Raw genomic sequence first — 71,662 nt, 5'->3', positions numbered from 1 at the left:
CCCCAAATTCCCAAAGCAATTTTGAGGGAGAAGAATGAAACTGCAGGAATCAACCTTCTTGACTCAGATTATACTACAAAGCCAGAGTCATCAAGATGGTATGGTACTGGCACAAAGACAGAAATCTAGATCAATGAAACAAAACAGAAAGTTCAATGATAAATCCCTGCACCTATGAACACCTTATCTTTGACAAAGGAGGCACAAATATACAATAGACAAAACACAGTCTCTTCAACCCGTGGTGCTGGGAAAAGTGCTCAACTACGTATAACAGAATGAAACTGGAACACTTTCCAACACCATATGCAAAAATAAACTCAAAATGGATTTAAGACCTAAGTGTAAGACCAGAAACCACAAAACTTTTAAGAGGAAAATAGGCAGAACACCCTGTGACATAAATCACAGCAAAATCCTCTAGGATCCAGCTCCCAGAGTAATGAAAATAAAAACAAAAATAAACAAATGGGACCTAATTAAACTTAAAAGCTTTTGAACAACGAAGGAAACTATACACAAGGTGAAAAGACAGTGCTCAGAACAGGAGAAAATAAGAGCAAATGAAACAACTGACAAAGAATGAATCTCCAAAATTTACAAGCAGCTCATGTGGCTCAATACCAAAAAAAATGAACAACACAATAAAAAGTAGGCAAGTGACCTAAGCAGACATTTCTCCAAAGACATACAGATGGCTAATAAACACATGAAAAGATGCTCAGTATCACAGATTATTAGAAAAATGCAAATCAAAACCACAATGAGGTATCATCTCACACAGGTCAGAATGGCCATCATCAAAATGTCTACAAACCATAATGCTGGAGAGGGTAGGGAGAAAAGGGAACCTTCTTCCATGGTTGGTGGGAATGCAAACTGGTATAGCCACTATGGAGAACCGTGTGCAGATTCCTTAAAAAACTGGCTATAGAACTGCTATACGACCCACTGCTGGGCATACACCTCGAGGAAACCAGATTTGAAGACACACATGTACCCCTATGTTCACCGCAGCACTATTTACAGTAGTTAGGACATTGAAGCAACCTAGATGTCTATGAGCAGATGAATAGATAAGGACGTAGTGGTATATATACACAATGGAATATTACTCTGCTATTAAAAAGGAATACATTTGAATCAGTGCAAATGAGGTGGATGAACCTGGATCCTGTTATACAGAGAGAAGTAAGTCAGAAACAGAAAGACAAATATATATGGAATGCATACATATGGAATTTAGAAAGGCGGTAGCAACAATTCTACATGCAGCGTAGCAAAGAAGACAGAGACCTATACAACAGACTTTTCAACTCGGTGGGGAAAGAGGAGGGTGGGGTGATTTGAGTGAATAGCATTGAAACATATACATTACCATATGTAAAACATGACCAGCACAAGTTCAATGCATGAAGAAGGGCACCCAAAGCTGGTGCTCTGGGACAACCCAGAGAGATAGAGTAGGGAGGGAGGTGGGACCCCCAGTTCAGGAATGGGGGGACACATATATAACTGTGGCCAATTCATGTTGATATATGGTAAAAAAAAAAACCCATCAGAATATTGTAAAGAATTATTCTCCAATTAAAATAAATTAATGATTAAAAAAAAAAGAAGAATCCACCTGCCAATGAAATGGGCAGGTGTTCAGTCCCTGGTCCAGGCAGTTTCCACGTGCCACAGAGCAGCTAAGACTGTGTGTCACAACTCCTGAACCTGCCTTCTCCAACTACTGGAGCCACGAGCCTAGAGCTCATGCTCTGCAACAAGAGCAGTCTCTGCAATGAGAAGCCCGCGCACCACCACTAGAGAGTAGTGCTCCTTCTCCACAGCTAGAGAAAGCCCTCGTGCAGCAACAAAGACTCAGTGCAGCCACAATAAAGAAATAAATAAGAAAACCAGGCCAATCTTACGGTATGTTAATTTGAAAAACCCAGTGGTACATACTGAAGTAGGTGCATCTCTATAGTCTTTGAATAATCATATCTTGGGTGAAGCTAACAAAATTTACATCTATGTTATGTTAAAACTAGGCTATGTTAAAGCTTCATATGAAGTTGCATTGCTTCAGTCGTGTCCGACTCTGTGTGACCCCATAGACGGCAGCCCACCAGGCTCCCCCATCCCTGGGATTCTCCAGCCAGGAATACTGGAGTGGGTTGCCATTTCCTCCTCCAATGCATGAAAGTGAAAAGTGAAAATGAAGTCGCTCAGTCTAGGCTATGTTAAAACTTTAGATCGGCTTCCCAGGCACTGCTCTTTTCTAGAGAGCTACTTTTCTCAGAGAACTTACTTCGAAACTTTAGTAACCAGAACTGCGGCCTCCAGCGCATTGAAGGGCAGGAAACAAATGACATTAGGAAGACGGTTCAAATCCTGTGACAGCAGGCTAGGATTAACACACATCCCAGAAAGAGTCTCTTCACATTTCAGTAACTGATCCTGTATTTCAACCACTTAGTTCAGTTCTTTAGGGCCACTGCTGTCCCCTTAAACAAACAGTGTGAAACATTTGGAAAATGACCTTAACCCAATTCACTCCCAACCACTTTTCACATGTCACAAGGAGTCTCTCACAATGATATTTCTTCAGAGAGAAAGCCAATTCTCAGATAAAGAAAAGAATTCACACACACACCTTGTGAAGAAGTACTGAGATTTTAGAAACTGACTCACAACTAACCTGTGGTTCATCATTCTTGACTCTTCTTTTCCCTCCATCCACTCTGAGAACTGAATATTTGGCCATGCTATCTGATTTGCCCACCAAGTTTCTCGTACCACACACGTGGTGTTAATAGTGAGCCTACACACAAAGGCATTAATACCAGTCAGACCTATTGAAGTCGGCTACCTGGGGGCAAGGAGGTGGCTGGGGCAATACATTCAACATCTCCTTTCCTTCACCACCCCACCCCATTTCATCCCCTGCTGTCACTTGGCCCAAATGAATAAAGATTTTGCACCAAATCTCTCCTTAAATCACCACTGCCTCAAGTTTTCTACGTTATTTCACGTGGCTTCTGAAGCCAGGAAACAGATTTTACTTGAAATGAGTAAAGCTAGAGAGACAGTCCATTGGCCAGAGATTCTGTTTGGGAGGTGATGTCTCTCAGTGTACTGCCTGCCCAATGTGATGAATGAAGTAAAAGTCATCTTGGCTTGGCTGTGGTGCCCGGTTTTTCAGATGGTAGCCACTAGATGGCGGGCTAGAAAGGTACTTGGATACTTGACTCACTTTGTAATCAGTAGACTTTAAGTTCAGTTCAGTTGCGCAGTCGTGTCCAACTCTTTGTGACCCCATGGACTGCAGCACGCCAGGCCGCCCTGTGCATCACCACTTCCCGGAGGTTACTCAAACTCATGTCCATTGAGTCGGTGATGCCAGCCAACCATCTCAACCTCTGTTGTCCCCTTCTCCTCCCACCTTCAATCTTTCCCAGCAAGGGGTCTTTTCCAATGAGTCAGTTCTTCACATCAGACGTTCAAAGTATTGCAGTTTCAGTTTCAGCATCAGTCCTTCCAATGAATATTCAGGGCTGAATTCCTTTAGGATGGACTGGTTCGATCTCCATACTGTCCAAGGGACTCTCAAGAGTCTTCTCCAACACCACAGTCCTAAAGTATCAATACTTCGGCGCTCAGCTTTCATTATCATGTCCGTACATGACTACTGGAAAAAACATAGCTTTGACTTCACATGCCTTTGTTGGCAAAGTAGTGTCTCTGCTTTTTAATATGCTGTCTAGGTTGGTCGTAACTTTTCTCCCAGTAGACTTTAAGGGAATTGTATTACCTGGCATAACGGAGGTGGGGGTGGGGCAGTTTCTTCATCCAATCAGTTGAAAAGGCTTAAGAGCAGGGACTGAGCCTTCCTGAGCATGAAACAGTTTAGCCTCAAGACTACAGCCTGAGAAACCTTGCATGAGACTCAAAGTTGCTGGGCTGCTCTGCACATTTGGGCCTCTGGATTGCAACCTGGATTTCCATCCAGCTGACCTGCCCTAAGAATACCAGAACTGTCAGCACCCATGAGCCCATGATTCAATTCCCTAACGTAAGTCTCTCTATTGGCTGTGTTTCTCCAGAGAAGCCTGACTAATACACCCCCAGTATGTCACATCTTTCTCAATCCAATCCAAAGACATTAACTGAGTCACAGTATTATCCCACACCAGATGCTGTGCATTACAGGAGCTGATAGATAGAGGACACAGCCATTTATTTAGTGCCTTCCACCTGCCAGGACATGGGCGCTAGGTGTTTTACATCTGTTATCCCCACTAGGTCTCCCAATCAACCTCACCAACAGGTAGAGTTATTGCCACTTTACAGATAAGGAATTTGAGGCTGAAGCAGAGTGCCTGGGCTGGTAGGGCCTGCACTGGAACCCAGCTTGAGTGTAGACTGTGAACTGTGGGATGGAGGGAGATGACATGGGGAGACGAGTTTGGGCACACGTCCCAGAGACTTTCCGTGCCATGGGGGCGCCAGGAAACATCACACCCTTGTTATCAGTCCTGGGTATCCCCTTGCAATAGGAGCAGCCCCAATCCATCTGAAGCCAAAATTACCAGGAACAGAATGATGCACGTAACAGAGATGAAGTCTATGAGTGGTGCCCAGGTAGGAGAGGTGTAACAGAAAAGCCAGCCTCCTGGTGAGTGTTCGTCTAGCTGTGAGGGAAAAGCTCGAGGACTGTGGCTGAGAAGGAAGGAGCCTCTAGGGCTGGACACAGATGTCTAATGTGACCTTGAAGTGCTTCATGAAGCTTGAGGGTAAGGCCTGACCTGAAACCTGCCCCGCTGCAGCTCAGTATTTGTTACAACAGGGAACGTGCCAACACATTTCTACGAACCTCATTCAATACTCACAAAAACAACCTGCTCAGTTCATCTCGTTATTAAGAATAATTCACCCATTTTCAGGTGGGCTGCTATGGCACAGTGAGCCAATTTAATTTCTCAAGATGTGATGATAACAAGTGGGAGAACTGGGTGCAAGGAAGTTGTCTAGAATCAGAGCTAGTGTCCGTACCCACACACTGTATTGTTTCCTCATAAAATGGGAAAAAGGAAGAAAAAAAGGAGAAAATGAAGGAAAAAGAATAAAAGGAGACCCATGATGCTTACTGTATTGCGGCATCTACCTTGGACTGTGAGTAAAGAGAAAACTGCTCAAAGAACCTAATCAGAAAGGTAACTGACAATCACACAACATGAAATCAGGGGAATGGATGGGCTCAAGCACAGTGTACATGTACACGGAGAGCAGTGAGAGAAGAATGGAGGGCACGGGGGAGGGTAAGAGTAGAAGGAGCTATGGGAGCAAGAGGAAGCTGAGGAGAGCAGAGTGACAGGGCTCCTGTGGACTTGCCCAGGACACTGATCAGCAGGTTCAAACCTTCCATCCTGCTGATGGCAGTCTGCGTGGAACTTACAACTCTCATCCCTGAAATAAAGTAGCCTGGCTCTCCGAGCTGTATTCATCCAACAAGTATCCCCCCAGCACCCACCTGGTCATCGATGCCCTCAGCACAGTGCCGAAAGCAGCCATAGCCTAGGACAGAACTCAGTCTCAGGAGGTAACGGATTGTCCAAGATATAGAATAAATGGGAAGCCAAGTGGGAAGGGACGAACACTAGACACTCCTGTCTGAGTGGGGATCGAAGACAGGATGCCCATCACCCGCTCAAAGGAACAGAAATGTGAGCCTAGAATTTTCAGGGTTCACTCACTGGCAATTCAGTTGAGAAACAGCTGCTATAATGGTGATGCAGTAGGAAGAAGAAAGGCGAGTGTTACTCTGGTACAATAAGGTTCTGGACAATGTGGGAATAAAAGACAGACACAGCCCTGGACCTATAAAAACTGAGCCAAGAGGTTTGCTCTAGCCACTTTTTTCGCGTATGTGGTTTGCAGCGAACAAATTGACAATGTATCAACAGCTGCACTGCTCTGTGTACCTCACTTTAACATCATTCATAAGACGGTGAACGTGTTCTGAGCACCTGTGGGGCACCAGACTCCCAGACCGGTGCTTTCCAGATTTTGTGGGCACAAGAGCGTTGCAGGCAGCAAGAGGGTCCTCAAGGAGCTCACCATGGGGTGGGCAGGGAGCCAGACTGAAGACAATGGTGAAACAAGTGTGATGAGAGCCTTGGCCTCAGGAGCCAGCAGAGGCTGGGATCAGAGGGTCAGGAATGGGCTTCTCCTGGGGGTGGGATAACATAGAATATTATTGTCCCCACTTGCAGACCTGGGAACTGAGGATCAGAGAGGGTGAGCATCTTACTCAAGGTCACACTGCTTGGTAGTGGTCCTGACCATTTTTCATCTGTGTGGGTTCAAATGTGAAGGTTTCTGCACTGTTGATAATGCCACCCTCTCAATGTTGTCACCTATTTTAGCTCACAATCACCACGTTACACATTCCCTTGGCTCTAGGTCCTCCTTTATTAGATAAATAATCTGCTGAACAAAGTATAGATTTCCTGTTAGCACATCCAGTCTGTCCACTTTATAAACAAAATGTCCGTGCAGGGCATGTTGGCTCTACCCAAACTGATGGTTTACACTGAGTTTCTACTGCACCCACATGCAGGGTAAAGAAAATGGATCACTGGGATCTGCAGTTTTACTTACCTATTTCACACAATCTCAAGCATAATTTTAAATGTAGCCAATATTCAATTAAAAACAGCAGAACCACTTCCTTCCTAAAATGACCACTCATGAAAAGAGTTCATTCAATGTCAGTACGTTCTAGGCAGGAGACTAAGCCCCTTTCACAGGGAGTTGTGGAAATTCATTTCCTTAAGACACGGAAATACTTTTTTTTTTTTAATATTTTTACTGTTGCTGGTTCCCTAAGAGACTTAAGCAAGCAATGCCACTTCACTTTTCTGTTTCTGACAATACAAACAAGCAAAGCAACCCTAACACACAGGCGCACAGACATATGTAATACACCCAATAGAGGTATGTCAAATATAAGGCAATGGTATTGGAAATACAAGGGCTTCCCTGGTGGCTCAGTGGTAAAGAATCCACCTGCTAATGCAGGAGACTGGGGTTTGATCCCTGGGTCATGAAGAGCCCATGGAAAAGGAAATGGCAACCCACTCCAGTATTCTGGCCTTGGAAATCCCATGGACAGAGAAACCTGGTGGGTACAGTCCATGGGATCACAAAAGAATGGGACACGACTTAGGGACTAATCAACAACAATCGAAATACAAATGGAAACCCCTAACTAATCATATATCCAAATTTCTGAGCACAGCAGAGGTCTACTGCCCAGGATCAGCTGTACCCCAGGACACCAGACAACCAAAGATGGCTTCCTTTTTAAATTACTATACACTGCTACTGGTCGATTCAGGAGATAAAAGTTTTCAAAAGCATTGCACACCAAGGCAGGACTCAAGGAGCCTATTACAAGTATGTACTTATTCCTATGTCACATCAAGGTCTAACTCACGCACTCTGGAGAAAGAACACCTGTGATGATTTCAATATGGGAAATGCATTCCCCCTGAAATTTTGTCTCATTTTGTGACGTGGGACAGGAGATGTGGAGGAATCTGATGCCAAGGAAAGAGCCTACTTCTGAACCTGGTGAACATTGATTTGAGCCCAGTTATCATGGTCATTAACTGATGTCCATAGCATGTTACCATATCGGTTTAAAAATGGCAGTCTGCAAACAGAGAAAGAAATAAGTCACATACAGACTGTCCATACTGTTCACGGGGTTCTCAAGTACGTCAAGGCTGTATACTGTCACCCTGCTTATTTAACTTATATGCAGAGTACATCATGTGAAATGCCAGGCCGGATGAAGCACAAGCTGGGATCAAGATTGCTGGGAGAAATATCAATAACCCCTGATATGCAGATGACACCACCCTTTTGGCTGAAAGCGAAGAAGAACTAAAGAGACTCTTGATGAAAGTGAAAGAGGAGAGTGAAAAAGTTGGGTTAAATCTCAACATTCAGAAAACTAGGATCATGGCATCCGGTCCCATCACTTCATGGGAAATAGATAGGGAAACAATGGAAACAGTGAGAGACTTTATTGTTTGGACTTCAAAATCACTGCAGATGGTGACTGCAGCCACGAAATTAAAAGACGGCTTCTCCTCGGAAGAAAAGCTATGACCAACTTAGACCACATATTAAAAAGCAGAGACATTACTTTACCAACAGAGTCATGCATGGATGTGAGAGGTGGACTATAAAGAAAGCTGAGTGCTGAAGAATTGATGCTTGTGAACTGTGATGTTGGAGAAGACTCTTGAGAGTCCCTTGGACTGCAGAGAGATCAAACCATCCATTCTAGAGCAAATCAGTCCTGAATATTCATTGGAAGGACTGACGCTGAAGCTGAAACTGCAATACTTTGGCCACCTGATGAGAAGAACTGGCTCATTGGAAAAGACCCTGATTCTGGGAAAGATTGAAGGCGGAAGGAGAAGGGGACAACAGAGGATGAGATGGTTGGATGGCAGCACCTACTCAATGGACATGAGTTTGAGTAGGATCCTCGAGGTGGTGATGGACAGGGAAGCCTGGCATGCTGCAGTCCATGGGGTTGCAAAGAGTCGGATACGACTGAGCGACTGAACTGAACTGAAGACTGTCCAACCGCCATCTGATACTGAAGAGGTGGGGCATCTGCGGAATATAACTGTTCTGAAAGAACACGGATCCCACTTGGCTAAAGAGGATTCTGGTCCTGTGACACTACGGCACACGTGGTTGGCCTAAGAGAGAGAGATGTCTCTCTCTGCGTGTCTGTCCCTCTCTCTACCCCTGGCTCTCACAAGTTCTTTCTCAGGATCAGGTTCTCAGCAGCAGGACGCCAATGCAGTGCCTTCCATCCTCAGCCCGTGCGAGAAGCCGGGAGTGGGCGGCGGTCGGCCTCCCATCCTTAGTGTGTGTGGAATAGAAGGGTAAAGACCACCGAGAGGAGTCCTCCAGCGTCCTATAGAGCCAACCCGCCCTTGAGCGGGGAGGAGTCTTCGGGCATGATTAAACGTCACAAAGATGGGACATTTACCCCTCCCCTCCTTATAGAAGGACCTTCCTGCGTATTCCCTGCGTTCTAGTGGGTTGAGAGGGAGCCTGGAGTGGCCTGAAGAAAAGTAGGTTCCTCCCCGAGCACGGCGGCAGTAGGGCGATGGGGATTCAGAGAAGGGGAGTTAGTGCCTGGCCCTCTCGACCGCGTGCCCGGAGGTCCTTCCCAGGAGCTTGGAGGCTAGGAGGGACCATCGCTGCCAGAGTCGCAGGAAGTTTCCTTCCACACAGATGACAGTTGGTGATGGTCGGCTCTTGGGGTTGGAAGGTGGCGGCTTCTCCCCGATTGCCTGGTAATTTGTGTTGTCGCCTGTCAACGTGAGGAGCAGCTCCTGTTACTTGAATGTTTTTCTACCAATTGTTCCTAGTAACACACTGCTGCTGCTGCTGCTAAGTCGCTTCAGTCGTGTCCGACTCTGTGCGACCCCAGAGACGGCAGCCCACCAGGCTCCCCCGTCCCTGGGATTCTCCAGGCAAGAACACTGGAGTGGGTTGCCATTTCCTTCTTCAATGCATAAAAGTGAAAAGTGAAAGTGAAGTCGCGCAGTAGTGTCCGACTCTTCGCGACCCCATGGACTGCAGCCTACCAGGCTCCTACATCCATGGGATTTTTCAGGCAAGAGTACTGGAGTGGGGTGCCATTGCCTTCTCCGAGTAACACACTAGGAAAGAGTAAAAGCAAACTAATAGAGACACTGGCTGTATTTCTACCGATTGCAATTGGGAGAGCACCACAGACCTGATGATCAGACTGCCAGCAAGGTGGTTTGCACTGTACTTCATTCCACAGAGAGTAGTAGAGAAGTGACAGTGGGGACCTTTGCAGGGGGGAAAACATTTAGGGGGAAATCTCGTCGACAAAAGAGGAAACAATTATCTTTGTGACTAGCTAGTTTCAGTTGAACTGACTTTTAGTCACCGTTCCTAGTCATGAGACAGAAAACAAGGAGTTGGATGGTCTGTGTCTGCCCTTTAATGACAAGGAGGAAGGTCTGTACTTGACCTTGTAGTAGGTAAACCCAGGAGTCACTGGATACTTTGGATGAGTCTTACCGAAGTCCGACGGGGAAGGGTGGTGCTTTGCATTAAGTCATTTTGGGGACATGAAAGTCTGCAGAGATTTCTTTACTGTGGCTTTTCTTAACAGCTCAGGTGAAGTTGAACTTTGTTAGCATGGTAAATATGTGCATCTTTCATGCCGGTCCCAGTAGATAAGTATAAAGGCAGAGAGGTTCGAACACCCCCCACCTTTTAAAATTGGATTATGATTGCTTTAAATGTTGTGCTAATTTTTGCTGTAGGACAAGGGTGAATCAGCTATAAGTATATACATATATCCCCTCCCTCTTGAACCTCTCTTCCACCCCCCGACCCCACCCCTCTAGGTCATTACAGAGCACCAAGCTAAGCTTCCTGTGCTATATAGAAGCTTGCCCCTAGCTATCTGTTTTACACATGGTAATCTGTATATTTCAGTGCTGCTGCTGCTGCTAAGTCACTTCAGTCGTGTCCGACTCAGTGCTACTCTCTCAATTCAATCCATCCTCTCCTTGCCTGCTGTGTCCATAATTCTCTTGTCCATGTCTGAGACTCTAATTTTGCCCTGCAAATAGGTTCATCAGTACCTTTTTCTAAATTTCACATATATCTGTTGATGTAGGATGTTTGTTTTTCTCTTTCTGATTTATTTCACTCTATAACAGGCTCTAGCTTCATCCAATTCACTAGAAATGACTGAAATTCGTTCCCTTTTATAACTGATTAATATTCCACTGTATACATGTACCATAACATCTTTATCCATTCATTGACAAACATCTATGTTTCTTCCATATCATGGATATTGTAGATACTGGTGCAAGGAACATTTCGGTACATCTGTCTGAATAATAGTTTTCTCAGGGTGTATGCCCAATAGTGTGATTTCTGGGTCATATGGTAGTTTTATGGGCTTCCCTGGTAGCTCAGCTGGTAGAGAATCCATGTGCAGTGTGGGAGAACCCAGTTCAAATCCTGGGTTGGGAGGACCCCCTGGAGAAGGGATAGGCTAGCCACTCTAGTATTTACGGGCTTCCCTGGCAGCTCAGACAATAACAGATCTGCCTGCACAGCGGGAGACCGGCTTTGGTCCCTGGGTTGGGAAGATCCCCTGGAGGAGGGCATGACAACCCACCTCGGTATTCTTGCCTGGGGAATCCCCATGGGCAGAGTAGCCTGGTGGGCTACAGTCCATGGGGGTGCAAAGAGACGGACACAGCTGAGCAACTAAGCACAGCACAGCACGTGGTAGTTTTATTCCCAGTTTTAAAGGAAATCTCCATACTGTTCTCCATAGTGGCTGTATCAGCTTTCATTCTCGCAAACAGTAAAGGAGGATTCCCTTTTCTCCACGTCCACTCCCACGTTTATTGTGTGTAGATTTCTGATGACCATTCTGACTGCTGTGACAAGATAGCTAATTGTCGTTCTGATTTGCATTTCTCTCATGATGAACAAGGTTCAGCATCTTTTCATGTCTTTGTTGACAGGTTCCGTTTTTACTCTGGAAGTAATCAACACTTGAACATCACTGTATAGTTAGTTCTCAAGAAGTTTGGGTTTTTTTGGTAATCTAAATGAAGGCAGCAAAAAGGAGTCATTATCACAGAATAGAATCATAATCCTCTTCAATTCAGGAAACTAGGTCCCAGAGAGTGTAAGTAACTTGCCCACGGTCACAGAAGAAGTAAGTGGTGGGACCTTGATTCAAATCTAGGTGTCTGTGGCTTCATCACCTCCCAGCTCGGCATCACAGAGTAATGGTTTCCAGATCCACACATCAGGCTCAGCACTCTCTTCCTGACTACAGACTTCCCTAGTCAACTGACAGGGCTGCAGGGAGACTGCACTCAACAAGTGCTAGGCAACTTCTGGGACACTGGAGATGCCTTCACAGGGAAGAGAAGTGAAAGACACGCTGGGTCCCACAGGCCTCTACCCACCCCCTGGAGGGAGTGAGGAGCTACAGGAGGTTCTAAAGGGGGCTGTTTCTCTGAGAGACAGGCTGATGGACTGCCGTTCTGCATGCATGTGACAAGAAACACTTGTTCCTTTGAGTTTATTTTTCTTTACGGTTGAGAATACATAGCACATGGTGAAAATACACAAAGCAGATATGTAAAACCAAGCGGATATATGGATAAGCAGATACATTCCCATTATACCAACAGAATACCTGACAGTAAGACAGCACTTCTTTGTAAAAGAAGAACATTCTCCTAGACTAAAGCAATGAAACAGGAAATTAGTCTTTTTCTTAATTCTTAGCCTCATTCCACCATCACAGATGAGGCATCATGGGCACAGAGAAGTTAGGTCAGCTCCCCCAAGTCGTTCTAATAGTTTGTGTTTGAGTCCTCCAGGCAAGGAATATGCAACATGTCCAAACTGTATCCATCCCCCTCCCCCTGCTCCCCACACAACTGCACCTCCTTTACTGTTACCAGATAAAATGTTATTGTTGAATCACGCAAAGACGCTGGGATTCTTGGCCTCTGGAGGAGAAGAATTCAATCTGGGGCCAGAGACGAGGCTTGATCACTCAGAGCTTTTGTGTAATAAAGTTTTATTGAAGTATCAAGGAGATAGAGAAAGCTTCTGACATAGGCATCAGAAGGGGGCAGAAGAGTACCCCCCTCCCCCCGCCTGCTAGTCTTCAGCTGGATGTTATATAGTCACTAGCAGTCTGTTAATGAAAGAAAGGAATGTCTTGAAAACTCAGAATGGCAACAGGCCCCTCACCCATAAGATGCATTTTGGGATAATCTTGGCACCAAATGGTTCATCCTGGGCCATAAAATGATTAACTTGAATCTTGAAGAAGGGCAGGTCACCATACAAATATTTTCGTTTGCATAGATTAGGGGAACAATATCTGAGTATAACATGTTGATTTGTCAAGTAGGTTCTGAGCAAAGAGGCGGAACCCTGACTTGAAGACAGAGTCTGGGGTAAATGCATAGTACATTAGCATAGCTTAAGATAAACATTTTCATAAGAGAAATGCATTGGTTATCTCTAGGTTTGAGAATAGTTAACTTCAGGTGAAACCAGGTGTCATTGTGGCAACACAATATTTTAAGAGAAACCGCTTTTTAAATTTGTATAGAGAAGGAAAAAAATATCGCTAGTTTGTTTCCTCTTGCCCCTTAAGAGAGATAAAAATGTCTGTCACATGCAGGCTATTTCTTCTGTTTGGAGACCTCTGGCCTTCCTGCCTGTTACTCTCTCACTGACTCAGTGCAGCGCAGCCTTCTCCCCAGCTGCTTAGGCCAGAGATGCTTAAAGCCATCCTTGCCTGCTGCCTCTCTCTCACCACACTCTCAATCATCAAGCCTCACCTCTCTGCCTCCTAAGTCTAAGTAAGATTCTCTTCCTTCTCTCCCTCAGCACAGTGAATTCCCTAGGCCAGGTCACCCTCGTCTCTCTCCTTGACAAGCACCAGCAATCCTGATGCTTTCCAACACATGGTCTGTCCTGCTGCCTGAGGAAGGGAAGCTTTCTTCAGTGCAATCTGGGCATGACACCCCTGCTCAAAACTCTGCACAGGCTGCCTGCTGCTCTTAGGATACTGTCCAGCCTCCTGGACTAGGCGCAGGAGGTCTTGTCTGCCCCCAAATGCCCGATCTTCACCAGACACCCTCCTTCCTCTCCAAGCCCCACTTGATATTCCAGCCACCCAGACCTCTCTCTGTTCATCAGATGGCTGGTGTGCTCACACTCGTACTCCCTAGCTGCCCCCCTCCCCCTCTCACCCCCTCCCCACCCACCAATTTCACAATCTCACTCCTGCCTTTGCCTCCATCTTACATGCCCTTCTTCCCTCCTCATCTGCCTGATTCCTTCTTAGGTTCAGCGGTCAGGCTGGGTAGGGCAATTTCCATTTTTCCTGGGGAGTACCTGGGTGAAAAGTCACAGTTAATGATTTGATATTATTACCAAATGCAAGGTGGTGGAGATTTCACTATGAATCCCCGCTGCTCGATGAGCTGATGAGAAATGCAATCTGATGGCAGAGTTTGTCTGGGAAAGGCTTCCTTGCTAAGAATAGGATACAGACAGAAAAGCTCTCCTTGTGCTTTATATGGGCCCGTTGTTGTCTTTGAATATGGCCTTTTGAATTTGGTCACAGCGTTGGAAGCATAAAGGGATCCAGGGTGACCACCTGCTTCACAGTGAGCAGGGATAAGCCGAAGCATGGAAGTTTCACAATGTCACTTTACGGTGTCTGTGACCCAGTACACAGAACAGGACTTGAGCTTCCCCACCCATGCAGTGTGTGTTGATGAGATTTTCACTATTTTTCACTTTATAGTGTTGAGTTCCTGTTAGGACGAGATGAAGTATATTGATACGTCCTCCCTATGCGGGGTGTGATTTACTAGTCCCTGTGGTCATCAGGGAGGCAATGACGAGCTGCCAGCTCAGTATGGGGACCCTCCTAGGGAATGTCACAGCACCTTCTTGCAACTCCTCAGGTGTCTCCACCTGGTGCCATCAAACCATGGAGGGAACTGCCAGTTCCTGTGATGGCCAGTGGAGGGAGCGACCCCACTGCTGCTTCTACCTCCTACAGATTCAACTGTGACGACTGACTCCCTTCACTATAACTCCTCTGAGCAGAACACACCTAAATATGAAATGAAGTGTGTGCCTGTGGTATGTAAAGCCAATTAAATAGTTGGACATGGCACCAGTTCCACCACCACACCCCAAGCCCCACCCCAGCCAGAGAATGGAGTAGACTCTGAAGGGGCTCAGGCATGCCTCCCTTTCCACTGATGTGTCCATAACGGGTGGTGGGGGGCAGGGTAAATGGCTAACCTGGAGCATAATTATGGAGCTTGTGGGAGCCAGGTATATGGGGTTTTATTCCCCACAGACCAGAGGGGTAAGGATGAACCCCAGCCTTCTCACAGACAAGGAAGCAAGCTGAAAGAGCTTAGGTGGCTGATGCAGTAAAAGCTGGATCTTGGAGTCATGCCCTAGTTTCAAGCCAGTCTTCTCTGCAGTCACAACAACACGCGTGGCTTGTGTTTCAGTTACTGAGATGCAGATGTTGTTCCATGAGAGGAGAGCCATCAGTGTCCCAATCTCCTGTCCGCTTGTGAAACACGGGTATCCAATAGGGCAAAGCCAACCTGAAAGGTCCTAACCCACTTTGTGTGCACCTTAGGAGGAGCTGCCTTGCAGCCAAGAAACTGGAGTCCGCTGTTAGGAAAGGGTTGCTCCAGAGACAACAGCAAGCAGGAGTTTAACTTCCCCTGCGGGGAGGCACTCTGCCATATCAGAGAGGCTTTGCAACCAGCCCCCACCCCAGTTATGTCTCCACCAGTCTCACTCTGTTTATCAGATATAAGGAATCGGGAGGCACGCCAAAGCACAGCAAGTGTTTTTAGTGGCTGTAAGACAGCACTGGAGACGACCCAGCTGCCATGGTGGTCTGGAGACAACTGGGAATGAAATCTGTCTGGCTCCACCTGTGTCCAGGTCTGTGCTCTTCTGCTCGTGTGTGTGTAAACTGTGGAAGGTCAAAGTGCCACCTCAAGAACCCCCCACCCTGGTCCCCACCACGAGAATGTGTCCTGACTAGGGATCCACACCTCATCCCACCCCCGGACATATGGCAGGGGTCAGATGCTCTCTTCTGTGTTCCCTGAGTTCTATAATTTAAATCCTGCCATCGCTTTTCTCACACAGCACGTGGCAGTCATCTGCTTGTAGGTGACAGTCCTCATCATGCCTAACAAATTCAGCTGCAGTAGGAGGAGACATAGCGTCTGGTCCTGCTTAGAACTACTTCCTGAATGAATGAAGGACCGGGACTCAAGGTAAATTCTCAGTCAATAAAGCGTAGCTCTTCGTGGACCAGTTACTTGTGTGTTAATAACAACACAGGAGAATGGAGTAAGCAGGACATCTGTGGAATCAGATTCTCTTCCCTTTGGGGGCGGGGATTGGAGTGCATGTTTCATATGACCCCTAATTCTGGAAACTCCTGATCAAAGAGGCTGCAAGGTTCATTACACACGTGTGGGTCACTCTGTTGCCCCATCAGCCACAGTTGTAGCCTCACAGTGGAACTGGGGTCAAGATCCTGAGAGCACCATTCAGGTCACTGAACATTTCCCAAGGACCAAGTGGCAATGTAGGCCCCGCAACTATGTGTCCAGACGATGGACTGTTGAATGAACTCAGGCTGCTAGTGGAGTCTCTGACACTGTGCTTGGAGCACAGGCGTCTATGGAGTCGGGGACACCAGCACAGGTAGGAAAGGCGTGTCAAGTCCAGGGGAGGCTGTCAGCCTCACTCGGAGCTGCCCCTCGTGCATCCTCCTCACTCCTTGCTTGCCCCACCTCAGCTGTCTCTGCTCTTTCCCCCTGTCCTGCCTCTGCCTCCCTCACAGGCCTGGCACAGGCATGTCCATCAGCACCTATGACCCCTGCTTGTCCCTGTTGGTTCACTGACAGAGCAGACGCTTACCCAGTGCCGCTGTATCTAGTCCCCGCTTTCTGTTCAACTCTGCTCCCAGCTGCCCTGGCCACCTGGCTATGTCTGCCCCCCGCATTTATCCCCACTGTTCCCTCTTCTGCAATATCCTGACCCCAGATGTCTGCTGTGCTGACTCCTTTCCCCCTTCAAGTCTTTGTTAAAATATCAGCTCCTCAATGAAGCCCGCCCTGGTTGCTCTGTTCAATACTGTGACTTGCAGCTTTCCCCCTTGCTGCCCACAGTACCAGTCCCTTACAGGACTCACATGTATCTGATCACAGCACCACCCCCTTCTAACACACTGTAGAATGTCCTGGGTTGTTATGAGGTAGGGGGCCTCCTATCCCCACCCCTTGCCCTTTGGGGAGAGTAAGTCCAGCACAGGGATTTCTGTGGGCTGGCCACTTGTATCCAGTACAGAGAGCCAAGAAAAGCCTCGATGAATATGTGCTGCCTGAAGCAATGTGCCTGCCTCCCTGCTAGACTGTGAGACCCCTGGGGGTCCTGTTCTTCTTGTCCTTGGGGCAGGCCCTCCCTCCACGCAGGGAGAGGGCCTCAAGTTGTCGTGCCTCAGTTTCAGCCACACCTCCAGGCCAGCAGCTCTGTGACCTGGGACTCAGGAGTCACCTGGCTTCACTTCAAACTGTAAACACCTGTCCTTAAAGGAATGTAGGTATTTTCAATGTTTAGACTTTACTTTGGGCCTCAAGTTTTTGGCACCCACACTGAGTACGAATTGTGAGTAAACTCTTCCAAGCTGGGCTTCAACAGTACGTGAACTGAGAACTTCCAGATATAGTTAGGTTTTGCGGAGGCGGACCAACCAAAGATCAAATTGCCAATATCTGTTAGGTCATGGGGAAAGCAAGGGAATTCCAGAAAAACATCTACTTCTGTGTCATTGACTATGCTAAGACCTCTGACTGCGTGGATCACAACAAATAGAGAAAATTCTTAAACAGAGGGCAGTACCAGACTACTCGAACTGTCTCCTGAGAAACCTGTATGCGGGTCAAGAAGCAACAGTTAGAACCAGAGTTGGAACAAATAACTGTTTCATAACTCCTTCATGGGGAAGGAGCATGACAAGGCTGTATGTTGTCATGCTGCTTATTTAACTTAGATGCAGAGTACATCATGCGAAATGCCAGGCTGGAATCAAAGATTGCTGGGAGGAATATCGACAAGCTCAAGTACACAGACGATAGCACTCTAATGGCAGAAAGGAAAGAGCAAATAACCTTTTGATAAAGGTGAAAGAGGAGAGTGAAAAAACTGCCTTAACCTCAACATTTAGAAAACTAAGATCATGGCATCTGGTCCTATGACTTCATGGCAAATAGAAGGGGGGAAGTGGAAGCAGTTAGATTTCATTTTCTTGGGCTCCAAAATCACTGCAGATGGTGATTGCAGCCATGAAATTAAAAGACACTTGCTCCTTGGAAGGAAAGCTATGACAAACCTAGCTTACACACATTCTCAGGCACTTCAGTAGTGTCCGGCTCTTTACGACCCCATGGACCGAGGCTCAACAGGCTCCTCTGTCCAGGGGATTCTCCAGATGAGAATCCTGGAGTGGGTTGCCATGCCCTCCTCCAGGGGATCTTTCTGACTCAGGTATTGAATCCATATCTCCTAAGTGTGCTGCCTTACAGACAGATACTTTACCACTGAGCCCCCGGAAAAGCACATGACAAACCTAGACAACATTAAAAAGCAGAGACATCACTTTGCTGATAAAGGTCTGTAGAGTCAAAACTACGGTTTTTCCAGTAGTGATGTACAGATGTGCGAGTTGGATCATTAAGAAGGCTGAGTGCCAAAGAATTGATGCTTTCGAATTGTGGTGCTAGAGATGAGCCCTGAGAATCCCTTGGACAGCAAGGAGAACAAACCTGCCAATCCTAAAGGAAATGAACTCTGATATTCACTGGAAGGACTGATGCTGAAGGTGCAATACTTTGGCCACCTGATGCGAATAGCTGACTCACTGGAAAGGACCCTGATGCAAAAAGATGGAAGGCAGGAGGAGAAGGGGGCGACAGAGGGTGAGATCGTTAGATAGCATCACCAACCCAACGGACATTAATTTGATCAAACTCAGGGAGATAGTGTAGGACAGAGGAGCCTGGCATGCTGCAGGCCATGGGTAGTAAATGGTTGGACACGACTCAGCAACTGAACAACCACCACCACCTCCCCCTTACCTTTGAGCTTGCCTAAGCTGCCAGAGCCCCACTCTCAGCAGGGTGAAGAAGCTTTCTGTGTCTCTCAGTGGTAAAGGCTGAGACTTCTGTCTTCACACACTCAGTGCCCCCTGCTTAGGTGATGATGGGTCCTTAGAATGCTCATCACTCCCTCCCAGAGCTCAGACAAGGAAGCCTTCTCACAACAGTAATGGAGCACCTACCCTGGTACATAAATGGGAGTGGGAGCTGTTTATCCCTTCTCCATGTGTTTTCTCCCTTTGCATTCAATTGCACATTTCTTCTTGAGTCACCGAATCCAACTCCGCTCATCCCCACCTGGTAACTGTAACAAGCTGCACCTGCATCTCTATCAGGGCGGGTGCACGTACCCCCTGCACTATGTATTTTCCTTCTCTCCCTTCAGAATCTCTAGACTCCCAGACACCACCCTCAAAAGGGGCAGTGATGCAGGGGAGGTTGTGACTCTCATCCACAGCCTGGGTCAAAGCACGGCTGTGTTATATATAACCTCTTTCACTCTTAGAATGAACCTTATCTTCTAGCTTTCCTCCTGCTTCTTGGCCACCCTGCTCACCGTTTTGCTTTGCTTTCCCCTTAGGTCCATTCCCTGTGTTTCTCCTTTGCACTTCTTTTCTGTTTATGTGTCTGTCTGGTCCACCAGTGTGATATTCCCATCATCCACCTCACATCACTGGTCTTGTTATTTCAAGCGTTGCAGATACGACCTGAAACACTCTAGTAATCAATGTGTGTGTACTCAATGAAGGAATATTTTTAATGACTGCCAGGAAAAGCATCTCCTCCATGTAGGTGTCATATATAGGTGTCATATTTGTAGTACCATACCTAGTCTTGTGTCTTGTTCCAGACACTGTAGGGGTGTGGCTCTGTCTTCATGCCCTGGTGCCCTTGCATGTCCCCACTTAGGCTACGTAGACAAGGCTAAACTGCAGGCTGACTTGAATCTTGGCAGAGAACCTCTGATTGCTCTTGCAGCAAGGGGAGATAAGCAGCCTGATGAAGAGCTGCTATGAGGCCGTTTCTCACCTGCCTCCTCATCCAGCTGGAGGTGACACAAAGATGGTACTCATCCACCTCTGGTTTCAGTTGAACATAGGATGGTCTCCCTAGCCCCACCTGAGAGTACAGCTCTGGACTGCAGAGCTGCTCAGTGCCATAGGGCACAACTGTGGGCTCCTTCCTGGCACAGACCCACCACCTGTAGTGACTGTTACTGAGGCCTTCCAATTCAGTGTCAAACCACGGGACTAGGGACAAGGCAACTGACACCAGGGTCATATTGCTTCTGCACTGTCTGTAAGGTAGAATCTGAATCCATTCGGGTTCATTGTCTCCTTACTGGCCAAGCCCGTAGAAGGTGACAAGCCAGACTAACAACTGCAGTGGTGCCCTGAGGCCCTGTAGCTCCTGCGCTGTGACTTAGGGACTGGCTGCCTGACTACGTGACACAGTCTGGTGTTGAGTTGTGTGATGTTGCGTGACCAGAATACTGGCTTATTTTCTTTGTCACCACACACAGCAAGGAGCACAGCTTTCACTACATATTATGACTTAGGGTAGCCTTGTCAGTCCTCATTAACAAACCAACCTTAGAAAGGATGCCGTGTCTGACACCAGCTACACTGCTATTGAGTCAATATATTTATTTAGACAAAATATGTTTCTGAAGTCCAATTCATTTTAAAAGTTAGCCTTATAGTCTACTTGAAATTCAAAATCTGTATCACTTGAGAAAATTCTAATTGTAAAGGTAAATGAAATTAAAAATTTTGAAAGTTTAAATGAAAAATTGGAGAATAAGCCAAATCCATTTGCAATGTAATGCCTACTTCACATGTTATCTTGTTTATTCTTCATAACAAATATTTAGTGTAAACTTGTAATTTCCATTTCAGAAATGGGGAAACAGATCCAAAGGATGTAAATACCTTTCTCATCTTCACACAGTATGTGTCAGAGCCAGTATTGACACTCTAAGTTATGTCACGTGCTGTGCTTAGTCGCTCAGTCGTGTCCGACTCTTTGCGACCGCCTGGACTGTAGTCCGTCAGGCACTGCTATCCATGGGGATTCTTCAGGCAAGAATACTGGAGTGGGTTGCCCTGGCCTCCTCCAGGGAATCTTCCCAACACAGGGATCGAACTCAGGTCTCCAGCACTGCAGGCGGATTCTTTACCGACTGAGCCACCAGGGAAGCCCAATTATGTCATGTCATAGCCAATAAGGAGACACAGCTGATAAGACTCAAGTCATTTTGGCTCATGAAGTTCCCCTCGCTCCTTTCCCTTTTCTTCCAGCTAGAATCTATTCTTGTCAGACAGCTCCATGACCTAGGGGCTTTTTCACACACTTTTTGGTAAGATGGGACACTCTAACTTAAGTCTCGTGGTAGATTTGAACCTCCCATTTTCAGTCCTTTTGGACCTGGGTTTTCATACCTCTGTAAGGGCACAACAGCTGCTGTTTATAATCCCCTGTTACTCCCTAAGCAGAGTGCATTCTGAATAGATCCTTTGTTGCAGAAATATAGTTTTTGGTGCATGAGGATGCAGATGGGGGCTCAGAGATGTAAGCGTTTTGTTACTATGTAATAATAAGGATATAAGGGAGGAATCAGACAGCTGGAGGACTTCCCTGTAGCTCGAACGGTAAAGAATCTGCCTGTGATGCAGGAGACCAGGGTTCGATCCTTGGGTTGGGAAGATCCTCTAGAGAAAGGAATGACAATCCACTCCAGTATTCTTGCCTGGAGAATTCCATGGACAGAGAAGCCTGGCGGGCTACAGTTTGTGGGGTCGCAAAGAGTCGGACATGACTGCGTGACTCACACACACACACACGCACAGCTGGAGGGCTTCTGAGTTCTGGTGATTATCAAGCCAATGGAGGATGTCACGGAGAAGAAAAGACGTTTGTGGCTGCTCTCTCCCTGTACCCAAAAAAAACTTGGAAGGCAAGTCAGAAGTGTGTGAAAGATACTCTGTGGTATTTGCCATGGAATTTGACAGCAGTTTTTTTTCTCTGTCTCCCTAGAACCTTTAACAATGGCTTTGGAATTTCATTTCTCTATAGGACAATACAAATATATTAAGTTTTAAAAAATGTTTCCCTGTCAATGATTTTATCAGGGACCATATGAGATTTGGGTGGCACATTTTGTAAACCCACATATTCAAGAGAAGACCAAAGGCTTTTATGAATTTTTATGTGTGGGTATATATATGTATTTGTATGTATTAACATGTAGATTACACCTAAAGAATACGTTATGACCAAATTTTTTTTAACCATAGAAGTGCAAGGGTGGTTTACATGTATAAGGTTACCAATGCAATTCACCACATTAATAGAAAAATGGAGGGAAATCAATTCTATCATCATCACAATTGATGCAATATAAGTGTTTGATGAAAATTAATCTATATTTAAGACAGCAAACTAGGAATAGAATGGAACTTACTCTGATAAAGTATATCTACAAAAAAGAAACTTAAACAGGTTGAAATGGAGTAGATTTTTCATTTCCTATCAGGAAAAAAATGCTGATTATCACCTGTTTTAGTCAAGACTGTTCTGGCTAGGTTTGTTCAATGCTGCAAAATGAGGAAAGGTTTAAGATTTAAGCCAGTAGAAACTGTTGATACTCAAATATAATAGTATATTTTGAGAAGCAAAAACAATCTAGATCTAAAGTTTTGGAATTAATATGCATATTTAGAGGAATTGTTGGACAGAAAGTCTATATATAAACATTCTATCTCTACATACATCCTCAACTAGACGATAAAAATCGCAAACCATGAATTTTCAATAACATTAAATACCCAGGGATAAATTTAACAAAACATGTGCAAGTAGAAAATGAAGCTTTATTGACAGAACATTAACAGTCAAATATACAGCATAAGAACAGCAGAGATGGCTTCAGTTTATCTTCTTTCAAGCAAATGGTTGCCCTTCACCTATAATATAAACATTAAAAAAGTTACTTAGCAGAACTTTATTTCAGTGACAGGAGAGGTATACAAAGTTCACTGCAGTTGTAGTTTTATAAAATGGACTAAAACAGGAACACTAAGGGCGACCCTTTGGCTTACCTTCAGTTAATCCTCTATAGAGACTTTATAGACTTTTCAGGCACATTACCAGTATTTTTAAAAACACACTACTCTTCCTAGTTATACAAGAAAACAAGGACACTGAGTTCAGAACAAATGAAATCAATGGAACCTATCAGAAGGTAGTTTTCAGTAGAAGGCAAAACTGTGTACACATTCAGTAAAATATCTAACAACAAAAAGCACCCTAAGAAAAAGAAAATGCACAAAAAAATGAAACAAAAAATCCCAAAAAAGTATCATTTAAATGTATCGATTTGAAATAATATTCTGAATATAGGATAGCTAAACAGTTGTTCTCTCTGTTACTGCTTAAGTGAAGTAAATAAAAAGGCCAGTATTACATTTGTTTCTTCTCTACTATGGAAAAGTATAGAAGTTTTCATTTGTTTTACTTTATCCCTGATACGGTTGTTTTAAGGTGGTTCAGCATTTGTCCCCCTTTTTACTTGTGGACCTCATGTAATTCTAAACGTTTCTTTTCACCCTGGAAAGCATTCCAGTTGGTATAATACATTATATGGTGACACTAATTTTAAGTCATTACTATCACTGGCGACATGGTGACATCAAAATGTGAAGAAGAAATAGGACTGTTTCTCACAGCCACACCAAAAAAATAAAGAAAAAAAGGAGAGAAAAGAAGAAAAGGGAGAGCAAGAGGGTGTATGAGTGAGACAGAAAAGCAAGTAGGAAGACAGAAAGAAAATCTGGAAAAGCAGATATTTTCTTTGCTTCTAAATGATAATGGCTTTTGAGAGACAACTCTGACCAATTTCAAAAGTTCATCCACGGTATCTGTGATGTTTACTTATTTAGTTACCGTGGGGTATGTTAAACAGTGTTTGTTTTTCTATCCTATTAGCCATTTCATCAATATTCTGAAAATATCTGAGTTCCAGATTATACTGTTTTAATTCTGTAATATACTAACTGTTAGTGTCTTGTTCATATTTCCTATTATGTGTACTTGGGCTTTGTCCATTTTCTTCACAATTATGTAAACTGAGAGGAATGGACTGGGAATTTGGGGTTGGCAGATACAAACTATTACACTCAGAATGGATAAACAACAAGGTCCTACTATGCCGCACAGGGCACTACGTCCAGTGTTCTGTGATAAACCACAATAGAAAAGAATATTAAAAAAATGTATATATGTGTGTTAAAAATTACGTAAACTAGCACATTGTCTGTATTTATTAGTTGAATTTATTTTCCTCTTCCTAACAATTCATACCTGTCTTTTATTAAGTATCTTTTTCTTTTTCCTGTAGGTTTATTCTGTTGCTCTTTTTCTTACCTTTTATATTGTATGTAGGATTTTATATGTATGTGCTTTGTAATTTATTTATTGTTCTTTTTAAGTACCACACATATTTATGGCTAAGAGTTTTCTATGAGAACATTTTAATCATGTTCTGTAGTTACTTGAAAGTAGACTGGAAGTGGTATTTTCATCTAAATGTTCTAATGGAATGGAACAAAAATGTAAAGTGAAAATATTTAGAAGGCTAATACACAGTAAATTCTTCCCTAACCATGAAGTTCTTCCTTTAAAATCAGAACCATGCAATTCATTGTCAGCAATTTGGAAAACACGTATGTGAAGGACACTAAGTTGATTATGCAGGAAGAACTAGAGTTACAGACTTTGAACTTCAAAACTTTTTAAACGGATGTATCAAAGAGCAAAAATAACATATTTGATATGGTTAGAGATGATTATAGCATGAGGCTCAGATTTTTATTAGTTCTTTAAGACTGACAGTTCTTTACGAGTGGGATGTATGGCAAATACCACCATCAAAAACCATCATAGCATTGCAAAGTAATTATCCTCCAATTAAAATAAGCAAAAATCCCCCCAAAACTCAGACCAAACGTGGGGGCAGGTAGTGTGCATAGCATGTGTATCTTACTCACACCTGCCTTGAACATCACTGACTACATGCACTCTCTCAACTTCATCAGCCACAGACACAGGAAACTAGACTATCTTTTGCCATTTCATTGTTCAGTCATTTCATGCTTCATTGGGGAAAGGATTTAAAATGCAACTTTTTAAGAGCTAGAGAATTCAGAATTTGAGAGAATTTCACAAACTCAAGCAGAATATTGGCTCATTTTCTTTTTTAAAAAAGTTTATATATTTATTTAAATTGGAGGCTAATTACTTTACAATACTGTGGTGGTTTTTGCCATACATCGACATGAATCAGCCACAGGTGTACATGTGTTCCCCATCAGAAAATGAAATCTCAATTCCCCTGTTATAATTTGACTCAAGATGCTATTTTATGATAAATAAATCACGAAAAACAGAGAATTCTTGTATGCATTCCATCAAAGAGAACCAGAGAATGCAAAAATTAGCATTGGAAAATTAGCATTTTAGTATACCTGTTCTGAATTCACAACTTATATGAGTAAAGTTGAGTTTAGAAGTTAAGGGATTTTGCAGAATCACACACATTATGTTAAAGCTGGTACTAGAACCAGTTGAATGCCTGAGCATATTTCATATAAACTGATATTTATTACAAATGCATTACATATTTGTTACAAGCACAAATTATAAAAGAACCTGAAAATTATTAGCTGTTGCTTAAAGTACTTCTACTCAAGAGAAGAAAATGGTTTCTATTTTCAATTCGATATGGCTTTGATCCTGTCTGTTTCTTTATTTGAAAGTCTGTAAGTCAAGCACTCAGGCATCTGGGGGTCTGAACTATCTTTCAAAAAATATGTGAACTCTGTTATTAAAATAATAGTAATGTTCCCTCTATATAATATTCTGAAAAACAGAAACCACATAAATTACTTTCTGAATGGATGACATACCTGCTTCTGGCATTTCAACAGGTTCTGTATTTGATGCAAGCTCCTCCTGGACATCAGGACCATCTCCACCTTTGCCCCCAGTCTTTGCCTCAGCCAATTCCTGGAGATCAGTTTCCAGGTCAGAATCTTTAAAAAGAAAAAAATGTATCAATTCAGCTGTAAAGCATACAGTATAAACAACGGAATGATAATATTGATTCCCTCAGTATTATGAATTAAAAGCCTTAGGCTAGTATGGTAAAAATGTGATGAATAAGAACCTCAGGAGCATTATTCCAGGAATGTTTTGCTGGAGAAAAAGGAAAGCAGAATTTTCCGAACGCTATTACCATTTTCCTTTCCCAGGGTTGTCCTAAGACACCTTAGTTGCCCCCTTCTCTTTGTCTTGAAAACAAGGGAAAATTCGAGCAACCACACTAACCTGCAAACCATACTCTCCTCAGTTTTTCAGGAACTGTCTGAAGTCCTTTTCTAATGTTTCCTTTCCTCCCCTTGCTGGTTATGTCTTAAGTCATGATGCACACATACACTTTACCTCCAGACGCATCCTTCTCCTTCTCTTCATAATGATTCATTGGATCCTCTCCATTTACTTCCTCCTTTCCAGCTGTGATATCCTGAATCTCAGTTGGCGGTTCCTCTTGTTGAGGTTGCTCAACACTGGGTTGCTGGTCCTAGTAGAGTGTGCATGCAAATAAAAACCTTTTGTTGTTAATACATCTAACAGCATAAATATACATAATACACAGATATATCTAATCATAAGTAAACCTAACTTTTCCCAGCCCAATTCTATGTACTTACTTTTAATTAAGTTACTTTTTCCCACAGAGAAGAGTTTGCTCCCATAAGAGTTACCCAGAAAGACTCCTGGAGCTATTTAAATCTATGTTGGGATGGAAGCATGCAATCTGTTGGTAATAAGCAGGAGGAGGGAGTCACTGGGCACATTTCAAGGGCATTTAACAGTATACTCATCTAGGCAACACCAGACTGTAAGACATCTGGATCAATGTTCCTTCCTAAGACAAACTGTCACCCTTTATCAGCATGGAAGACCTAACGTTATCACTGCATCTGTATTACTTAACATCATTTCTCAAAAGTAAATTTGTGCTAATAGAATACAACAAATGGTAAAGTACTCACAACCACAGGTTCATCCACCTCGGAGGAATCTTGATCTATAGGTCTCAATGTTGATGCTACTTGCTCACTCATATTTCTTCCCAAAAGTAGAATATTGTGATTTAGAAAATGTATTTAAGAGTACAGCTATATTTGTCACTTTTATGACCATATGTTGACTTACTATTTTTAAAAATGTGAAAATAATTTCAAAACAAAACTCGGGTTAAGTATGAGTGTACATGCGTTCCAATTACACCAAAGACGGTTTCTTGCAAAGCCACTTGTGTCTTGGCTAAGACGGCAGAGAAATCACCTTAAGGTACACAGGAAGACAGAATTTTTGTGAGGAAGTTTGATTTCACAACAGAATTCTCCATCATGTAGATATTTAGTGAAATGCTGCTAGGAATTTAAAAATTCAGGACTATTGCTTTTGTCACACTCTTATTCACCGGACCTATTTTCCCCAACTCCCTTGGAAATCGGTTGGAACGGGAAGAAAGGCTCAGTCTTTACAGCCTGTCTATGGCGATTTTCTCAGCGTCTGTGGCTGAGGTGAGTCTGCATACAGAGAAACCGGTCCACTTCTCTCTTGGCACCTTAACGCAAACCTCGCGATACGGTCACAACCCCACCGTGGTCCGGTTTCTAGGCCTTTCCTTAATTGCCCACCCCGCCCGCTGCCCAGGTCCCACTGCGGGCCCCAGATTCTGTGCTCTGTCGTCAGTTCCAGGGCCCCCATGAGCCAGATATCTCAAACAGCACCCCCAAGTCTCCCCCCACTGTCATCTGACCCCCTGCTCTCCTCTGCCCACCGCCCTTCCTTTCCCGCCACCAAGACAAGAAGTATGGCATCGCAACACCTGTGAGGAGAAAGATGACGACCTCAAGGGCCTTCCTCCTCAAAGGCCCCACATGGCACTGCCCGACCCGCCCAAAACTCACTGGCTCCCCCTCACACGCATGCACACTTAAACTCCAGACAGGACAGATCTGTAAACCTACCTGGCGAGTCTCAAGTAGTGAGAAAGAACCGGGACTGAATAAACACACCTGTCTCAGGCCCAACGCTCCTCACAGAATGCGCTCAGGAAGGCGGATGCGCACCAAGGCGCGTGCACAGCAAGGGGTGTGCGCACACACTGAGCATGCTCCCTGAGTTTGGCGTGTGCAGTGCAGGCTGAGGATTTCCCGCCACTAAGGTAGAGTCTTGGAACCACAGGGTCTCTGGAGGATGAGAAAAGGGGTTAAAGACTATATTTTTTTCCTTCCAGGGCAGTCTTTCTTATGCATCCACAAACTGTGGTGATAGGTAGTCCCAGGTTACCCTTAGTGGAGAATGTGTCTCGGGAAGACACTCATGACAGAAATAGATATTAAGATTTTTAACACCTATTTTTATACATGCTTTGATGAACCATTTCCTTCTCTGCTTCTGGGATTTTCATCATGCTTGCAATGGCTTTACTCACTTCCATGGAATAAATACATAAATACATACCTCTGTTTCCATTGTTTTTGCTTGGAGCACTGCACATTTAAGTCTCTGAACTGGTAACTCATTTCTCTGAATATATCTCTGGTTCCTGTACAATATTGTTCTTTTAGCATCAGACTTTACTTTCACCAGCAGACACATCCACAACTGGGTGTTGTTTCCACTTTGGCTTAGCCTTTTCGTTCCTTCTGTAGCCATTTCTTCACTCTTCTCCACTAGCACATTCTTCTTATTCTATTACAGCGGGAATTTTCGTACTTACTAGGAGTTTTAATTTTACCCAAGAGAAAGGAAAACATGTTCACACAAGGACTTTTACTCAAATATTCTACTCATGTACTTCTAATACTAGAAACAGAAACTAGAAACAGCCCAACTATTCAAAAACTGGTATATAGATGAAAGAAGAACAAAAGAGTATACTCGTACAAAAGAACACTACACAGTCATTTACAAAGGAACTACTAATGCATGTAACAGCAAGGATGCATCTCAGCTGTGCCAATGAGAGATGTCAGACACAGAAAGCTGTGTATTATATGATTTCATTTCAGTGGATTTCTGGAAAAGGCACAACTATAGGCACAGAAATGTATCTGTGGTTGCCAGTGTATAGGAGTGGAGGAAGGAGTCTGAATGCAAATAGCCCAAGGGAGCATTTTCAAACCAATGGGACGTTTTCTGCATTTTTATTGTGGTAGCATTTACATGATAGTATGCATATGTCAAAACTCAACAAACGGTAATGCTTTAAAGTGTTGACTTCTATTGTATATAAATTATATCTCAATACTCCTCACTTTTGTTAAAGGAAAAGGAACTTTTACATATTTAAATGTTGGTTATCATATCCATCTAGATCAGGAGCTCATAAACATAAAAATCTTATTTGCAATTCTTCCCAGACCTGGCCAACTTCCAGGATTCCCCATGCCACCTCTGCACTCTTATGACAGGACACAGAAACTTGGTCTTAACCATGTTTACAATTCCCTCTCCTTCAGCTCAAGTCCATATTCTTGCTGAGTTCTGTCCCTTTTACTTCGAAAATGTCTAATGCGTCTACTTTTTGCCAAGTCCCCCACATCTGTTGTAGTCCGAAGCCTCCCTCTGTTTAACTGTCAACCCCCTTCTAATGGTCTCTCACATCCACTCAGGGTGTCTCTTACAATTGCAAAACTGTTTATGACTTTCTAGATAAAGGCTACTGTCCTACACAAGAACTTGAAGGTATGGTCTAGCCCTTGCCCAGCTTGCTAACAACATGGGAAGCAGAGAATCCTCCTCTTTTCTCCCTTATCGAGCTTCATTCACACCCTTCAATTTCTTAAGCTTAGATTGTCCCATATTTCTGAAGCCTCCTGGTTAGTAAACTCCTTCAAGCTAGGCTTCAACAGTATATGGGATGAGAACTTCCAGATATACAAGTTGATTTTGAAGAGGCAGAGAAACAAGAGATCAAATTGCAACATTCCTTAGATCATGGAGAAAGCAAGGGAATTCCAGAGACACACCTACCTCTGCTTCATTGACTAGACTACCTCAAGGCCTCTGACTTCATGGATCACAACAAACTGTAAAATTCTTAGAGATGGGAGTACCAGACTAGCTGACCTGTTTCCTGAGAAACCTGTATGAGGGCTAAGACGCTACAGTTAGAATAAGACATGGAACAATACACTGGTTCAACATTGGGAAAGGAGTAGGACAAGGTTGTATATTGTCACTCTGCTTATTCAACTTACACGCAGAGCACATCATGGGAAATGCTGGGCTGGATGACTCACAAGCTGGAATCAAGATTGCTGGCAGAAATATCAACAAGCTCAGATGTGCAGATCATACCACTCTAATGGCAGAAACTGAAGAGGAACTAAAGAACCTCTTGATGCGGGTGAAAGAGGAGAGTGGAAAGGCTGACTTAAAACTCAACATTCAAAAATATAAGATTATGCCATCCAGTCTTATCATTTCACGGAAAATAGAAGGGGGGAAGTGGATGCAGTGACAGATTTAATTTGGGGGGCTCCAAAATCACTGTGGATGGTGATTGCTGCCATGAAATTAGAACACTTGATCCTTGGAAGAACAGCTATGACAAAGCTAGTATGCATGCATGCTCTTGCTTCGGTTGGGTCTGACTATGAACCCATGGACCGTAGCCTGCCAGGTGCCTCTTTCCATGGGATTCTCCAGGGGAGAATACTTTAGTGGGTTGCCATGCCCTCTGCCCATGGGGCATGGCAGGGGATCTTCCCAACCCAGGGGTGAAACCCATGTCTCCTGCATCCCGTGCATTGCAGGGTGATTCTCTTTCTTTTGCCACTTTATTTATTTTTTAATTGAAGGATAATTGCTTTACAGAATTTTGTTGTTTTCTGTCAAACATCAACAAGAATCAGTCATAGGTACACCCATGCAGGAGAATTCTTTACCGCTGAGCCACCAGGGAAGCCTATGTCAAACCTAGACAGCATAGTATAAAGCAGAGACATCCCTGTGCTGACAAACTATGGCTTTTTCAGTAGTCGTGTACAGATGTGTGAGTTCGATCATTAAGAAGGCTGAGTGACAAAGAATTGACGCTTTCGGTTTGTGGTGCTAGAGAAGACATTTGAGAATCCCTCGGACAGCAAGGATATCAAAACAGCCAATCCTAAAGGAAACCAACTGTGAATATTCACCGGAAGGACTGATGCTGAAGCCGAAGCTCCAACACTTTGGCCACCTGATGGCAAGAGCCGACTCACAGGAAAAGACCCTGATGCTGGTCGTAAAGCAGGTTACGCCATGGTGACTGCTGAACAGGTTTTAGAGGCAAAATCTCTCCCTCAGGGAACCAGTGCTCAGTTAGCAGAACCTGTGTCTCTGACCCGAGCTCTGGAGTTAAGCAAAGGGCAGCGAGCAAATATCTACACTGATTCTAAGTATGTTTATTTGACTTTATACGCTCATGCTGCAATATGGAAAGAAAGACAGTTTAAAGGGCAACAGAAGAACCTGTTAAGCATTTCAGAGAGATCCAGAGACTTTTAACTGCCATATATTGTCCTAAAGAAGTAGCTGTTATGCATTGCAAAGGGCATGGCAGGGATGGGACTAAAGCAACTGAAGGTAATCAGCTGGCTGACTGTCAAGCCAGATAAGTGGCACTTTAGGCAGCCCACCAGGCTCCACAGTCCCTGGGATTCTCCAGGCAAGAACACTGGAGTGGGTTGCCATTTCCTTCTCCAATGCGTGAAAGTGAAGTTGCTCGGTCGTGTCTGACTCCCAGCGACCCTATGGACTGCAGCCCACCAGGCTCCTCCGTCCATGGGATTTTAAACTTGCTGAGAGAAGCATAGCTAGACAGGCTGAGGATCCTGCTAGGGAACATATTCAGGGATGACAAGGTGGTGACAAAGCCATGGTCTTTATCTCACCTACGTGGTGGTGTCCTTGAGTCCCCTCGGAGTTGACCCCTTTCCTAACAGAATGGAAGGTCCTGTTGTCTCTTTCTCATATTACTCTCAGTCAACGAGAGAGGCCTTCCCCACCCCAGGCCGTCAGATCCCAGTCGGTAGGGTGGCTGGCATTCATGAGACCTATTCTTTATTAAACAAGAAAGCACAAACAAGCACAATGCCAGCATAGATAAAATGCTTTCAATGCTCTCTGTTACTACAGTGATCCCCATAGAGACGCAATCTTCAGTTTATGAAGACGTTTTTATGAGACCCAAACTGCAGCAATCTGTGGGGTTTTCACCCTAACTTTGCGCTTCCGCCCTTTGGGGATCCTCCTGGAATGGTCCACAGGCATCTATATCTGCTGTTTCCCAATCCCACCAGCAAGGGGCGCGCGAGATGAAACAGTTCTGTCCTGGGATGTACCACTGAGGGGTAGCGGTAAGATCACCCACTCTGAAAGGTACCATTGGGAGAGGGCGTGTGACAACAGAGAGGGTCCCCTTACACCGCGTCGGGGATGGACCACAGTTCCCAGCAGCGGCACTCATGGCGCCACTGGGCCCATCCCCATTCGCTCCTCTTCGTCTTCCCACTGCTTTCGAATCCAAATGGACACCGGTATTAAGCGGAAACTTTCTGCGTCTCTTTTCCAACTCCACCCCTTCCTAGCTGGGACGACTACGGAGCGAGAGACTGGCTGTCGGTTTGGGTATGGCGTCAGGGAAGCGTTCTGGGCAGTGATTGGCCACCGCGTGATTGCCCGCACTGTGGTCGCAGAACAGGAACTGAGGGCGAGAGCGCCTGTATACGCGTGCGCCTGCGTTGGCGTGCGCAGATTTTCAGGACTTAGAATTTTCCTCCGAGTTTTATTGCTTTTCACGAAGGGGTCGAGTCCTGGTTAGTGGCGACGTTTGGCGCAGTCCCTGGCTGTGCATGGTGACGGAGTTTCAGTCTTCTTCAGCTCTCGTTCAGTCTGGATCGTGTGGCAGCGCACGGTCATTCGCACAAATGCATGCAATTCATGTCCAGGGAGAGGTCTCTGAGTTTGGTGTCTCTCCCTGGAGAGTAACCTGTATCTGGCAGCTTGGGATTGTGTATTGCTACGTGTGACAACACAGGTTTTGCTGTTGGGTACATTTGATCTCCTTGAGGCTTTGGGCGATGTTGTGAGTGATGGGATATTTGATCTGAGCGGATTTTGTGAGCCACAGTACAAAGCCTCTAGGACGTGTGCCTGTATACTGGGATGTGCATCTTTGGAGCTTGCTGGCCTTTCAGTCCCTGGGTGAGAGATCTCTGTGTAGGCATCTGCACCCTAGAATGTGAGATCACTGAGCTTTTGATTCTGGGTCCGAAGTTGTGATGTCTCTGTGCTGCTTTAAGGATGGGTCAGTGTAAAGGTGTAAACTATCAGCTGCTTGTGGATCTATGCACAGGTTGCAAGTTTTTCATTTGTCTGGAAACTTTATCTTAAGGTTATATGATGTTCTTGAGTTATTAAAACTTCTGTCTTTCCGTTTAGGGGTTTTGTATTAGGTCGGTAAGTGTCCCAGTGGTTTGGGAGTGATTCTCCATGATGTGAAGTATCTGTGCAGTTCTCATTTGTTTCTGTCTGGAAGACTTTGGGCTGTTTGCAGGGTCTCTGTCACAGTGTGTATGGTTATGGTCTCTGTTGTGTTTGAACATCTGAGACTCGAGTTGTGTACCCTCTGTGCAGAGATTCAGTGAGCTCTTTTTGGTGTCTCTGGGTATCTGTGAGCTGTTTGGAGTCTTTGTGTTAGAAATAAAACCTCTTATGTTTTTGGCTGTGAGGTCTCTGTCCGGGAACTGAGGATTTGGAAGCTGGCAGATATGATTCCGAAGCCTGGAAACTGACATGCTGACTGTGTGTTGTTGAGTGTACCAATTGTCTCCTGAAATCTCAGTTTGTATCATAATTAATACAATGGGGCCAATGTGCCTCTTGCAGGGCACCTGTGCATGTTAGCGATGTGTGTAAAGGGCCTGGATCCAGACTGTCCTCCAGAAAATGTTTTCTGAGCGCCTGCCATAGACCTGAGCACTACTGGAGGAGTTTGGGACAGGACAAAGCCAACCAAGTCTCTCCTTTCATAGACTCGGTGGTCAGTAAAGAAGCAAGGGTGGCAGGCACCATGAAGAAAGATATTGCTAGATCAGGGGAAAAGGTGTCTGTAGGTATGATGTTATTATTTTATTCAAGATAATGAGGGAAAGACTCCCTGAAAGATGGCAAGTAAGCAGAGATCTGGAGGAAGTAAGGGAGCAGGCTGTGGGGTTACCTAAGGGAAGAGCATTCCAGGCAGAAGGAGCAATAAATGCAACAGTCCTGGCATGGAAATCTACTTGGCGTGTTCCTGAATGTCAGGGAATCCTGTGATGTGCTGGATTTGGCACGTAGCTCTCATTGAAAGGGGCCTGGTGCTGCTATTTCTGTTTCTCCCCCAGTTTGTGGTCTTCTGCATTTCTTAGATGAAGGACTCAAGGCTCCAACATGTGCCCTGCACCTTCTCTCCTACCTATACTTGAAATTAGAGTGAAACCTTCTGGTCCATCATGAGAGACAGAGAGCTTCAGTGTACCAGCTGCAGGGATGGTAGCATCCACACTGAATGTCAGCCAAGCAGCGGACATCAGTTATAATCATGGGATTATGAGGCATGGGAATCATGCCTCATAATATTGCTCCCCTTGATGGAGGGCAGGACTTTAGAAAGAGAAAGGAACTGGGGCAAAGGAGAGAGGCAGGAAGGGGAAGCTGGAGGACAATGAGAAAAAAAATGAGTGGTTTCATCATATTGCTTGGATTTGGCCCAATTCACCTTGATTGATGAAATGATTGGTTTAGGATATATATATATTCACCTTTTCCCTGTCCCTACCCTTTCTTTCCCTCACCTTCTCTTTTGTGCCTGGGATACCATCTGGGGCTGGAGATTTCTTTTCTGTAAATTTTTCAACCACAAGCTGGCTTTTAATATAGATTATGTGTTTCTTTTTCACTGACCTTTGATAGTTTGTTCCACTTCACCTAAATTGCCAGATGTAGTTATATAGAATTATTCATAGAATCTTTTTAATTTCTGTGGAATCTGTAACCTATTTCTTTCCTGATATTGGGAAGTTTTGTCTTTAGTTATCTTTTTTTTTATTCTTGTGGGTGGAAATTTATGAATTCTTATTGAATTCATAAGTTAGGATATATAAATTCATAAATTTAAAACCAATCATTTCACTACTCTAGCTAACAGCTCCCATTTACCTCAGAGGCTTCACACCCCTCCCCCAGAGCCTCAGTCTGCACCCTGGGACACAGAGCCCCACATCTTTGCCTCTGGGCTACTGCGTGGGCATTTGCACTGAGTCTCTGTTCAGTCAACCCCAAGGGAGAGAGGCCTCCAGTCTTGCAATTCCTGCAGCCCGCAGTCAGCAGCATGTCACCCTGAGGAAGGCAGGTTCATTCCAGGGGCATGGTGTGTCTTAGAGCTAAGGGGTTCTGAAATTGATTTCCCATGTCTGGGTCCTGAGAATGACCCTAACCCCACCCTGGTCAACTCTGGTCATGGTAACTTTGTATCCTGCCCTATGGAAGGTTCGGAGTGAATGCCAGATCCACAGAAGAAGCCCCAGGGACCTGGTCCTCTCTATCGCAGCACCCACTCTGAGCTACTGAATTCTGGAGAGAGGAGAGGGTTTCCCCTCACTGTGCCTATGACAACTCCCTTACATCCCTCTAATCACCTCTGTCATTTTCCAGAGTCCATCTCCTGGGGGCAGCTGCCTCAATTCCTCTCTCTCCCCAAATTCCCACCCCTCTCCTCCCCTTCCACCAGGCCTCCCCTCCCCACTCAGGGGCCTCGTTAGCCCCTCCCCCAGCCCTACTCACAGGGCCTCACCCCATTTGTGTCCTCTCACCCAGCACCCACGCTCCCTCAGAAGATCCCCTCAAGACCCTGCTTTTTACCCCCAGGATTCTGCCGGACACCTGTCTCCTGCCCACACACAGGGTCTGTCATAAAGTCCCTGTGAGGGCCAAACTGAAAAATCTGTTCAGGATCCAGATAAAATTCAGACCCAGACCAGGAGTCCAGGGCAGTTCCTAGGGGGCTGGAAGGAAAGGGAGAGGGTCTCAGAATTCTGCAGGGGTGAAAGGGTTTTCTTCCAGGGTCCTAGTGAGGATGAAGTGAAATAGCACCTTATAAGTACTTATGCATACATGCCAAGTGTGTGCCAATTCTCTTGAGTCATGTCCGCCAGGGTCCTCTGTCGATGGGATTCTCCTGCAAGAATACTGGAATGGGTTGCCATTTCCTCCTCCAGGGGATCTTGCCAATCCAGGGATCAAACCCCCATTTCCTGCATCTCCTGCACTGGCAGGTGAATACTTTACCACCGAGCCACCTGGGTAGCCCCAACATTTGTTGAGAGTTAATCTAATATTGTGTTCTCACTACACACACACACAGTCTAACATAATACAAAACTAAAGAGACACAAGGAAAGTTTAGGAGGTGTTGGATATGTCCTTACTTTGATTGTGGTGATGATAGTATCATTGTTTGCATATGTCCAAACTCATCAAATTGTACACATTAAACATATACAATTTGCTGTATATCAATTCTATTTCAATAAAGATGTTTTAAAAAGGAGAGCAGAAAAATGTTCTCCAAAAAATTGATATTTACATAAAATGAGAGGATTTCTTGAAAAATACTGACAAGCAAAGTTCACTCAAAAAGTAATGAAGATGAATACTTTTATATCTATTAAGTAAGTTCACACATGAGCATGCTAAGTCACTTCCTCGTCTCTGACTCTTTACGATCCTATGGACCGTGGCCCACAAGGCTCTTCTGTCCCTGGGATTCTCCAGGTAAGAATACTGGAGTGGGTTGCCAGGGCCTCCTCCAGGGGATCTTTCTGATCCAGGGATTGAACCTGACTCTCTCATGCATTGGCAGGCAGGTTCTTCACGCCTAGTGCCACCTGCCAAGTCCCAAGGAAGTTAATTCCTTTGTCTCATATTATGAGGCCATTGTTACCTGACGACACACAGCCATGTCATACTCCTTTCCCAATTTTAAAGCTGTCACCTCTTCCATCTTTGGTTCTAACTTGCTTCTTGACCTGCATGCAGATTTCTCAGGAGACAGGTCAGATAGTCTGGCACTCTGCTCTGTTTAAGAATTTTCTACAGTTTGTTGTGATCCACGCAGTCAGAGGTCTTAGCGTAGTCAATGATGCAGAAGTAGATGTTTTTCTCGAATTCCCCTTGCTTTCTCCATGACCTAAAGTATCCTGGCAATTTGATCTTTGGTTCCTCTGCCTCCTCGAAACCTAAGTTGTATATCTGGAAGTTCTTGTTTCACGTACTGTTGAAGCCTAGCTTGAAGGACTTTACTAACCAGGAGGCTTCAGAAATTGGGGACAATCTAAGTGGAGAAGCTTAGGAAATTGGATGGTGTAAAGGAAGCCTGATAAGAGAGACAAGAAAAGGAAGCTCTACTTTCGTTGTTGCTAGCAAGGTGGACAGGGGCTAGACTGTGCCTTCAAGTCCTTGTGTAGGAGAGTAGCCTTTATCTAGAAAGACATAGACAGTTGTGCAACTATGAGAGAGGGAGGGGGAGGGAGGGACGAGGGAGACAGACACCCTTAATGGATATAAGAGACAGTTAGAAGGGGAGTTGACAATTAAATGGAGGGGGGCTTTGGACTAGAGCAGATGTGGTGGATGTGGGTAAAAGTAGACACATTAGATGTTTATGAAGTAAATGGACAGAACTCAGCAAGGATTTGGACTTGAGGTGAAGGAGAGGGAATCGTATACATGGTTAAGACCAAGTTTGTGTGTCCAAAAGAGTGCAAAACTGTCATGGGGAATCCTAGAAGTTGGCCAGGTCTGGGAAGAATTCCAAATAAGATTTTTATGTTTTTGAGCTCATCGTCTGCTGCTAAGTCACTTCAGTTGTGTCCGACTCTGTGCGACCCCAGAGACAGCAGGGATTCTCCAGGCAAGAACACTGGAGTGGGTTGCCATTTCCTTCTCCAATGCATGAAAGTGAAAAGTGAAAGTGAAGTCGCTCAGTCGTGTCCGACCCTCAGCGACCCCATGGACTGCAGCCTACCAGGCTCCTCCATCCATGGGATTTTCCAGGCAAGAGTACTGGAGTGGGGTGCCATTGCCTTCTCTGGAGCTCATCGTCTAGATGGATACAATAACCAGTATTTAAATACTTAAACGTTCCCTTTCCTTTAAAAAAAAAAAAAAGTATTCTGGTATAATTTGTATTCAGTAAAAGCCAGCCCTTTAAAACATTGCAGTTTGTAGGGTTTTGACAGATGTATACAGTGGTGTAAAAGCTACCACAATAAAAATGTAGAAAACAGCCCATTGTTCAAAAATGCTCCCTTGGGCTATTTGCCATCAGACTCCTTCCTCTACTCCTATATCCTTGCAACCACAGATACTTTTCCAATAGCTGTGCCTTTTCCAGAAATCCACTAACATGAAATCATATAATATGTAGTCTTCTGTGTCTGGTTTCTCACAGTTTTTGCACAGTTGAGACACATCCTTGCTGTTACGTGCATTAGTAGTTTCTTTTTTTATTACCATGTAGTATTCCTTTGTATGGGTATATTCTTGTTTTTCTTTCATCTGTATACCAGCTGTTGAATAGTTGGGTTGTTTCTATGTGTGGCTATTCGGGATACATGTGTGGAATATTTGAGTACAGGCCACTGTGTGAACATGTTTTCATTTCTCTTCGGTAAAGTTGTCTAGTAGATTTGCTGGGTCATATAAGGCTTCCCAGGTGGCGCTAGTTGTAAGGGACCCACCTGCCAATTCAGGTCCGATGCCTTGGTCTGGAAGATCCCCTGGAGTAGGAAATAGCAACCCGCTCCAGTATTCTTGCCTTGAAAATTCCATGAAGAGGGGTCCTTGCAGGTTACAGTGCATGGGGCCCCAGAGACTTGAACATGACTGAGCGACTGAACACACACACACACAGTAATTCACGTATCTTAGAATCTAAACTGTGCCCTCTGTAGACAACATACAGTTGGATCTTTGGTTGTTTTTTTTTTAAACTGGTCTCTCAATGTCTGCCTTTTGGTTGTATTGTTTTATCTATTCACATTTAATGTTGATGCAGACTTACATCTGCCAATATATTTTTCTCTCTCATGTCATTTTATTCTATGGTCCTCATATTATTGCTTTCTTTTGCATTAAATGGGTATTTTCTAATGTACCATTTTAAATTCTTACTGATTTTTTTTTTTACTATTTTAAGTTATTTCCTGAGCTATAGGCTACCATAAACAACTTCAGTTCAGTCCAGTCACTAAGTCTTGGCCGACTCTTTGTGATCCCATGGCATGCAGCACACCAGGGCTCCCTGTCCATCACCAAGTCCCGAGCTCGCTCAAACTCATGTCCAACGAGTTGGTGATGCTATCCAACCATCTCATCCTCTGTCATCCCCTTATCCTCCTGTCTTCAATCTTTCCCATCATCAGGGACTTTTCCAATGAGTCAGTTCTTCACATCAGGTAGCCAAATTATTGGAGCTTCAGCTTCAGCATCAGCCCTTCCAATGAACATTCAGGACTGATTTCCTTTAGGATTGACTGGTTGGATCTCCTTGCAGTCCAAGGGACCCTCAAGAGTCTTCTCCAACACCACAGTTCAGAAGCATCAATTCTTCAGTGCTCAGCTTTCTTTATAGGCCAACTCTCACATCCATACCTGACTACTGGAAAAACCATAGCTTTGACTAGGCGGACCTTTGTTGGCAATGTCTCTGCTTTTTAATATACTGTCTAGGTTGGTCATAGCTTTTCTTCCAAGGAGAAAGAATCTTTTAATTTCATGGCTGTAGTCACCATCCACAGTGATTTTGGAGCCCAAGAAAATAAAGTCTGTCACTGTTTCCGTTGTTTCCCCATTTGTTTGCCATGAAGTGATGGGACGGGATGCCATGATCTTACTTTATAAATGTTGAGTTTTAAGCCAGCTTTTTCACTCTCCTCTTTCACTTTCATCAAGAGGGTCTTCAACTCCTCTTCACTTTCTGCCATAAGGATGTTGTCATCTGTATATCTGAACTTACTGATATTTATCCCAGCAATCTTGATTCCAGCTTGTGCTTAATCCAGCATGGCATTTTACATGATGTTCTCTGTATATAAGTTAAGTAAGCAGGGTGACAGTGTACAGCCTTGACGTACTCCTTCCCCAATTTGGAACCAGTCCATTGTTCCATGTCCGGTTCTAACTGTTGTTTCTTGGCCTGCATGCAGATTTCTAAGGAGGCAGGTAAGGTAGTCTGGTAGTCCCACCTATTTAAGAATTTTCCACAGTTTGTTGTGATCCACACAGTCAAAGGCTTTGGCGTAGTCAACAAAGCCGAGGTAGGTATTTTTCTGGAAATCTCTTCCTTTTCTATCATCCAACAGATGTTGGCAATTTGATCTCTGGTTCCTCTGCTTTTTCTAAATACAGCCTGAACATCTGGAAGTTCTCAGTTCACGTGCTGTTGAAGCCTTGCTTGGAGAATTTTGAGCATTAGTTTGCTAGCGTGTGAGATGAGTTCAATTGTGCCATAGTCTGAACATTCTTTGGCATGGGCGTTCTTTGGGATTGGAATGAAAACTGACCTTTTCCAGTCCTGTGGCCACTGCTGAGTGTTCCAAATCTGCTGACATATTGAGTGCAACAGTTTAACAGCATCATCTTTTAGGACTTAAAATAAGCTCAGCTGGAATTCCATCACCTCCACTAGCTTTGTTCATACCGATGCTTCCTAAGGCCCACTTGACTTCACACTCCAGGAAGTCTGACTCTAGGTGAGTGATCACACCATCGTGGTTATCTGGGTCATTGAGATCTTTTTTTTATAGTTCTGTGTCTTCTAGCCACCTCTTCTTAATATCTTCTGCCTCTGTTAGGTCCATACTGGTTTTGTCCTTAGTTGTGTCCATCTGTGCATGAAGTTTTCCCTTGGTATCTCTAATTTTCTTGAAGAGATCCCCAGTCTTTGCCATTCTATTTTTTCGTCTATTTCTTTACAATGATCACTGAGGAATGCTTTCTTATCTCTCCTTTCTATTCTTTGGAACTCTCCATTCAGATGGGTGTATCTTTCCTTTTCTAAAAAGTCAGATGTTTATTACTAATGCCACTAATAAACATCTTACTCTATCACAATCAGCTTAAAATTTATCTAATCCTAATGATATATACAAGGATTACTCCTATATCGCTCTATTCCATTTTCCCCCTTTTCCTCACATTGTCACAAATACTAGATCTATAAAGGGTACATCCCATTAATACACTCCTATCATTATTATATTACTATAATGTTATATCTATGAAAAGCTGATATAGGCAGGATATCAGGTATATGTTTACAAGTTCTGTGATATTAAACTTCTTTGTCATGATTTCGGATACTTTGCATATGTTCGTGTGGATCTGACACCATCCTGTCTTGTTTCCTTCCCTAATACAGCTTTGCTCCCAACCACCTCCTTTGTGCTGTTACTGCAAATATATTACATTCATATGTTATTTGCCCAACAAAAATTGGGCTTCTCTGGTGGCTCAGACAGTAAAGAATCTGCCTGCAATGCAGGAGACTAGGTTCAATCCCTCAGTCAGGAAGATCCCCTGGAGAAGGGAATGGCTAACCACTTCAGTGTTCTTGCCTGGAGAATCCCATGGACAGAGGAGCCTGGGGGGCTACGGTAATGGGGTCGCCAAGAGTCAGACACGATTGAGCAACTATCTCTTTCACAATAATTTATGTGGTATTGTTTTAGACAGTTGCTTTTTAAATACAGGAAGGAGTGAAATGTGTATCCATAAAGTATTTTCGTTCATATAATTACCTTTACCTGTGCTCTTTGCTTTTTCACATGGATTCTGATTAACATCTGAATTCACTTATTGCAGCCTGAAGAATTTCCTTTAGTTTTCCTTGCCAGCCAGCTCTACCAACAAATTCCCTGATTTTTTTTTTTTAATTTGAGAATGCCTTTATTTCGCTTTAATTTCTGTTTTTAAAACTACTATATTCTGGTATGTGTAACATGTAAAAAGCTGTGTACACTCTGTGAAATCATCACCAGATTCAACACGCAAAACTCATCTGTGTTTCTATACAAGTGGTGAATACTCCCAATAAGTAAGAAAATTCCAGTTATAATTGAATAACAAGAGCAATATACTTAGGAGTTAATTTAACCAAGAAGGTGTAAGATTTGTACACTGAAAATGACAAAACACAGTTGAAAGAAATAAATGAACATTTAAACAAATGGTCACTGACTATCAATGGGCACTAGAGTTTCCCCTAGAAATTTGCTGTCATGTACACACATCTCTGAACATGTAGGAATATTTCCCTAAGGCACATTCACAGCAGTGAGATTGCTGGATCAAAGACTTCCTTGCCTAAACAGACATCTCTATAGAGTGCCTACTATGTGCATGTGCCTGACGCTGTTCTAAACGCCAAGGAGGCATCACAGAATAGGACTGACATTTGTCCCTCTTTCATGAAGGCAAATGCTGCTGAGGGTGAGGGCAGGACGGAATGTAAATTCTGATGGGAGCTGCCACAGACCCCTGCAAAGGTGTTTCACCAGTTCACACTGGCCTCAGTGGGGCAGGGGAGTGAATGTGCCTTTACTGGCATCTTGGCACCGTTTGTAGAGTGGGAGGTCTAGGCAGGAGGCCGGACTCCTTATGTCCAGCTCCCTAGAAGAGTGTCAAGTCCACAACTAGGAATGATCCATGTAGGGATTTCAGGGGACGTGAACACCCTAGGTGTCCATACCCTTGGTTGTGACATCACAAAGTGTATTTGTCAAAGCATGGGAGGTCTCTGACCCTTTGGTGGCTCTGCACCCTGAGTGTGCCATCTCTGACCTGGAGATAAGTCTGTGAGCCAGGGATTGAGGGTGCTGAAACCTTGAGGGTTTTACTATATCTTGGGCTGTGAACTTTGGGGTTTGTAGGATGCGGGGTACCATGGTCTGAGGTCTCTTTGTGGTGGCTTCATGGAACATCGTGAAAGAGCTGTATGCATTCACCATACCAGTGCTCTGTGCGGTTGGTGTGATTGTGTCCTATGGTGTGAGCTGTGTGATTGCGACTTCTGTGTCCAGGGTGTGAGGTCTCTGTGCTGTTGGGTTTCTCCATGGCAGCTTATGAAGTTGTTAAAATGCATGTCAGCCTGTATTCAAATTTCATCTCAGCCGATTTCATGTGTCTTGCCTCACTTATCAAGTCTCTAGGCGTTTCAGTTTGGTGTATTGTTTGGTGTTGGGTGTTCAGTGCAGTGAGGTCTGCTAGCTGCTCTAACCTTGGTCCATATCTGGTCGAGTGTATCATCGAAATTTGGGTTTTGTGACCCATAGTGTGAAGTCCCTGGGGTATGTGTGAGTCTGGATCCAGGCTCTGATGCTGCACAGCTGGCGGGAGACCATGGTCCCAGAGGGAGGTTGCTCTGTCTTTGGTCCTGTGCTGCAGGGATTGAAACCCTGAGCCACTTGGGCATTTATGTCTCAATTGAGATACTTCGTCACTTGCCAGGCTTCAGACATGAGGTGTTTGTGACCTCCTGATGTCTCCATCTGACAGCTGTCTATAAAGAAAGTGAGAGGTTGATTGATCTGAGTTGACTGTGAACTCATCCACTGCGGCTTCCATCAACCAGGCTTCCTTGTCTAGACCATTGAGGTATGGGGTTGCCCTCCTTGAGGCCCTCCGTGGGGGCCAGTTTCTTGCTATTGTTTTGAAGGTCTCCCTCAGTCACAGTGGTGGAAATGCCATTGTGGAGGACAAGTTTTTTTCTGTGACTGACAAAATGCAGCAGGGACACCCTGCTCTTTTCTAATATATCCTCTGTGTAATCCAAAGCTTCCCCCATCTCCATCTTCACTTATTCCCAAACCTGCAGAACATCATCACCTCCACCACAAAGCTGTCAGCCAGGAGCACCACTGTACACCCAGCCCTGGGAAACCTTCCTTGTCATGGACATGTCTGTTTTCCCCAAACCTGCCTCTGCTTCTGAGCCCTGCTCTCTGGTGCGGCCCCTCAGCTCAGCTATCTGGTGGCCTGAAGTCTGGGGAAGCCTTCCAACCTGAGAAGGGCAGGGGAACTGGAGGTCACACCCCAAGGGGAAAATCAAAGGTTGTTGCTGAAAGAAAAGACGCCGGGATTCTTGGCCTCTGGGGTAGAAGAATTCAATCTGGGGCCAGAGACGAGGCTTGATCGCTCAGAGCTTTTGTGTAATAAAATTTTATTAAAGTATCAAGGAGATAGAGAAAGCTTCTGACATAGGCATCAGAAGCGGGCAGAAAGAGTACCCACCTGCGAGTCTTCAGCTGGATATTATATAGTCACTAGCAGTCTGTTAATGAAAGAAAGGAATGTCTGAAAACTCAGAATGGCACCAGGCCCCTCACTCATAAGATGCATTTTGGGATAATCTTGGCACCAGACGATTCATCCCGGGCCATAAAATGAGTAACTTGAATCTTGAAGAAGGGCAGATTACCATACAAATAGTTTTGTTTACATAGATTAGGGGAACAATATCTGAGTATAACATGTTGGTTTGTCAAGTAGGTTCTGAGCCAAGAGGCGGAACCCTGACTTGAAGACAGAGTCTGGGGTAAATGCATAGAACATTAGCATAGTTTAAGACAAACATTTCCATAAGAAAAAGGCATTGGTTAACTCAAAGTTTGAGAATAGTTAACTTCAGATGAAACCAGGTGTCATTATGGCAACAAAGTATTTTAAGAGAAACCTGCTTTTAAATTTGTATAGAGAAGAAAAAAATATCGCTAGTTTATTTCCTCCTGCCTCTTAAGAGAGGTAAAAATGTCTGGTACTTGCAGGCTATTTCCTCCGTTTGGAGACCTCTGGCCTTCCTGCCTGTTACCCTATCAAAAATGACAAGGCCATTCTAACTTTTCCCAACATTTCCTGTCATTCCAAAATGTAAACAGATGCCTGTTAGCCTCTCCTTTGCAAAAGTAATTGAAGTCTTCCTGCAGTTGTGTGTCAGGCAGGAGTGCATTGAACACACTGGGAGCCAGTCCCCTGAATGTTGGGGTGGTGGTGGGGGGCGGTGCATGGGTGATCAGTCCTGTCTGATTCTTTGTGACACCATGATCTGTAGCCTGCTGGGCTCTTCTGTCCATGGGGTTTTCCAGGCGAGAATACAGAAGTGGGTTACCATTTCCTCTCCCTGGGGATCTTCTCAACCTAAGCCCTGTCCTCCTGTCTGCTACATTGACAGGCAAGTTATTTACTGCTCTGCCACCTGGGAAGCCCTTGTTGGGCTGTGGGCAAGGAGGGGGGTTGTGGAAAACTTTCTGTTGTTTTTTGAAATAGAAAGCTTGACAAGTGAGAATAAGAAAAGAGGAAAAAGAACTACCACACCTGCTGAAAGTGAAAGTCACTCAGTCATGTCCGACTCTTTGCAAACCCATGGTCTATACAGTCCATATACAGTCTGTGATCTGTACATTCCATGGAATTCTCCAGTCCAGAACACTGGAGTGGGTAGCCTTTCCTTCTCCAGTGGATCTTCCCAACCCAGGGATCGAACCCAGGTCTCCCGCATGGCAGGAGCATCCTTAACAGGTGAGCCAAAAGGGAAGGCCAAGAATACTGGAGTGGGTAGCCTATCCTTTCTCCAGTGGATCTGTCCGACCCAGCATCGAACCAGGGTGTCCAGCACTGCAGGTGGATTCTTTACCAGCTGAGTTATCAGGGACTTAAACATTTTACATTGTTGTTGTTCAGAAACTCAGTGGTGTCTGACTCGTTACAACCTCATGTACGGCAGCACGCCAGGCTTCCCTGTCCTTCACTATATCCTGGAGTTTGCTCAGTTTGCTCAAAGCCCTGTCCATTGAGGCAATGATGCCATCCAACCATCTTATCCTCTGTTGCCTGCTTCTCCTCCTGCCCTCAATCTTCCACAGCATCAGGGGCTTTTCCATTGAGTCCACACTTCGCATCAAGTAGCCAAAGTTTTGGAGCTTCAGCTTTTGCATCAGTCCTTCCAATGAATATCCAAGACTGATTTCCTTCAGGATTGACTGGTTTCATCTCCAAGTCCAAGTCCAAGGGACTCTCAAGAGTCATCTCCAACACCACAGTTCAAAAGCATCAATTCTTCAGCGCTCAGCTTTCTTTATTGGAGAAGGCAATGGCACCCCACTCCAGTACTCTTGCCTGGAAAATCCCATGGACCGAGGAGCCTGGTGGGCTGCAGTCCATAGGGTCACTGGGAGTCAGACACGACCGAGCAACTTCACTTTCACGCATTGGAGAAGGAAATGGCAACCCACTCCAGTGTTCTTGCCTGGAGAATCCCAGGGACTGTGGAGCCTGGTGGGCTGCCTAAAGTGCCACTTATCTGGCTTGACAGTCAGCCAGCTGATTACCTTCAGTTGCTTTAGTCCCATCCCTGCCATGCCCTTTGCAATGCATAACAGCTACTTCTTTAGGACAATATATGGCAGTTAAAAGTCTCTGGATCTCTCTGAAATGCTTAACAGGTTCTTCTGTTGCCCTTTAAACTGTCTTTCTTTCCATATTGCAGCATGAGCGTATAAAGTCAAATAAACATACTTAGAATCAGTGTAGATATTTGCTCGCTGCCCTTTGCTTAACTCCAGAGCTCGGGTCAGAGACACAGGTTCTGCTAACTGAGCACTGGTTCCCTGAGGGAGAGATTTTGCCTCTAAAACCTGTTCAGCAGTCACCATGGCGTAACCTGCTTTACGACCAGCATCAGGGTCTTTTCCTGTGAGTCGGCTCTTGCCATCAGGTGGCCAAAGTGTTGGAGCTTCGGCTTCAGCATCAGTCCTTCCGGTGAATATTCACAGTTGGTTTCCTTTAGGATTGGCTGTTTTGATATCCTTGCTGTCCGAGGGATTCTCAAATGTCTTCTCTAGCACCACAAACCGAAAGCGTCAATTCTTTGTCACTCAGCCTTCTTAATGATCGAACTCACACATCTGTACACGACTACTGAAAAAGCCATAGTTTGTCAGCACAGGGATGTCTCTGCTTTATACTATGCTGTCTAGGTTTGACATAGGCTTCCCTGGTGGCTCAGCGGTAAAGAATTCTCCTGCATGGGTGTACCTATGACTGATTCTTGTTGATGTTTGACAGAAAACAACAAAATTCTGTAAAGCAATTATCCTTCAATTAAAAAATAAATAAAGTGGCAAAAGAAAGAGAATCACCCTGCAATGCACGGGATGCAGGAGACATGGGTTTCACCCCTGGGTTGGGAAGATCCCCTGCCATGCCCCATGGGCAGAGGGCATGGCAACCCACTAAAGTATTCTCCCCTGGAGAATCCCATGGAAAGAGGCACCTGGCAGGCTACGGTCCATGGGTTCATAGTCAGACCCAACCGAAGCAAGAGCATGCATGCATACTAGCTTTGTCATAGCTGTTCTTCCAAGGATCAAGTGTTCTAATTTCATGGCAGCAATCACCATCCACAGTGATTTTGGAGCCCCCCAAATTAAATCTGTCACTGCATCCACTTCCCCCCTTCTATTTTCCGTGAAATGATAAGACTGGATGGCATAATCTTATATTTTTGAATGTTGAGTTTTAAGTCAGCCTTTCCACTCTCCTCTTTCACCCGCATCAAGAGGTTCTTTAGTTCCTCTTCAGTTTCTGCCATTAGAGTGGTATGATCTGCACATCTGAGCTTGTTGATATTTCTGCCAGCAATCTTGATTCCAGCTTGTGAGTCATCCAGCCCAGCATTTCCCATGATGTGCTCTGCGTGTAAGTTGAATAAGCAGAGTGACAATATACAACCTTGTCCTACTCCTTTCCCAATGTTGAACCAGTGTATTGTTCCATGTCTTATTCTAACTGTAGCGTCTTAGCCCTCATACAGGTTTCTCAGGAAACAGGTCAGCTAGTCTGGTACTCCCATCTCTAAGAATTTTACAGTTTGTTGTGATCCATGAAGTCAGAGGCCTTGAGGTAGTCTAGTCAATGAAGCAGAGGTAGGTGTGTCTCTGGAATTCCCTTGCTTTCTCCATGATCTAAGGAATGTTGCAATTTGATCTCTTGTTTCTCTGCCTCTTCAAAATCAACTTGTATATCTGGAAGTTCTCATCCCATATACTGTTGAAGCCTAGCTTGAAGGAGTTTACTAACCAGGAGGCTTCAGAAATATGGGACAATCTAAGCTTAAGAAATTGAAGGGTGTGAATGAAGCTCGATAAGGGAGAAAAGAGGAGGATTCTCTGCTTCCCATGTTGTTAGCAAGCTGGGCAAGGGCTAGACCATACCTTCAAGTTCTTGTGTAGGACAGTAGCCTTTATCTAGAAAGTCATAAACAGTTTTGCAATTGTAAGAGACACCCTGAGTGGATGTGAGAGACCATTAGAAGGGGGTTGACAGTTAAACAGAGGGAGGCTTCGGACTACAACAGATGTGGGGGACTTGGCAAAAAGTAGACGCATTAGACATTTTCGAAGTAAAAGGGACAGAACTCAGCAAGAATATGGACTTGAGCTGAAGGAGAGGGAATTGTAAACATGGTTAAGACCAAGTTTCTGTGTCCTGTCATAAGAGTGCAGAGGTGGCATGGGGAATCCTGGAAGTTGGCCAGGTCTGGGAAGAATTGCAAATAAGATTTTTATGTTTATGAGCTCCTGATCTAGATGGATATGATAACCAACATTTAAATATGTAAAAGTTCCTTTTCCTTTAACAAAAGTGAGGAGTATTGAGATATAATTTATATACAATAGAAGTCAACACTTTAAAGCATTACCGTTTGTTGAGTTTTGACATATGCATACTATCATGTAAATGCTACCACAATAAAAATGCAGAAAACGTCCCATTGGTTTGAAAATGCTCCCTTGGGCTATTTGCATTCAGACTCCTTCCTCCACTCCTATACACTGGCAACCACAGATACATTTCTGTGCCTATAGTTGTGCCTTTTCCAGAAATCCACTGAAATGAAATCATATAATACACAGCTTTCTGTGTCTGACATCTCTCATTGGCACAGCTGAGATGCATCCTTGCTGTTACATGCATTAGTAGTTCCTTTGTAAATGACTGTGTAGTGTTCTTTTGTACGAGTATACTCTTTTGTTCTTCTTTCATCTATATACCAGTTTTTGAATAGTTGGGCTGTTTCTAGTTTCTGTTTCTAGTATTAGAAGTACATGAGTAGAATATTTGAGTAAAAGTCCTTGTGTGAACATGTTTTCCTTTCTCTTGGGTAAAATTAAAACTCCTAGTAAGTACGAAAATTCCCGCTGTAATAGAATAAGAAGAATGTGCTAGTGGAGAAGAGTGAAGAAATGGCTACAGAAGGAACGAAAAGGCTAAGCCAAAGTGGAAACAACACCCAGTTGTGGATGTGTCTGCTGGTGAAAGTAAAGTCTGATGCTAAAAGAACAATATTGTACAGGAACCAGAGATATATTCAGAGAAATGAGTTACCAGTTCAGAGACTTAAATGTGCAGTGCTCCAAGCAAAAACAATGGAAACAGAGGTATGTATTTATGTATTTATTCCATGGAAGTGAGTAAAGCCATTGCAAGCATGATGAAAATCCCAGAAGCAGAGAAGGAAATGGTTCATCAAAGCATGTATAAAAATAGGTGTTAAAAATCTTAATATCTATTTCTGTCATGAGTGTCTTCCCGAGACACATTCTCCACTAAGGGTAACCTGGGACTACCTATCACCACAGTTTGTGGATGCATAAGAAAGACTGCCCTGGAAGGAAAAAAATATAGTCTTTAACCCCTTTTCTCATCCTCCAGAGACCCTGTGGTTCCAAGACTCTACCTTAGTGGCGGGAAATCCTCAGCCTGCACTGCACACGCCAAACTCAGGGAGCATGCTCAGTGTGTGCGCACACCCCTTGCTGTGCACGCGCCTTGGTGCGCATCCGCCTTCCTGAGCGCATTCTGTGAGGAGCGTTGGGCCTGAGACAGGTGTGTTTATTCAGTCCCGGTTCTTTCTCACTACTTGAGACTCGCCAGGTAGGTTTACAGATCTGTCCTGTCTGGAGTTTAAGTGTGCATGCGTGTGAGGGGGAGCCAGTGAGTTTTGGGCGGGTCGGGCAGTGCCATGTGGGGCCTTTGAGGAGGAAGGCCCTTGAGGTCGTCATCTTTCTCCTCACAGGTGTTGCGATGCCATACTTCTTGTCTTGGTGGCGGGAAAGGAAGGGCGGTGGGCAGAGGAGAGCAGGGGGTCAGATGACAGTGGGGGGAGACTTGGGGGTGCTGTTTGAGATATCTGGCTCATGGGGGCCCTGGAACTGACGACAGAGCACAGAATCTGGGGCCCGCAGTGGGACCTGGGCAGCGGGCGGGGTGGGCAATTAAGGAAAGGCCTAGAAACCGGACCACGGTGGGGTTGTGACCGTATCGCGAGGTTTGCGTTAAGGTGCCAAGAGAGAAGTGGACCGGTTTCTCTGTATGCAGACTCACCTCAGCCACAGACGCTGAGAAAATCGCCATAGACAGGCTGTAAAGACTGAGCCTTTCTTCCCGTTCCAACCGATTTCCAAGGGAGTTGGGGAAAATAGGTCCGGTGAATAAGAGTGTGACAAAAGCAATAGTCCTGAATTTTTAAATTCCTAGCAGCATTTCACTAAATATCTACATGATGGAGAATTCTGTTGTGAAATCAAACTTCCTCACAAAAATTCTGTCTTCCTGTGTACCTTAAGGTGATTTCTCTGCCGTCTTAGCCAAGACACAAGTGGCTTTGCAAGAAACCGTCTTTGGTGTAATTGGAACGCATGTACACTCATACTTAACCCGAGTTTTGTTTTGAAATTATTTTCACATTTTTAAAAATAGTAAGTCAACATATGGTCATAAAAGTGACAAATATAGCTGTACTCTTAAATACATTTTCTAAATCACAATATTCTACTTTTGGGAAGAAATATGAGTGAGCAAGTAGCATCAACATTGAGACCTATAGATCAAGATTCCTCCGAGGTGGATGAACCTGTGGTTGTGAGTACTTTACCATTTGTTGTATTCTATTAGCACAAATTTACTTTTGAGAAATGATGTTAAGTAATACAGATGCAGTGATAACGTTAGGTCTTCCATGCTGATAAAGGGTGACAGTTTGTCTTAGGAAGGAACATTGATCCAGATGTCTTACAGTCTGGTGTTGCCTAGATGAGTATACTGTTAAATGCCCTTGAAATGTGCCCAGTGACTCCCTCCTCCTGCTTATTACCAACAGATTGCATGCTTCCATCCCAACATAGATTTAAATAGCTCCAGGAGTCTTTCTGGGTAACTCTTATGGGAGCAAACTCTTCTCTGTGGGAAAAAGTAACTTAATTAAAAGTAAGTACATAGAATTGGGCTGGGAAAAGTTAGGTTTACTTATGATTAGATATATCTGTGTATTATGTATATTTATGCTGTTAGATGTATTAACAACAAAAGGTTTTTATTTGCATGCACACTCTACTAGGACCAGCAACCCAGTGTTGAGCAACCTCAACAAGAGGAACCGCCAACTGAGATTCAGGATATCACAGCTGGAAAGGAGGAAGTAAATGGAGAGGATCCAATGAATCATTATGAAGAGAAGGAGAAGGATGCGTCTGGAGGTAAAGTGTATGTGTGCATCATGACTTAAGACATAACCAGCAAGGGGAGGAAAGGAAACATTAGAAAAGGACTTCAGACAGTTCCTGAAAAACTGAGGAGAGTATGGTTTGCAGGTTAGTGTGGTTGCTCGAATTTTCCCTTGTTTTCAAGACAAAGAGAAGGGGGCAACTAAGGTGTCTTAGGACAACCCTGGGAAAGGAAAATGGTAATAGCGTTCGGAAAATTCTGCTTTCCTTTTTCTCCAGCAAAACATTCCTGGAATAATGCTCCTGAGGTTCTTATTCATCACATTTTTACCATACTAGCCTAAGGCTTTTAATTCATAATACTGAGGGAATCAATATTATCATTCCGTTGTTTATACTGTATGCTTTACAGCTGAATTGATACATTTTTTTCTTTTTAAAGATTCTGACCTGGAAACTGATCTCCAGGAATTGGCTGAGGCAAAGACTGGGGGCAAAGGTGGAGATGGTCCTGATGTCCAGGAGGAGCTTGCATCAAATACAGAACCTGTTGAAATGCCAGAAGCAGGTATGTCATCCATTCAGAAAGTAATTTATGTGGTTTCTGTTTTTCAGAATATTATATAGAGGGAACATTACTATTATTTTAATAACAGAGTTCACATATTTTTTGAAAGATAGTTCAGACCCCCAGATGCCTGAGTGCTTGACTTACAGACTTTCAAATAAAGAAACAGACAGGATCAAAGCCATATCGAATTGAAAATAGAAACCATTTTCTTCTCTTGAGTAGAAGTACTTTAAGCAACAGCTAATAATTTTCAGGTTCTTTTATAATTTGTGCTTGTAACAAATATGTAATGCATTTGTAATAAATATCAGTTTATATGAAATATGCTCAGGCATTCAACTGGTTCTAGTACCAGCTTTAACATAATGTGTGTGATTCTGCAAAATCCCTTAACTTCTAAACTCAACTTTACTCATATAAGTTGTGAATTCAGAACAGGTATACTAAAATGCTAATTTTCCAATGCTAATTTTTGCATTCTCTGGTTCTCTTTGATGGAATGCATACAAGAATTCTCTGTTTTTCGTGATTTATTTATCATAAAATAGCATCTTGAGTCAAATTATAACAGGGGAATTGAGATTTCATTTTCTGATGGGGAACACATGTACACCTGTGGCTGATTCATGTCGATGTATGGCAAAAACCACCACAGTATTGTAAAGTAATTAGCCTCCAATTTAAATAAATATATAAACTTTTTTAAAAAAGAAAATGAGCCAATATTCTGCTTGAGTTTGTGAAATTCTCTCAAATTCTGAATTCTCTAGCTCTTAAAAAGTTGCATTTTAAATCCTTTCCCCAATGAAGCATGAAATGACTGAACAATGAAATGGCAAAAGATAGTCTAGTTTCCTGTGTCTGTGGCTGATGAAGTTGAGAGAGTGCATGTAGTCAGTGATGTTCAAGGCAGGTGTGAGTAAGATACACATGCTATGCACACTACCTGCCCCCACGTTTGGTCTGAGTTTTGGGGGGATTTTTGCTTATTTTAATTGGAGGATAATTACTTTGCAATGCTATGATGGTTTTTGATGGTGGTATTTGCCATACATCCCACTCGTAAAGAACTGTCAGTCTTAAAGAACTAATAAAAATCTGAGCCTCATGCTATAATCATCTCTAACCATATCAAATATGTTATTTTTGCTCTTTGATACATCCGTTTAAAAAGTTTTGAAGTTCAAAGTCTGTAACTCTAGTTCTTCCTGCATAATCAACTTAGTGTCCTTCACATACGTGTTTTCCAAATTGCTGACAATGAATTGCATGGTTCTGATTTTAAAGGAAGAACTTCATGGTTAGGGAAGAATTTACTGTGTATTAGCCTTCTAAATATTTTCACTTTACATTTTTGTTCCATTCCATTAGAACATTTAGATGAAAATACCACTTCCAGTCTACTTTCAAGTAACTACAGAACATGATTAAAATGTTCTCATAGAAAACTCTTAGCCATAAATATGTGTGGTACTTAAAAAGAACAATAAATAAATTACAAAGCACATACATATAAAATCCTACATACAATATAAAAGGTAAGAAAAAGAGCAACAGAATAAACCTACAGGAAAAAGAAAAAGATACTTAATAAAAGACAGGTATGAATTGTTAGGAAGAGGAAAATAAATTCAACTAATAAATACAGACAATGTGCTAGTTTACGTAATTTTTAACACACATATATACATTTTTTTAATATTCTTTTCTATTGTGGTTTATCACAGAACACTGGACGTAGTGCCCTGTGCGGCATAGTAGGACCTTGTTGTTTATCCATTCTGAGTGTAATAGTTTGTATCTGCCAACCCCAAATTCCCAGTCCATTCCTCTCAGTTTACATAATTGTGAAGAAAATGGACAAAGCCCAAGTACACATAATAGGAAATATGAACAAGACACTAACAGTTAGTATATTACAGAATTAAAACAGTATAATCTGGAACTCAGATATTTTCAGAATATTGATGAAATGGCTAATAGGATAGAAAAACAAACACTGTTTAACATACCCCACGGTAACTAAATAAGTAAACATCACAGATACCGTGGATGAACTTTTGAAATTGGTCAGAGTTGTCTCTCAAAAGCCATTATCATTTAGAAGCAAAGAAAATATCTGCTTTTCCAGATTTTCTTTCTGTCTTCCTACTTGCTTTTCTGTCTCACTCATACACCCTCTTGCTCTCCCTTTTCTTCTTTTCTCTCCTTTTTTTCTTTATTTTTTTGGTGTGGCTGTGAGAAACAGTCCTATTTCTTCTTCACATTTTGATGTCACCATGTCGCCAGTGATAGTAATGACTTAAAATTAGTGTCACCATATAATGTATTATACCAACTGGAATGCTTTCCAGGGTGAAAAGAAACGTTTAGAATTACATGAGGTCCACAAGTAAAAAGGGGGACAAATGCTGAACCACCTTAAAACAACCGTATCAGGGATAAAGTAAAACAAATGAAAACTTCTATACTTTTCCATAGTAGAGAAGAAACAAATGTAATACTGGCCTTTTTATTTACTTCACTTAAGCAGTAACAGAGAGAACAACTGTTTAGCTATCCTATATTCAGAATATTATTTCAAATCGATACATTTAAATGATACTTTTTTGGGATTTTTTGTTTCATTTTTTTGTGCATTTTCTTTTTCTTAGGGTGCTTTTTGTTGTTAGATATTTTACTGAATGTGTACACAGTTTTGCCTTCTACTGAAAACTACCTTCTGATAGGTTCCATTGATTTCATTTGTTCTGAACTCAGTGTCCTTGTTTTCTTGTATAACTAGGAAGAGTAGTGTGTTTTTAAAAATACTGGTAATGTGCCTGAAAAGTCTATAAAGTCTCTATAGAGGATTAACTGAAGGTAAGCCAAAGGGTCGCCCTTAGTGTTCCTGTTTTAGTCCATTTTATAAAACTACAACTGCAGTGAACTTTGTATACCTCTCCTGTCACTGAAATAAAGTTCTGCTAAGTAACTTTTTTAATGTTTATATTATAGGTGAAGGGCAACCATTTGCTTGAAAGAAGATAAACTGAAGCCATCTCTGCTGTTCTTATGCTGTATATTTGACTGTTAATGTTCTGTCAATAAAGCTTCATTTTCTACTTGCACATGTTTTGTTAAATTTATCCCTGGGTATTTAATGTTATTGAAAATTCATGGTTTGCGATTTTTATCGTCTAGTTGAGGATGTATGTAGAGATAGAATGTTTATATATAGACTTTCTGTCCAACAATTCCTCTAAATATGCATATTAATTCCAAAACTTTAGATCTAGATTGTTTTTGCTTCTCAAAATATACTATTATATTTGAGTATCAACAGTTTCTACTGGCTTAAATCTTAAACCTTTCCTCATTTTGCAGCATTGAACAAACCTAGCCAGAACAGTCTTGACTAAAACAGGTGATAATCAGCATTTTTTTCCTGATAGGAAATGAAAAATCTACTCCATTTCAACCTGTTTAAGTTTCTTTTTTGTAGATATACTTTATCAGAGTAAGTTCCATTCTATTCCTAGTTTGCTGTCTTAAATATAGATTAATTTTCATCAAACACTTATATTGCATCAATTGTGATGATGATAGAATTGATTTCCCTCCATTTTTCTATTAATGTGGTGAATTGCATTGGTAACCTTATACATGTAAACCACCCTTGCACTTCTATGGTTAAAAAAAATTTGGTCATAACGTATTCTTTAGGTGTAATCTACATGTTAATACATACAAATACATATATATACCCACACATAAAAATTCATAAAAGCCTTTGGTCTTCTCTTGAATATGTGGGTTTACAAAATGTGCCACCCAAATCTCATATGGTCCCTGATAAAATCATTGACAGGGAAACATTTTTTAAAACTTAATATATTTGTATTGTCCTATAGAGAAATGAAATTCCAAAGCCATTGTTAAAGGTTCTAGGGAGACAGAGAAAAAAAACTGCTGTCAAATTCCATGGCAAATGCCACAGAGTATCTTTCACACACTTCTGACTTGCCTTCCAAGTTTTTTTTTGGGTACAGGGAGAGAGCAGCCACAAACATCTTTTCTTCTCCGTGACATCCTCCATTGGCTTGATAATCACCAGAACTCAGAAGCCCTCCAGCTGTGCGTATGTGTGTGTGTGAGTCACGCAGTCATGTCCGACTCTTTGCGACCCCACAAACTGTAGCCCGCCAGGCTTCTCTGTCCATGGAATTCTCCAGGCAAGAATACTGGAGTGGATTGTCATTCCTTTCTCTAGAGGATCTTCCCAACCCAAGGATCGAACCCTGGTCTCCTGCATCACAGGCAGATTCTTTACCGTTCGAGCTACAGGGAAGTCCTCCAGCTGTCTGATTCCTCCCTTATATCCTTATTATTACATAGTAACAAAACGCTTACATCTCTGAGCCTCCATCTGCATCTTCACACACCAAAAACTATATTTCTGCAACAAAGGATCTATTCAGAATGCACTCTGCTTAGGGAGTAACAGGGGATTATAAACAGCAGCTGTTGTGCCCTTACAGAGGTATGAAAACCCAGGTCCAAAAGGACTGAAAATGGGAGGTTCAAATCTACCACGAGACTTAAGTTAGAGTGTCCCATCTTACCAAAAAGTGTGTGAAAAAGCCCCTAGGTCATGGAGCTGCCTGACAAGAATAGATTCTAGCTGGAAGAAAAGGGAAAGGAGCGAGGGGAACTTCATGAGCCAAAATGACTTGAGTCTTATCAGCTGTGTCTCCTTATTGGCTATGACATGACATAATTGGGCTTCCCTGGTGGCTCAGTCGGTAAAGAATCCGCCTGCAGTGCTGGAGACCTGAGTTCGATCCCTGTGTTGGGAAGATCCCCTGGAGGAGGCCAGGGCAACCCACTCCAGTATTCTTGCCTGAAGAATCCCCATGGATAGCAGTGCCTGACGGACTACAGTCCATGCGGTCGCAAAGAGTCGGACACGACTGAGCGACTAAGCACAGCACGTGACATAACTTAGAGTGTCAATACTGGCTCTGACACATACTGTGTGAAGATGAGAAAGGTATTTACATCCTTTGGATCTGTTTCCCCATTTCTGAAATGGAAATTACAAGTTTACACTAAATATTTGTTATGAAGAATAAACAAGATAACATGTGAAGTAGGCATTACATTGCAAATGGATTTGGCTTATTCTCCAATTTTTCATTTAAACTTTCAAAATTTTTAATTTCATTTACCTTTACAATTAGAATTTTCTCAAGTGATACAGATTTTGAATTTCAAGTAGACTATAAGGCTAACTTTTAAAATGAATTTGACTTCAGAAACATATTTTGTCTAAATAAATATATTGACTCAATAGCAGTGTAGCTGGTGTCAGACACGGCATCCTTTCTAAGGTTGGTTTGTTAATGAGGACTGACAAGGCTACCCTAAGTCATAATATGTAGTGAAAGCTGTGCTCCTTGCTGTGTGTGGTGACAAAGAAAATAAGCCAATATTCTAGTCATGCAACATCACACAACTCAACACCAGACTGTGTCACGTAGTCAGGCAGCCAGTCCCTAAGTCACAGCGCAGGAGCTACAGGGCCTCAGGGCACCACTGCAGTTGTTAGTCTGGCTTGTCACCTTCTACGGGCTTGGCCAGTAAGGAGACAATGAACCCGAATGGATTCAGATTCTACCTTACAGACAGTGCAGAAGCAATATGACCCTGGTGTCAGTTGCCTTGTCCCTAGTCCCGTGGTTTGACACTGAATTGGAAGGCCTCAGTAACAGTCACTACAGGTGGTGGGTCTGTGCCAGGAAGGAGCCCACAGTTGTGCCCTATGGCACTGAGCAGCTCTGCAGTCCACAGCTGTACTCTCAGGTGGGGCTAGGGAGACCATCCTATGCTCAACTGAAACCAGAGGTGGATGAGTACCATCTTTGTGTCACCTCCAGCTGGATGAGGAGGCAGGTGAGAAACGGCCTCATAGCAGCTCTTCATCAGGCTGCTTATCTCCCCTTGCTGCAAGAGCAATCAGAGGTTCTCTGCCAAGATTCAAGTCAGCCTGCAGTTTAGCCTTGTCTACGTAGCCTAAGTGGGGACATGCAAGGGCACCAGGGCACCAAGACAGAGTCACACTCCTACAGTGTCTGGAACAAGACACAAGACTAGGTATGGTGCTACAAATATGACACCTATATACTGACTCCTACATGGAGGAGATGCTTTTCCTGGCAGTCATTAAAAATATTCCTTCATTTAGTACACACATATTGATTACTAGCGTGTTTCAGGTTGTATCTGCAACGCTTGAAATAACATGACCAGTGATGTGAGGTGGATGATGGGAATATCACACTGGTGGACCAGACAGACACATAAACAGAAAAGAAGTGCAAAGGAGAAACACAGGGAATGGACCTAAGGGAAAAGCAAAGCAAAACGGTGAGCAGGGTGGCCAAGAAGCAGGAGGAAAGCTAGAAGATAAGGTTCATTCTAAGAGTGAAAGAGGTTATATATAACACAGTCATGCTTTGACCGAGGCTGTGGATGAGAGTCACAACGTCTCCTGCATCACTGCCCCTTTTGAGGGTGATGTCTGGTAGTCAACAGATTCTGAAGGGAAAGAAGAAGGAATATACATAGTGCAGGGGATACATGCACCTGCCCTGATAGAGATGCAGGTGCAGCTTTTTACAGTAACCAGGTGGGGATGAGCGGAGTTGGATTTGGCGACTCAAGGAGGAAATGTGCAAATGAATGTAGAGGGAGAAAACACATTGAGAGGGGGGTAAACAGCTCCAACTCCCATTTCTGTACCAGGATAGGTGTTCCATTCCTGTTGTGAGAAGACTCCCTGGTCTGAGCTCTGGGAGGGAGTGATGAGCATTCTAAGGACCCATCATCACCTAAGCAGGGGGCACTGAGTGTGTGAAGACAGAAGTCTCAGCCTTTACCACTGACAGACACAGAAAGCTTCTTCGCCCTGCTGAGAATGGGGCTCTGGCAGCTTAGGGAAGCTCAAAGGTAAGGTGGAGGTGGTGGTTGTTGTTCAGTCACTCAGTCATGTCTGACTATTTACACCCCATGGCCTGCAGCATGCCAGGCTCCTCTGTTCTGCACTATCTCCCTGAGTTTGATCAAATTAATGTCCATTGGGTTGGTGATGCTATCTAACCATCTCACCCTCTGTCGCCCCCTTCTCCTCCTGCCTTCAATCTTTTTGCATCAGGGTCCTTTCCAGTGAGTCAGCTATTCGCATCAGGTGGCCAAAGTATTGCACCTTCAGTATCATTCCTTCCAGTGAATATCAGAGTTCATTTCCTTTAGGATTGGCGGGTTTGTTCTCCTTGCTGTCCAAGGGATTCTCAAGGCTCATCTCTAGCACCACAATTCGAAAGCATCAATTCTTTGGCACTCAGCCTTCTTAATGATCCAACTCGCACATCTGTACATCACTACTGGAAAAACCGTAGTTTTGACTCTACAGACCTTTGTCAGCAAAGTGATGTCTCTGCTTTTTAATGTTGTCTAGGTTTGTCATGGGCTTCCCCGGGGGCTCAGTGGTAAAGAGTCTGTCTGTAAAGCAGCACACTTAGGAGATACGGGTTCAATCCCTGAGTCAGGAAGATCCCCTGGAGGAGGGCATGGCAACCCACTCCAGTATTCTCATGTGGGGAATCCCCTGGACAAAGGAGCCTTGTGGGCCTCTGTCCATGGGGTCATAAAGAGCTGGACACTACTGAAGTGCCTGAGAATGCGTGCAAGCTAGGTTTGTCATAGCTTTCCTTCCAAGGAGCAAGTGTCTTTTAATTTCATGGCTGCAATCACCATCTGCAGTGATTTTGGAGCCCAAGAAAATGAATTCTTGTCACTGCTTCCACTTCCCCCCTTCTATTTGCCATGAAGTGATAGGACCAGATGCCATGATCTTAGTTTTCTAAATGTTGAGTTTTAAGCCAGTTTTTTCACTCTCCTCTTTCACCCTTATCAAAAGGTTCTTTACTTGCTCTTTCCTTTCTGCCATTAGAGTGCTATCGTCTGTGTACTTGAGCTTGTCGATATTCCTCCCAGCAATCTTTGATTCCAGCCTGGCATTTCGCATGATGTACTCTGCATCTAAGTTAAATAAGCAGCATGACAATATACAGCCTTGTCATACTCCTTCCCCATGAAGGAGTTATGAAACAGTTATTTGTTCCAACTCTGGTTCTAACTGTTGCTTCTTGACCCGCATACAGGTTTCTCAGGCGACAGTTCGAGTAGTCTGGTACTGCCCTCTGTTTAAGAATTTTCTCTATTTGTTGTGATCCACGCAGTCAGAGGTCTTAGTGTAGTCAATGACACAGAAGTAGATGTTTTTCTGGAATTCCCTTGCTTTCCCCATGACCTAACAGATATTGGCAATTTGATCTTTGGTTGCTCTGCCTCCTCAAAACCTAACTATATCTGGAAGTTCTCAGTTCACGTACTGCTGAAGCCTAGCTTGGAAGAGTTTACTCACAATTCGTACTCAGTGTGGGTGCCAAAATCTTGAGGCCCAAAGTAAAGTCTAAACATTGAAAATACCTACATTCCTTTAAAGACAGGTGTTTACAGTTTGAAGTGAAGCCAGGTGACTCCTGAGTTCCAGGTCACAGAGCTGCTGGCCTGGAGGTGTGGCTGAAACTGAGACAGGACAATTTGAGGCCCACTCCCTGCATGGAGGGAGGGCCTGCCCCAAGGACGTGAAGAACAGGACCCTCAGTGGTCTCACAGTCTAGCAGGGAGGCAGGCACATTGCTTCAGGCAGCACATATTCATCGAGGCTTTTCCTGGCTCTCTGTGGTGGATACAATTGGCCAGCCCACAGAAATCCCTGTGCTAGACTTTACTCTCTCCAAAGGGGAAGGGGTAGGGGTAGGAGGCACCCAGTAAACCCTCATCATAACAACCCAGGACATTCTACAGTGTGTTAGAAGGGGGTGGTGCTGTGATCAGATACATGTAAGTCCTGTAAGGGACTGGTACTGTGGGCAGCAAGGTGGAAAGCTGCAAGTCTCAGTATTGAACAGAGCAACCAGGGCGGGCTTCATTGAGGAGCTGATATTTTAACAAAGACTTGAAGGGGGAAAGGAGTCAGCACAGCAGACATCTGGGGTCAGGATATGGCAGAAGAGGGAATAGTGGGCATAAATGCTGGGAGCAGATACTGCCAGGAGGCCAGGGCAGCTGGGAGCAGGTAGTGAGAATTGAACAGAAAGTGGGGACTAGATACTGCAGCACTGGGTAAGCGTCTGCTCTGTTGGCGAACCAACAGGGACAAGCAGGGGTCATAGGTGCTGATGGACATGCCTGTGCCAGGCCTGTGAGGGAGGCAGAGGCAGGACAGGGGGAAAGAGCAGAGACAGCTGAGGTGGGGCAAGCAAGGAGTGAGGAGGATGCACGAGGGGCAGCTCCGAGTGAGGATGACAGCCTCTCCTGGACTCGACACGCCTTTCCTACCTGTACTGGTGTCCCCGACTCCATAGACGCCTGTGCTCCAAGCACAGTGTCAGAGACTCCACTAGCAGCCTGAGTTCATTCAACAGTCCATCGTCTGGACACATATTTGTGGGGCCTACATTGCCACTTGGTCCTTGGGAAACGTTCAGTGACCTGAATGGTGCTCTCAGGATCTTGACCCCAGTTCCACTGTGAGGCTACAACTGTGGCTAATGAGGCAACAGAGTGACCCACAAGTGTGTAATGAAACTTGCAGCCTCTTTGATCAGGAGTTTCCAGAATTAGGGGTCATATGAAACATGCACTCCTATCCCCACCCCCAAAGGGAAGAGAATCTGATTCCACAGATGTCCTGCTTACTCCATTCTCCTGTGTCATTATTAACACAAAAGTAACTCGTCCACGAAGAGCTACACTTTATTGACTGAGAATTTACCTTGAGTCCCGGTCCTTCATTCATTCAGGAAGTAGTTCTAAGCAGAGACCAGACACTATGTCTCCTCCTACTGCGGCTGGATTGGTTAGGGATGATGGGGACTGTCCCCTGCAAGCAGATGACTGCCATGTGCTGTGTGAGAAAAGCGATGGCAGGATTTAAAATATAGAACTCTGGGAACACAGAAGAGAGCATCTGACCCCTGCCATATGTCCGGGGGTGGGATGTGGTGTGGGTCCCTTGTCAGGACACATTCTCGGGGGGACGGGGAGATTTCTTGAGGTGGCACTTTGACCTTCCACAGTTTACACACACACGAGCAGAAGAGCACAGACCTGGACACAGATGGAGCCAGACAGACTTTCATTCCCAGTTGTCTCCAGAGCACCATGGCAGCTGGGTCGTCTCCAGGGCTGTCTTGCAGCCACTAAAATCACTTTCTGTGCTTTGGTGTGCCTCCCGATTCCTTATATCTGATAAACAGAGTGAGACTGCTGGAGACATAACTGGGGTGGGGGCTGGTTGCAAAGCCTCTCTGATATGGCAGAGTGCCTCCCCGCAGGGGAAGTTAAAGTCCTGCTTGGTGTTGCCTCTGGAGCAACCCTTTCCTAACAGCAGACTCCAGTTTCTTGGCTGCAAGGCAGCTCCTCCTAAGGAGCACACAAAGGGGCTTAGAACCTTTCAGGGTGGCTTTGCCCTACTGGGTACCCGCGTTTCATAAGTGAACAGGAGATTGGGAAACTGATGGCTCTCCTCTCATGGAACAACATCTGCATCTCGGTAACTGAAACACAAGCCACGCGTGTTGTTGTGACTGCAGAGAAGACTGGCTTTGCACTCAAGAGAAACTAGGGCGTGACTCCCAGATCCAGCTTTTACTGCATCAGCCACCTAAGCTCTTTCAGCTTGCTTCCTTGTCTGTGAGAAGGCTGGGGTTCATCCTTACCCCTCTGGTCTGTGGGGAATAAAACCCCATATACCTGGCTCCCACAAGCTCCATAATTATGCTCCAGGTGAGTCATTTACACTGCCCCCTGCCACCGGTTACGGACACATCAGTGGAAAGGGAGGCATGCATGAGCCCCTTCAGAGTCTACTCCATTCTCTGGCTGGGGTGAGGCTTGGGGTGGGGTGGTGGAACTGGTGCCATGTCCAACTATTTAATTGGCTTTACATACCACAGGCACACACTTCATTTCATATTTAGGTGTGTTCTGCTCAGAGGAGTTGTAGTGAAGGAAGTCAGTCGTCACAGTTGAATCTGTAGGAGGTAGAAGCAGCAGTGGGGTCGCTCCCTCCACTGGCCATCACAGGAACTGGCAGTTCCCTCCATGGATTGATGGCACGAGGTGGAGACACCTAAGGAGTTGCAAGAAGGTGCTGTGACATTCCCTAGGAGGGTCCCCATACTGAGCTGGGAGCTCATCCTTGCCTCCCTGATGACCACAGGGACTAGTAAATCAAACCCCTGCATAGGGAGGACGTGTCAATATACTTCATCTTGTCCTAACAGGAACTCAATACTATAAAGTGAAAAATAGTGAAAATCTCATCAACACACAGTGCGTGGGTAGGGCAGCTCAAGTCCTGTTCCGTGTACTGGGTCACAGACACCGTAAAGTGACATTTTGAAATTTCCATGCTTCAGTTTATCCCTCCTCACTGTGAAGCAGGCGGTCACCCTGGATCCCTTTATGCTTCCAACAGTGTGACCAAATTCAAAAGGCCATATTCAAAGACAACAACAGGCCCATATAAAACACAAGGAGAGCTTTTCTGTCTGTATCCTATTCTTAGCAAGGAAGCCTTTCCCAGACAAACTCTGCCATCAGATTGCATTTCTCATCAGCTCATCATGCAGCAAGGATTCATAGTGAAATCTCCACCACCTTCCATTCGGTAAAAATATCAAATCTGTTAACTGTGACTTTTCTCCCAGGTACTCCCCAGGAAAAATGGAAATTGCCCTACCCAGCCTGACCGCTGAACCTAAGAAGGAATCAGGCAGATGAGGAGGGAAGAAGGGCATGTAAGATGGAGGCAAAGGCAGGAGTGAGATTGTGAAATTGGTGGGTGGGGAGGGGGTGAGAGGGGGAGGGGGGCAGCTAGGGAGTACGAGTGTGAGCACACCAGCCATCTGATGAACAGAGAGAGGTCTGGGTGGCTGGAATATCAAGTGGGGCTTGGAGAGGAAGGAGGGTGTCTGGTGAAGATCGGGCATTTGGGGGCAGACAAGACCTCCTGCGCCTAGTCCAGGAGGCTGGACAGTATCCTAAGAGCAGCAGGCAGCCCGTACAGAGTTTTGAGCAGGGGTGTCATGCCCAGATTGCACTGAAGAAAGCTTCTCTTCCTCAGGCAGCAGGACAGACCATGTGTTGGAAAGCATCAGGATTGCTGGTGCTTGTCAAGGAGAGAGACGAGGGTGACCTGGCCTAGGGAATTCACTGTGCTGAGGGAGAGAAGGAAGAGAATCTTACTTAGACTTAGGAGGCAGAGAGGTGAGGCTTGATGATTGAGAGTGTGGTGAGAGAGAGGCAGCAGGCAAGGATGGCTTTAAGCATCTCTGGCCTAAGCAGCTGGGGAGAAGGCTGCGCTGCACTGAGTCAGTGAGAGAGTAACAGGCAGGAAGGCCAGAGGTCTCCAAACAGAGGAAATAGCCTGCATGTGACAGATATTTTTATCTCTCTTAAGGGGCAAGAGGAAACAAACTAGCGATATTATTTTCCTTCTCTATACAAATTTAAAAAGCGGTTTCTCTTAAAATACTGTGTTGCCACAATGACACCTGGTTTCACCTGAAGTTAACTATTCTCAAACCTAGAGATAACCAATGCATTTCTCTTATGAAAATGTTTATCTTAAGCTATGCTAATGTACTATGCATTTACCCCAGACTCTGTCTTCAAGTCAGTTCCGCCTCTTGGCTCAGAACCTACTTGACAAATCAACATGTTATACTCAGATATTGTTCCCCTAATCTATGCAAATGAAACTATTTGTATGGTGACCTGCCCTTCTTCAAGATTCAAGTTAATCATTTTATGGCCCAGGTTGAACCATTTGGTGCCAAGATTATCCCAAAATGCATCTTATGGGTGAGGGGCCTGGTGCCATTCTGAGTTTTCAGACATTCCTTTCTTTCATTAACAGACTGCTAGTGACTATATAACATCCAGCTGAAGACTAGTGGGGGTTGGAGGGGTGGGGGGTGGTACTCTTCTGCCCCCTTCTGATGCCTATGTCAGAAGCTTTCTCTATCTCCTTGATACTTTAATAAAACTTTACTACACAAAAGCTCTGAGTGATCAATCCTCGTCTCTGGCCCCGGATTGAATTCTTCTCCTCCGGAGGCCAAGAATCCCGGCGTCTTTGTGTGATTCAACAACAACGTTTCATCTGGTAACGGTAAAGGAGGACCAGCTGTGTGGGGGGCGGGGGTTGGGGGGGATGGGTGCAGTTTGGACATGTTGAATATTCCTTGCCTGGGGGACTCAAACACATACTATCAGAACGACTTGGGGGAGCTGACCTAACTTCTCTGTGCCCATAATGCCTCATCTGTGATGGCGGAATGAAGCTAAGAATTAAGAAAAAGACTAATTTCCCGTTTTATTGCTTTAGTCTAGGAGAATGTTCTCCTTTTACAAAGAAGCGCTGTCTTACTGTCAGGTATTCCGTCAGTATAATGGGGATGTATCTGCTTATCCATATATCCACTTGGTTTTACATATCTGCTTTGTGTATTTTCACCATGTGGTATGTATTGTCAACCGTAAAGAGAAATAATCTCAAAGGAACAAGTGTTTCTTGTCACATGCATGCAGAACAGCAGTCCATCCGCCTGTCTCTCAGAGAAACAGCCCCCTTTAGAACCTCCTGTAGCTCCTCACTCCCTCCAGGGGGTGGGTAGAGGCCTGTGGGACCCAGCGTGTCTTTCACTTCTCTTCCCTGTGAAGGCATCTCCGGTGTCCCAGAAGTTGCCTAGCACTTGTGGAGTGCAGTCTCCCTGCAGCCCTGTCAGTTGACTAGGGAAGTCTGTAGTCAGGAAGAGAGTGCTAAGCCTGAAGTGTGGATCTGGAAACCATCACCCTGTGGTGCCGAGCTGGGAGGTGATGAAGCCACAGATACCTAGATTTGAATCAAGGTCCCACCACTTATTCCTTCTGTGACCGTGGGCAAGTTACTTACGCTCTCTGGGACTCAGTTTCCTCAGTTGAAGAGGATGATGATTCTATTCTGTGATAATGACTCCTTTTTGCTGCCTTCATTTAGATTACCAAAAAAACCCAAACCTTTTGAGAACTATACAGTGATGTTAAAATGTTGATTACTTCCAGAGTAAAAACAGAACCTGTCAACAAGGCATGAAAAGATGCTCAACCTTGCTCATCATGAGACAAATGCAAATCAGAACAATTAGCTATCTTGTCACAGCAGTCAGAATGGTCATCAGAAATCTACACACAATAAATGTGGGAGTGGATGTGGAGAAAAGGGAATTCTCCTATACTGTTTGTGAGAATGAAAATTAATAGAGCCAGTATGGAGAACAGTATGGAGATTTCTTTAAAAACTGGGAATAAAACTACCACGTGCTGTGCTGTGCTTAGTTGCTCAGTTGTGTCCGACTCTTTGCAACCCCAGAGTAGCCCAGGCAAGAATACTGAGGTGGGTTGTCATGCCCTCCTCCAGGGGATCTTCCTAACCCAGGGACCAAAGCCAGTCTCCCACAGTGCAGGCAGATCTGTTATTGTCTGAGCTGCCAGGGAAGCCCGTAAATACTGGAGTGGCTAGCCTATCCCTTCTCCAGGGGGTCTTCCTGACCCAGGATTTGAACTGGGTTCTCCCACACTGCACATGGATTCTCTACCAGCTGAGCTACCAGGGAAGCCCATAAAACTACCATATGACCCAAAAATCACACTATTGGGCATACGCCCTGAGAAAACTATTATTCAGACAGAGGTACCCAAATGTTCCTTGCACCAGTATCTACAATATCCACAATATGGAAGAAACGTAGATGTCTATCAATGAATGGATAAAGATGTTATGGTACATGTATACAGTGGAATATTAATCAGTTATAAAAGGGAACGAATTTCAGTCATTTCTAGTGAATTGGATGAAGCTAGAGCCTGTTATAGAGTGAAGTAAATCAGAAAGAGAAAAAAATATCATACATCAACAGATATATGTGAAATTTAGAAAAAGGTACTGATGAACCTATTTGCAGGGCAAAATTAGAGTCTCAGACATGGACAAGAGAATTATGGACACAGCAGGCAAGGAGAGGATGGATTGAATTGAGAGAGTAGCACTGAGTCGGACACGACTGAAGTGACTTAGCAGCAGCAGCACTGAAATATACAGATTACCATGTGTAAAACAGATAGCTAGGGGCAAGCTTCTATATAGCACAGGAAGCTTAGCTTGGTGCTCTGTAATGACCTAGAGGGGTGGGGTCGGGGGGTGGAAGAGAGATTCAAGAGGGAGGGGATATATGTATATACTTATAGCTGATTCACCCTTGTCCTACAGCAAAAATTAGCACAACATTTAAAGCAATCATAATCCAATTTTAAAAGGTGGGGGGTGTTCGAACCTCTCTGCCTTTATACTTATCTACTGGGACCGGCATGAAAGATGCTCATATTTACCATGCTAACAAAGTTCAACTTCACCTGAGCTGTTAAGAAAAGCCACAGTAAAGAAATCTCTGCAGACTTTCATGTCCCCAAAATGACTTAATGCAAAGCACCACCCTTCCCCGTCGGACTTCGGTAAGACTCATCCAAAGTATCCAGTGACTCCTGGGTTTACCTACTACAAGGTCAAGTACAGACCTTCCTCCTTGTCATTAAAGGGCAGACACAGACCATCCAACTCCTTGTTTTCTGTCTCATGACTAGGAACGGTGACTAAAAGTCAGTTCAACTGAAACTAGCTAGTCACAAAGATAATTGTTTCCTCTTTTGTCGACGAGATTTCCCCCTAAATGTTTTCCCCCCTGCAAAGGTCCCCACTGTCACTTCTCTACTACTCTCTGTGGAATGAAGTACAGTGCAAACCACCTTGCTGGCAGTCTGATCATCAGGTCTGTGGTGCTCTCCCAATTGCAATCGGTAGAAATACAGCCAGTGTCTCTATTAGTTTGCTTTTACTCTTTCCTAGTGTGTTACTCGGAGAAGGCAATGGCACCCCACTCCAGTACTCTTGCCTGAAAAATCCCATGGATGTAGGAGCCTGGTAGGCTGCAGTCCATGGGGTCGCGAAGAGTCGGACACTACTGCGCGACTTCACTTTCACTTTTCACTTTTATGCATTGAAGAAGGAAATGGCAACCCACTCCAGTGTTCTTGCCTGGAGAATCCCAGGGACGGGGGAGCCTGGTGGGCTGCCGTCTCTGGGGTCGCACAGAGTCGGACACGACTGAAGCGACTTGGCAGCAGCAGCAGCAGTGTGTTACTAGGAACAATTGGTAGAAAAACATTCAAGTAACAGGAGCTGCTCCTCACGTTGACAGGCGACAACACAAATTACCAGGCAATCGGGGAGAAGCCGCCACCTTCCAACCCCAAGAGCCGACCATCACCAACTGCCATCTGTGTGGAAGGAAACTTCCTGCGACTCTGGCAGCGATGGTCCCTCCTAGCCTCCAAGCTGCTGAGAGACGCGCTCCAGGTAAGTGGTCGAGAGGGCTCTGCACTAACTCTTCTCTGAATCCCCACCGCCCTACTGCCGCCGTGCCCGGGGAGGAACCTACTTTTCTTCAGGCCACTCCAGGCTCCCTCTCAACCCACTACAATGCAGGGAATACGCAGGAAGGTCCTTCTATAAGGAAGGGAGGGGTAAATGTCCCATCTTTGTGACGTTTAATCATGCCCGAAGACTCCTCCCCGCTCAAGGGCGGGTTGGCTCTATAGGACGCTGGAGGACTCCTCTCGGTGGTCTTCACACTTCTATTCCACACACACTAAGGATGGGAGGCCGACCGCCGCCCACTCCCGGCTTCTCGCACGGGCTGAGGATGGGAGGCACTGCATTGGCGTCCTGCTGCTGAGAACCTGATCCTGAGAAAGAACGTGTGAGAGCCAGGGGTAGAGACAGGGACAGACACGCAGAGAGAGACATCTATCTCTCTAGGACCAACCAGGTGTGCCTTAGTGTCACAGGACCAGAATCCTCTTTAGCCAAGTGGGATCCGTGTTCTTTCAGAACAGTTATTTTCCGCAGATGCCCCACCTCTTCAGTATCAGATGGCGGTTGGACAGTCTTCAGTTCAGTTCAATCAATCAGTCATATCCGACTCTTTGCAATCCCATGGACTGCAGCATGCCAGGCTTCCCTGTCCATCACCACCTCGCGGATCCTACTCAAACTCATGTCCATTGAGTAGGTGCTGCCATCCAACCATCTCATCCTCTGTTGTCCCCTTCTCCTCCCGCCTTCAATCTTTCCCAGCATCAGGGTCTTTTCCAATGAGCCAGTTCTTCTCCTCAGGTGGCCAAAGTATTGCAGTTTCAGCTTCAGCATCAGTCCTTCCAATGAATATTCAGGACTGACTTGCTCTAGAATGGACTGGTTTGATCTCCCTGCAGTCTAAGGGACTCTCAAGAGTCTTCTCCAACATCACAGTTCAAAAGCATCAATTCTTCGGCACTCAGCTTTCTTTATAGTCCACCTCTCACATCCATGCATGACTACTGGAAAAACCAAAGCTTTGACTAGACGGACCTCTGTTGGTAAAGTAATGTCTCTGCTTTTTAATATGTGGTCTAAGTTGGTCATAGCTTTTCTTCCAAGGAGAAAGCGTCTTTTAATTTCGTGGCTGCAGTCACTATCTGCAGTGATTTTGAAGTCCAAAAAATAAAGTCTCTCACTGTTTCCATTGTTTCCCCATCTATTTCCCATGAAGTGATGGGACCGGATGACATGATCCTAGTTTTCTGAATGTTGAGTTTTAAGCCAACTTTTTCACTCTCCTCTTTCACTTTCATCAAGAGGCTCTTTAGTTCTTCTATGCTTTCAGCTGCAAGGGTGCTGTCATCTGCATATGGGGGGTTATTGATATTTCTCCCAGCAATCTTGATCCCAGCTTGTGCTTCATCTGGCCCGGCATTTCGCATGATGTACTCTGCATATAAGTTAAATAAGCAGGGTCACAGTATACAGCCTTGACGTACTTGAGAACCCCATGAACAGTATGGACAGTCTGAATGTGACTTATTTCTTTCTCTCTTTGCAGATTGCCATTTTTAAACCGATATGGTAACATGCTATGGACATCAGTTAATGACCATGATAACTGGGCTCAAATCAATGTTCACCAGGTTCAGAAGTAGGCTCTTTCCTTGGCGTCAGCTTCCTCCACACCTCCTGTCCCACGTCACAAAATGAGACAAAATAATGAAGTGTTTTCAGGGGAAATGCATTTCCCATATTGAAATCATCACAGGTATTCTTTCTCAAGAGTGTGTCAGTTAGACCTTGATGTGACATAGGAATAAGTACATACTTTTAATAGGCTCCTTGAGTCCTGCCTTGGTGTGCAATGCTTTTGAAAACTTTAATCTCCTGAATCAACGAGTAGCAGTGTATAGTAATTTAAAAAGGAAGCCATCTTTGGTTGTCTGGTTTCCTGGAGCATAGTTGATCCTGGACAGTAGACCTCTGCTGTGGTCAGAAATTTGGATATATGATTAGTTAGGGGTTTCCCTTTGTATTTCGATTGTTGTTGATTAGTCCCTAAGTCGTGTCCCATTCTTTTGTGATCCCACAGACTGTACCAACCAGGTTTCTCTGTCCATGGGATTTCCAAGGCCAGAATACTGGAGTGGGTTGCCATTTCCTTTTCCATGGGCTCCTCATAACCCAGGGATCAAACCCCAGTCTCCTGCATCAGCAGGTGGATTCTTTACCACTGAGCCACCAGGGAAGCCCTTGTATTTCCAATACCATTGCCTTATATTTGACATACCTCTATTGGGTGTATTACATATGTCTATGCACCTGTGTGTTAGGGTTGCTTTGCTTGTTTGTATTGTCAGAAACAGAAAAGTGAAGTGGCATTGCTTGCTTAAGTCTCTCAGGGAACCAGCAACAGTAAAAATGTATTTTTTAAAAAAGGTATTTCCATATCTTAAGAAAATGAATTTCCACAACTCCCTATGAAAGGGGCTTAGTCTCCTGCCTAGAACGTACTGACATTGAATGAACTCTTTTCATGAGTGGTCATTTTAGGAAGGAAGTGGTTCTGCTGTTTTTAATTGAATATTGGCTACATTTAAAATTATGCTTGAGATTGTGTGAAATAGGTAAGTAAAACTACAGATCCCAGTGATCCATTTTCTTTACCCTGCATGTGGATGCAATACAAACTCAGTGTAAACCATCAGTTTGGTTAGAGCCAACATGCCCTGCACGGACATTTTGTTTATAAAGTGGACAGACTGGATGTGCTAACAGGAAATCTATACTTTGTTCAGCAGATTATTTATCTAATAAAGGAGGACCTAGAGACAAGGGAATGTGTAACATGGTGATTGTGAGCTAAAATAGGTGACAACATTGAGAGAGTGGTATTATGAACAGTGCAGAAACCTTCACATTTCAACCCACACAGATGAAAATTGGTCAGGAC

At 44.2% G+C, this 71,662-nt stretch overlaps 2 protein-coding genes across 4 annotated transcripts; one reads left to right on the top strand and one right to left on the bottom strand.

Annotated features, from left to right (window-relative positions):
* Window positions 1-22,694: 22,694 nt before the first annotated feature.
* On the bottom strand, window positions 22,695-29,472 carry LOC147340343 (X antigen family member 5-like). Of its 2 annotated transcripts, XM_086388726.1 has the most exons (6): window positions 28,440-29,472; window positions 27,944-28,165; window positions 26,957-27,032; window positions 26,343-26,481; window positions 25,808-25,933; window positions 22,695-22,807 (listed from the first exon to the last, which is right to left on the bottom strand). In XM_086388726.1, exons 3-6 carry the CDS (start codon window positions 27,026-27,028, stop codon window positions 22,785-22,787), a joined length of 360 nt encoding a protein of 119 aa, XP_086244852.1. In that variant the 5' UTR covers window positions 27,029-27,032; window positions 27,944-28,165; window positions 28,440-29,472; the 3' UTR covers window positions 22,695-22,784. The 2 variants fall into 2 exon arrangements, with proteins under 2 accessions (XP_086244852.1, XP_086244853.1); XM_086388727.1 differs by lacking the exon at window positions 28,440-29,472 and having other exon boundaries at window positions 26,957-27,251; window positions 27,944-28,081.
* Window positions 29,473-49,007: 19,535 nt separating this feature from the next.
* Window positions 49,008-55,246, top strand: LOC147340342 (X antigen family member 5-like). Of its 2 annotated transcripts, none has more exons than XM_086388729.1 (6): window positions 49,008-49,501; window positions 49,776-49,997; window positions 50,690-50,984; window positions 51,460-51,598; window positions 52,008-52,133; window positions 55,134-55,246. In XM_086388729.1, the coding sequence occupies exons 3-6, from the start codon at window positions 50,913-50,915 to the stop codon at window positions 55,154-55,156; spliced, it is 360 nt and encodes a 119-aa protein (XP_086244855.1). In that variant the 5' UTR covers window positions 49,008-49,501; window positions 49,776-49,997; window positions 50,690-50,912; the 3' UTR covers window positions 55,157-55,246. The 2 variants fall into 2 exon arrangements, with proteins under 2 accessions (XP_086244855.1, XP_086244854.1); XM_086388728.1 differs by having other exon boundaries at window positions 49,244-49,501; window positions 50,909-50,984.
* Window positions 55,247-71,662: the final 16,416 nt, after the last annotated feature.

This window comes from Bos grunniens, chromosome X (assembly GCF_055505025.1).
Source record: "Bos grunniens cultivar Pamir isolate PY7600 chromosome X, Bosgru_T2T1.0, whole genome shotgun sequence".
Taxonomy (NCBI): domain Eukaryota; kingdom Metazoa; phylum Chordata; class Mammalia; order Artiodactyla; family Bovidae; genus Bos; species Bos grunniens.
The sequence above is the reverse complement of the archived record's forward strand: the minus strand, read 5'-3'. Positions and strand labels throughout refer to the sequence as shown.

Coding starts and splice junctions, on each gene's coding strand:
- LOC147340342 (XM_086388729.1), top strand. CDS start 50,913: ATGAGTGAGCAAGTAGCATCAACATTGAGACCTATAGATCAAGATTCC. Junction 50,985..51,459: donor AGGTGGATGAACCTGTGGTT/GTGAGTACTTTA, acceptor ACACTCTACTAG/GACCAGCAACCCAGTGTTGA. Junction 52,134..55,133: donor TGTTGAAATGCCAGAAGCAG/GTATGTCATCCA, acceptor TTTATATTATAG/GTGAAGGGCAACCATTTGCT.
- LOC147340343 (XM_086388726.1), bottom strand. CDS start 27,028: ATGAGTGAGCAAGTAGCATCAACATTGAGACCTATAGATCAAGATTCC. Junction 25,934..26,342: donor GGAGAAGGATGCGTCTGGAG/GTAAAGTGTATG, acceptor TTCTTTTTAAAG/ATTCTGACCTGGAAACTGAT. Junction 22,808..25,807: donor TGTTGAAATGCCAGAAGCAG/GTATGTCATCCA, acceptor TTTATATTATAG/GTGAAGGGCAACCATTTGCT.